The 71,700-nt window shown below is 42.7% G+C and overlaps 1 protein-coding gene across 1 annotated transcript; it reads right to left on the reverse strand.

Annotated features, from left to right (window-relative positions):
* Positions 1-35,850: 35,850 nt before the first annotated feature.
* On the reverse strand, positions 35,851-42,032 carry LOC310784914 (leucine-rich repeat-containing protein 71-like; the record flags this gene model as incomplete). The annotated part of the gene is made up of 16 exons (XM_083645943.1): positions 35,851-35,967; positions 37,011-37,102; positions 37,945-38,056; positions 38,263-38,289; positions 38,675-38,754; positions 38,857-38,923; positions 39,153-39,263; positions 39,436-39,510; positions 39,677-39,760; positions 39,862-40,021; positions 40,150-40,218; positions 40,438-40,512; positions 40,593-40,668; positions 40,831-40,938; positions 41,401-41,535; positions 41,948-42,032. 16 exons carry the CDS (start codon positions 42,030-42,032, stop codon positions 35,851-35,853), a joined length of 1,473 nt encoding a protein of 490 aa, XP_083502069.1.
* Between the last annotated feature and the right edge of the window lie 29,668 nt (positions 42,033-71,700).

Genomic DNA, 71,700 nt, shown 5'->3' on the forward strand with positions numbered 1-71,700 from the left:
GCGGGCTGCACAGGCTAAGGTGCATCTAGCATTACTCCATTCTTCGCTGCTAAATAAAATTTAGCAGTTCAGCAGTTATGCCATCTTCTTTGGTGTGTGATTATTTTCAAAGTCACATTTGAAAGACCAGATTCAAATCACGCATTTTCAAACCTTTCAATATTATGTGAAATGTTTCCCTATCAAGGGAAATGGCAATAACAGTTAGTAATGAAAACAGAAAATAAACACTGTAAAGGGAATAACATAACACATTTTTTAGAGTTGAATGTATTTTTTTTTAATATCATAGCCCCCCCGTTGGTCCGACCGTCCAGTATTGCTGGGATGGAATGTTGGCAGCCCTAGGCCTTGCATCTCTTTACCAACATTATCCCAACATTAGTGCGCCCCCGGGTCTTTGTCCTGCTCCGCCTTTTGTCTTGTTGGGGGTCAAATGTTGTGAAAGGTGACTACACCTGAATACTGACAATATTGTGTTGAGATAGAAAGGTGGTGGTATTTATACCTGGAGTGGGTAGAAGCTGGGTTAGCCTGGGGGCGGACAAATAAATATTGAAGTGCTCCATCCATCTCGACTCCCATGCCATGAATGGGTCGACACGCAGGACAGAAACAGAGTGGCCACACACATATATATATATATGTATATATACATTATATATATATATATATATATATATATATATATATATATATATATATATATATATATATGAGACACGACAAATACAAAACTGAGATTTACAATACTTCCATATTCCAGAATGTAAGATAACTAACAAAACAAACAAAAGGACACAAAGTGTCATATAGAAAAATAGTACATGTTCATTACAAACGTATACAAACAGCATATTTTTTCTTCTTTCCCAGGCATTACTAATACATTGAGCTATATCAAAGACTCTCTTATTAAAGAAAAATTCAAGTCTAGGCACATCCTGTAACCAAAAAGCTTCTGGGTGAACATCAAACACTTTTTCATACATTGTGTGTCTCAGGTGATCGTACAGAGGACAATAAAACACCAAATGAATTTCATTGTCTATCTCCCCAAGGTCACAACATAAACACAACCTGTCCTCTTCTGGAACTGTGTTGAATCTACCACTTTCTAACGCCAAAGGGAGGGTGCCGGATCTGAGTTGTGCACAGACCACATGAAAGGACACATGAAAGGAGCTGCAGATTTATACAGGTATGTACTATGACCCTCTTCTTCTGACAGCTAATCCATCCAGCATGGTTTAATCATTAAACAATCAGCAGGGATTATATGAATTTTGCTCCTTGTTTGTCAACATTGGAGTAGAATAAGTTTGTTTGATTAGAACGACAGCAGCAGCTAGCCTCGTTAATCCTGACCTCTCGACCAGCCTTCCTCTACGCTGTCTGACGGGATGGAGGGAGGAAGAGAGAGGGGAGCAGGTCTGGATTATCCTGCTGTGGAGGGAGGAAGAGAGAGGAGAGCAGGTCTGGATTATCCTGCTGTGGAGGGAGGAAGAGAGAGGGAGAGCAGGTCTGGATTATCATGCTGTGGAGGGAGGAAGAGAGAGGAGAGCAGGTCTGTATTATCCTGCTGTGGAGGGAGGAAGAGAGAGGAGAGCAGGTCTGGATTATCCTGCTGTGGAGGGAGGAAGAGAGAGGAGAGCAGGTCTGGATTATCCTGCTGTGGAGGGAGGAAGAGAGAGGAGAGCAGGTCTGGATTATCCTGCTGTGGAGGGAGGAAGAGAGAGGAGAGCAGGTCTGGATTATCCTGCTGTGGAGGGAGGAAGAGAGAGGAGAGCAGGTCTGGATTATCATGCTGTGGAGGGAGGGAGAGAGAGGAGAGCAGGTCTGGATTATCCTGCTGTGGAGGGAGGAAGAGAGAGGAGAGCAGGTCTGGATTATCCTGCTGTGGAGGGAGGAAGAGAGAGGAGAGCAGGTCTGGATTATCCTGCTGTGGAGGGAGGGAGAGAGAGGAGAGCAGGTCTGGATTATCCTGCTGTGGAGGGAGGAAGAGAGAGGAGAGCAGGTCTGGATTATCATGCTGTGGAGGGAGGGAGAGAGAGGAGAGCAGGTCTGGATTATCCTGCTGTGGAGGGAGGGAGAGAGAGGGAGAGCAGGTCTGGATTATCATGCTGTGGAGGGAGGAAGAGAGAGGAGAGCAGGTCTGGATTATCATGCTGTGGAGGGAGGAAGAGAGAGGGAGAGCAGGTCTGGATTATCCTGCTGTGGAGGGAGGAAGAGAGAGGAGAGCAGGTCTGGATTATCATGCTGTGGAGGGAGGAAGAGAGAGGGAGAGCAGGTCTGGATTATCATGCTGTGGAGGGAGGAAGAGAGAGGAGAGCAGGTCTGAATTATCATGCTGTGGAGGGAGGAAGAGAGAGAGCAGGTCTGGATTATCCTGCTGTGGAGGGAGGAAGAGAGAGGGAGAGCAGGTCTGGATTATCCTGCTGCGGAGGGAGGGAGAGAGAGGAGAGCAGGTCTGGATTATCCTGCTGCGGAGGGAGGGAGAGAGACGAGAGCAGGTCTGGATTATCCTGCTGTGGAGGGAGGAAGAGAGAGGAGAGCAGGTCTGGATTATCATGCTGTGGAGGGAGGAAGAGAGAGAGGGAGAGCAGGTCTGGATTACAGGATTTCAGACGGCAGCCCGTCTTTATTGTCACACGAACACACTACAACACATGCATGCGGCCACAACACACACTCATGCTGACGGTGGCCGGTGAAATATGTCCTCTGCATTTGACCCATCCAGGCTTGTCCTTTCCTCCAGGGGGCAGGCCGGGAGCAGTGGTCGCTATTTCTTTCCAGCGCCCGGGGACCTTCATTGGACCATCATTGGACCAACTTCAGATGTTGTCGTCACTGGTCGGATGACGATCTTCTGCATGTTTTTAGTGGGGGTTATGTACGGAGGAACCCCTGGGGGGTACGGGGAGAACATGCAAACTCCACACAGAAAGGCCCTTTCGACGAGATAGCCCACCTGGGCAGTAGGCACTGAAGATATGGGGGGGTCACAACTCCAGCGCCCACAGCATCCCAGGTGAGAATCGAACCCAGGACCTTCGAGCTGTGAGGCGACAGCACTTACCACTGCACCACCGTACCCCCTGCTGTGGATTATCCTGCTGTGGAGGGAGGAAGAGAGAGGGAGAGCAGGTCTGGATTATCCTGCTGTGGAGGGAGGAAGAGAGAGGAGAGCAGGTCTGGATTATCCTGCTGTGGAGGGAGGAAGAGAGAGGAGAGCAGGTCTGGATTATCCTGCTGTGGAGGGAGGGAGAGAGAGGAGAGCAGGTCTGGATTATCCTGCTGTGGCCCCCAGGGCAAACCTGGTCTCCCCTCCCCACCTCCAGCACTTCCAGTGATTGCCATTCGGCTCAGTGCCCTGTGAATCTGCCTAAGGGCGGACATTCCATTTGCCTTGGAACTTGGGAGTCCCATGCAGCTGGGAATGACGTCACACGTGAGTCGACAGCGTTCCAGTAAAACAGTCAGAAAACCAGCCAGGGTTAGCTCTAGCCAGGCTAGTTATTGTTAGCAATACCGGTTGCATTATTTTGCTGTATTTTGCGCATACAAACACCGTAGCAACATATCCACAGATAGAAGTTAGACAGTACTGTGTGTACAACTGATTTTAATGAGACACAATAAGACAGAAGTGCTAGTAAACAGTGTATTAGGGCTATACAGCTTTCACTACTGTTGATGCAGGAGCTGCCATCTTGGATTTTGAGGTTGAGGTTGGTGAGGTTCCCCCGAATTTCAGACTAGGAAATCCGAGTTCAGGTGACGTGCAAATGGAACGTGGCATTACTGTATCATTAGGGAAAGATAGGCGACTACTTTAGAGCGCCCCACAAACGTGTTAAACAACTATTATGCCTCTTTATGATCAATTTAGAAGAAATATGAAATGATTGACTTCAAAACTAAACTCTTTCATCTTGTTCAGCTCCTACTTCATGGTAACGTGGGGGGTGCATTTGGAGGCCGATGCAGGCTAACATGGAGGCTACACTCAGCATCTGTGAAGTGAGCCGATGCCAAGAGATCAAGTCAAGTCACGTCAAGTTTATTTGTATAGCACATTTCATACACAGAGGCCATTCAAAGTGCTTCACATAAAATGGTTGACAGGAAAATAAAAGAAGAGAATGAAATGGACATTTAAAAGCATCACAACAAAACTTTAAAAAAGAGTATAAAAAGTGCATGAAGCAACAGGCGCAGCAGTTGCAAAAAGAGCTAAAAACTTATAGAGGACTCATTGGGTTTGCATAATAGACTATATAAGATCATATCATTTTTGTTGTGTGCGCTCCTGCATTTCAGTTTGAACAGACTGCATGGGAGGTTTGAGGTGTGAACTCTGAAGACAGGAGGGGAGAATCTGAAATGATAAAACACCAGCAACCTAAGTAGTAACCATATGGGTATTTGGTATCGGCGAGTACTCTGAGTAAATGACTGGTAAGTAAATGACTCTTTCAGAGAAAAGGTTGTGCTGCACCTAGTAGTAGAAAGGATGGGTTGGGATTCAGGGGGCCTCACTCTTGTCTTTGCCCAGGAGGACCTCAAGGAAATCCGTCCGGCTGCAACTGCAATTATTGAATTCAGATTCAGACTAGTTTTGAAGGGCAATTCAGTTTCAGCCTACTGTACCAAATCAACACTATAAAAAAAAGCTCACAGGCAAGCAGCAAGCAACAACGATGACATGACATGACATAATGACACAACATGACATAGCATAGCATGAAGATGGCTGAGATAGTACATATAGCTACAATATACAATTTACAGTTAGGTTACGAATGTACATACAAACCCTGAGCTTTCGGGGGCCCTCTGTGGTCCGGGGCCCCAGGTTATGATGAACCCTGCAGCCGGTGCTGTTGGTAAACCAGACACTGAGGAAGAAGAGGGGGACCCAAACTGAAAAGACTTCTCCCTGCTGATTGGGAGAGGCTCTCCTCTCTCCAACTAAATTATGATCAATTAAAATGTTTTTTTCGTTTTCTCTCTCTCTCCCTCCCTTCCTCTCTCCAGATGTTGAAGAGAGGGGAGGAGGATGTGTGTGTGTGTGTGTGTGTGTGTGTGTGTGTGTGTGTGTGTGTGTGTGTGTGTGTGTGTGTGTGTGTGTGTGCACGCGCGCGCGTGCCTGTGTGTGTGGTTTATAAATATTTTGAAAATGTACAATTTGTCTGTATCTGTGTTTTACCGATGTGCTCCTCACATATTGTGTTAAGGGTAATTTACTTTACTTTATTTCTTCAACAGATTCGTCTGCGCTGCCCCTCACATCTGCTTCTGGAATTGTGCGACACCAGTCTAACAGCAGACTTAAGGTACTTCTGATGAACTACACTAATTGTCTGTGACATTCAAATGGACATTACAAGATTTGTACAGTGCGACTGACTGCTGCATCTGAACTGGGCCTTAAATTTGACAAATTGTGGACCGAAAGATTAGACAGAAGCATCACTAGGGTCGTTTTCTCATCTAGAATTTTAATTGGTCTGAATCAAAAGTGAAGTTGTGGCAGTTCTTCATTAGTGTCTCTTTACAAATGCTCAAATATTTAAAGGCATGTTGTATTGCGAGAGTCTCGTCCCTCAAGTTTATCATTTGCTCACAAAGACCTTAAAAAGTGTTATAGTATAGTGTGAAGTGTTATAGTAAAGTGTTATTAGTACGACCATTTTAATTTGTTCAATTCAAAGTGACTAGCAGAATACCCTGTGTGACTGGGGCCATTGAGTCAGGCCTCGCTCAGAGTTGGCATGCAGCCTATCCTCTCTCTCCCCAGAGGGTGGTCATAGTCCACTTCACCGGCTGATTCAAACTCTGCTCACCTGTGTGCTGCTCCAGATTTCACTGGCTGATTCTCCGCTTATCTGCTCCACTGTGGAGCTCTCCGCGGTGCTGAACATGTGCTGAGGCATTTTGGCCAACTGATTAACCTTATTTCTCCCTCCTTTCAGCCACTGTTGCCCCCTGTGCTGGACAGTCCATTGCAGGCAAATGATGGGAGAGGAGGTAAGTCACTGGTCGACCCTGACATGGACACAATTAAATGAATGATACATTTGCAGGACACTCTGTAAAAATGTCTCATTGTAGATTTCAGATGCTCCGAGGGTTCGCCCGACGGTCGTCCTCGTACCACCGACTTGTCTCTGAAGAGGAAACGGGTGGACTGCAATGGAGAGATGGAGGCTCCTGAAAAGACAAGGTATTTCCAGATACATGGCCTGATGTACACACTGATGCACTCTTTCACTTGGGGGAACGAATGGGTGAAGTGCTGTCAGAATTGAAAATTGAGTCTAATCTCAAGTTCACCTTTGGGCGAGTCCTACAGTTGACAGTTGTGTATGACAAGCTAATTAGTGTATTGATTTATTTATGAATACATTTTTACATTCTAATGAAAATGCCACCTCTGACTTGTTTGCTGAAATGTGTCATTATTGTTCCTTGTACAGGTCCTCTTGCTTCAGTCACCAGGATTCAGAGCTGTAAGGTTGCCATGAAGAAACGGAGGCTCCTGAAAAGATGACAGTATCTCGACGCACGCAGACACTCAGACACACACACACACACACACACACACACACACACACACACAGTGATAATCTTTTTTACTGCACTTGATGTTGTCTTATCTTTGACTTATATTTTACTTATGATATTTTTACAGTTATGTTAATTTTATTTGAGCCATAAATAAGGCTGAAGAAAAATGTTCCAGTTGGACTCTATTCTCTCCATTCTTTGTTTTATTATTGCACATAATGTTTTTATAGGGAAAGTTGTTGTGTTTCTATGACTGCATGTTTACCTGCCACAGAAAATGTGCTATTTAAAAAATAAAAATAAAAAAGTACTTCCATACTGTATTGAAGATGGAAGCTTGTTTTTGTGCAGTAATATGAATACAAAACAGTCTGTATACTGTTATGAAACCGTTTTAATGAACATTTCAAATAAACCAAATGTCTGATTATACCAATTTGTATTTTTCTGATTTTAGTTAGCGATAATTAAAGACATTTACATACTGTAGCTTTAGCCGATGCTCTTATTCAGAGTGACCTACCATAAGCAGGTCGAGACACTTGCGTACACATGGCTGCTTTTGAACCTGTAACCTTCTGGTTATCGGACAGTTTGACAACTTGATGTCTCCTAATTCTTTGTTTTGATGACAATTCATTACTTTGAGTTTAGCAGCTGAAAGCAGTATGCCCAGGCATTGTGCTCAAAATGCTATGAATAAAAATCTGCTCTGTAAGTCACTATCAGAGTTCTGATAGCAAATAAAGGTCGCAAAATCCAGAGTGCAAACCAAGTCCAGTCTTTTCATGTCAAGGACCCTCATACTGTATGCACACATCGTTTATTGATTAAACAAAAATGTAATTCAAATTTATAGTCTATACAGTGTATTGATTGATTGATTGATTGATTGATTGATTTATTGGGTGAATGTCAACAATACAGGGAAATCACAGACAATCACCGAGGATAAAAACACAATAAAGCCATTGGCTTATTTCCATTGCGGTGTAACATGCATTACAAAATATATACAGATATAATATAATATAATATAATATATACAGTGTATACAGAACAAAATATAACCTGTGATTTTTTTTCTACAAAAAGAAGCATCAAATACATTTTCTCACTTGGACATATACATGATATATAGCCTACACTCAAATCAAATACTGTAAATACAGTCTGCAATGGGCAAAATGCATTAAACACAAAAAACAACACCACAAAAAATAAAGGGGGGGATCATTGGGGGGATATAATAGACCCTTTTCACGGGGGGGGGGGGGGGGGGGGCATTCTGTGTCGAAAAGGCAGAATAAACACAAGTGCAAGCAAAACACTAATGAGGGTTTCCACATTCCAAGCATGGGAGTTGGAAACCCTCATTAGTGTTTTGCTTGCACCTGTGTTTACCCTGCCTTTTCGACACAAAATGCCCCCCGTGAGAAAGGTCTGTGTTTCCCAGGTCAAGAGTGTCACATGACTGTTCATCTCCCAGCGCCCCGCCCACCCTGCTACCTGCTTATTGGAGGATGAGATGTCAATCAAATTTTCACCGTCAAGTTTGAATCTTGTTTCGTCCAGGTTCAGTGCAGTTATTATTACTCAGTCGACTCAGTCTACACGATAACAGCGCAGTGATGGATCTTCTCGCAAGCAAGGTAATGCTAGCACATTTGATGGTTACATAACTTACAAAGCTCCGAAATGTTTTCCGAGTTATATTTGGAGGAAGAATTGAACACAAGAACCTAACGTTAACTTCAGTAAGTGGGCAAATGTCAACCACTTCGACAGCGCAGTTGGCTAGCAATATTAATATAACGCTAGCTACCCCAAAGTCTTACACTCAATTAAATCAGTTGACACGGAAGATCTGGATTCAAACATTTATAACATTGCCAGATTCGACGTTGCTACCAAATTTTGTAGCTACAAGCGTTTGTAAAAAGAGAGAGAAAAAAAGCTAACGTTAGCATGCAGGTACAACTTGCTAGATAACGTTAATTTGCTAGCAGTAGCTAACAACCAGTGTAATTATTGTCTGGTTAATGTTTACTTTTAACCGTACGTATTTGGTAAACGACCTAGTTTCTAAAAGGGTAACGGCCATTAACATAAAAGCAATATGCTTTAGTGCATATTGCTTTGATGTTAACGGTCGTCACCCTTTTAGAAAATAGCAGTAGGTCATTTACCAAAGACGTACGGTTAGCCTTTTTTTTTCGTTGCGTGTGTGTAATGTGAGCCATGTCTTCACGCTATTATCAGTTTATTTGCATTTCGTTGCTGTTTGTTGCCAACTGAACTCAATTGGTTACAGTGAGGCAGCAATATTGTTTTGACAGCAGCATCTTGGCCGAGTGAAAATGTATTGATAAATGATCGCTTATATATGTCTTTATTTTTGTTTCTCTCTGTTAGAAACGGAATGGTCAGAGCAAGACCATCCCCTTTTGCTCTGCACAAACCTCCTACAGTCTTCAGCTCCTGGACTGGCCCCCCACCTCTCATGGCTCCTCTGCCTCCTCTCCTTGGTCACAGGACTCGGGCTACACCTCCAGCAGGTTAGTTGTTTGATATTTAAACCCAACACATTCAAAACTCTTGATTTGTACCATGGCACTATTGCCACAGTTTCATCGGTTGTCAAGACTAGAGGCAAATTCAGGTATTTGAGTCAGAGATGGGTACCTTCACTTCTCCATACCTGTACATGGTCAAATTGCATCACAGTTTACAACATTTGAAATCATTTCACACATCATGTCTGTCCCCATTGAAAGCTACATTACATTTACATTACATTACATTACACATTGTAACTACAAAACTGCAAAAGCATGCTTATATACTAAAATATGTCAATTACATTATAAATCTGCTATTTATAGGCAGAATAGATAAGTTTAACTTTGCATTGATACAAAATTAAAGGGATGACTTCAGACTCATACTGAATTACTTCCCCAACAATTTTTTCTTGCAATCCATGACTTGCATAATTTCATATGGATAATTACGCTTCACTCTGTTTAGGAGTGTCCCATGTGACGACGAGAGCTTCAACGGCCATGCTGAAACAGCCTCTATGTCTTCACGGCCTAAGGAGGAGATTGTGTCGGAGGTCGTGTTCCAGCAGACAGTGACAGTCATTCCTCCTGCTGATGTGGATGAGCCGATGTCTTACCGTGAGATGTTGCAGATCAGTTTGGACATGATGAAGGTGCCTGCTGACAAGCTGTGGGAGGTGGTGGAAATCATTGAGGCCCGGGAGATCCCTTTGCAAATAAGCCCAGAGGAGATTATGGTGGACTTTAAAACGTTTCAGCCCTCTACACTGAGGGAGATGCAGAGGTGCATTATGAGGTGTCTGAGGAAACGCTCCAAGAGTGTTAGCAGTAAGTGCAATTCCCTCCCGTTCCCTTAAAGCGTTGCTTGTCAGCTATATTTAGCTAGACATATTCTCTCTGAAGCCCTCTGAGACATGCTTGTGAATTAGGGCTATACAAATAAACTTGACTTGACTTGACTTGCTCTTTCGACAAATGCATCTTTTTTAGATTGAGAGTTTCCTGAAATACATCTTTTCTTTACTTGGGATTGAAGTTTGACATTTTTCTTTGTCCCACAGGAAAAAAGTGCACCCCTCCACCCGCTGCCTCCTCTTCCTCCTCATCCTCCTCATGCTCCTTGTCTCACCCCCGGCCGTCTCACCCCTCCTCCTCCTCCTCGTCTCACCCCCGGCCGTCTCACCCCTCCTCGTCCCGTCCCACATGCACCCCTCCGCCCGTGGCCTCCTCTTCCTCCTCATCATCCTTCTCCAAGGCGAGCAAGGTTGGCTTTGTTTAATCCACAGTTTTCCAGAGTATTACGATGTTTATTCTGAATGAATCTCAATACTCAATTTGAAAGAGATTACTAATGAACTCTGATTTGTCTGTTTTTAGGGTATTTTGTTGAACAATGCTGACGCTTGGGCGAGGCTGATTAAATATTATAAAAGCAGGAAGGGGCCAGAGTCTGTCTCCTCGTCCTCGTCTCACCCCTCCTCATCCCGTCCCACATGCACCCCTCCGCCCGCGTCCTCCTCTTCCTCCGAGGTGAGCAAGGCCAGTGCTAGGCCTTTGAAAAGGACCAGGCCAGAGTCCGCCTCTGCTCCGCCGGCCGTTGCTCCCCCACCAGAGAAACGAATGCGGGTAAGGAAGATGATTGGGCTCATTATGCCTTTTGAATTTACAGTATGAGTGTTACATGAGACTTGATAATTTTTTAATTGCCTTGTGTAAATGCAAATTAAGCTTATTGATCTGTGCAGGTGGTTGAGGGCGTGCCAATTTCGAGCTACTCCCCAAGCCTGAGCGACAGCGAAGACGAGGACAGCAGCAGCAGCAGCAGCAGCAGCAGCAGCAGCAGCAGCAGCAGCAGCAGCAGCAGCTCTGGCAGCAGCAGCAGCAGCAGCAGCAGCAGCTGTGACAGCAGCAGCAGTGATTCCAGCACTTCTGATAGCAGTGACTCTGAATCAGGTTAGCTGCTCTCCTCAGTACTCTGCGCTCACCTAACTCCACTCTTAAAATAAGACAGAGATAAGCTATCTAGCTCAAATTCACCTTGACCAAATTCACCTTATGTTCCAACGCAGGAGTCAGCCAATTACTTCCTGTTGTTTTTACACTTCCTGTGACAGCACAGTACTTATTGTTTTCATTGTGTTAACTGTGGCCAACACTGCTGAGGGGCTATAAGGTGTGTGCAGACCCCTAAGAACCTGAGTCAGACTAGACACTGCTGAGGGGCTATAAGGTGTGTGCAGACCCCTAAGAGCCTGAGTCAGACTAGGTTTGAAACAAACAGTGTTTTCAACAGGAAGTCGTAACACAACCGTGTCAAGTGGGCGGGGTTACATAAGGTGAATACTTGGTTATTAAACTTTTTATTTTATTTTATTTAGCCTTTATTTAAGCAGGTACAACAGTTACAATTGACAGACATGGTGACGTTTTAAAAACAAACAAAAAACAAGGTTTGCTAACGTGTATTTCAGGGTTGTTTAACGTTAACATGACAGCTTTCCCTCTTTGTGTAACAGATGAAGCCATGGCGCCGTTAACACAGCTAGGGTTAGGGTTAGTGGGGCGCCTGAGCGACACCAGCAGCTCTGACGATGACAGCGATTCAGGAACAGGTTAGCTGCTCTCCTCAGCCCTCCTCAGTGTGTGTGTGTGTGTGTGTGTGTAGGTGTGTAGGTGTGTGTGGGTGTGGGTGTTGGTGTGTGTGTGTGTGTGTGTGTGTGTGTGTGTGTGTGTATGTGTGTGTGTGTAGGTGTGTGTGGTTTATAAATATTTTGACAATCTACATTCATCTGTAAGTGTTTTACCGATGTGCTCCTCACATACCGGTATTGTGTTAATGGTAATTGACTTGACTTTCTTTCTTTCTTCTTCCTGATAGATCCGTGGCCTGTTGTTGCGCCTGCCCAGACAGCTCTTGACTTGACCACCTCCCTTGAGGTACTTCTGATCAAACAGCAACACTTTTAGTACTCTGTAATGTGTTACACTATTTGTACAGTATTTGTACCCCCAGAGGGTTTTCATAGTCCACTTCACTGGCCAATTCAAACTCCGCTCACCTGTGTGCTGCTCCAGAGTTCTCTGGCTGATTCAAACTCTGCTCATCTGCTCCACTCTGGAGCTCTCCGTGGTGCTGAACATGTGCTGAACACTAGTCTTTTTTTTCCCTCTCCTTTCAGCCGTTGTTGTCCAGACCTCTGCCCGCCGCCTCCTCTCTCACTTCCTCCGTTAAGAGACCGGCGTCCGGCTCCGCTGCCCAGTCACAGAAACGCAGACGGGTAAGGAAGATGAATTTCTCTTAATCGATTTTTTTTATTCTATTAATTTATTTGATGGGGACAATCATCAAATTGTTTTACACACACACACACACACACACACACACACACACACACACACACACACACACACACACACACACACACACACACACACACACACACACACACACACACACACACACACAAACACAAGAGACACAAGCAGAGTTTTCAAATCAAGTAGAATACAGTTTTGCAAGAAATCTGGGGGGGTAAGTCCCGCTTTATGTGTTTTCCCAGAGGTCAAATGATGATGAGGGTCTGCGACATTTTACAACAAGACGTCAGACATTTACCCCCCAGCATGAAATATTACACAACAGCAATCTACATGAAAGTGTCTGTTGTTCTCTGCATCACAGCTGGCTCCCATAATGCACAGCAGCTCCTCCACACCTGCTCAGAGCTCCACCCAGTCCCGCCCCGCAGCACCCACAAGACGAGGATATACACGCAAGCCACAGGGGGGCAAAAGTAAGTGTGTGTGTGTGTGTGTGTGTGTGTGTGTGTGTGTGTGTGTGTGTGTGTGTGTGTGTGTCGTATACCAGAGGTTTTCAAAGTGGGAGGATGGCCTCCCCAGGGGGCCTCCAAACAGTTTCAGGGGAGGCTCAGTCAACAGAAGTGAAAAAAGACTACATAACAAATGCTCTGAATTGTGTTTTGACTGTTTCCTTCCTGTTATCTCTTTAATCATCTCTCTCTCTCTCTCTCTCTCTCTCTCTCTCTCCCTCTCTCACAGAAATCTGCCCCCTGATGGCCAAAAGTGTTAAAGACTTCAAGATGAAGATGAAGTATTCCAGATGAGGCCAGCTCTATGTGCTGGCCTTCTTCCATGCCGTGGTGCAGGAGAAGATTGGCTGGAACCAACCCTTTCACTTCTTCCACAACAAGGATGTGGATTACAAGATCCCCGCCAACAGCCTCAAGGACACCTACTGTAGATAGTAGCTATTTTATGAATGCATCATGGTGCATTTACAACATTATTTGAATTATTTTAGTGTGCGGAGATGACTGAAAAAGGGGCAGTTGGAAAAATGAACATTTATTTTGCCTCCTTAATGAATGATTTGTGTCTCCATGTCATGGCACAGGCACTTAGCCACTGCCAATAAGTGCCAAACAAAATCGTAGGGTTTTATTACACACAATTTCTTCACAATGACCGCTTATTAATAAACATAACATATTTGAGTCTGTGTGAACACAGGAATAGTTGCACTTTGGATGACAACAAGGAGATAGACAAATGCCAATGTCCAAAGAGTCACAGTGCTATTTATGAAAGATCTGTTTCAAAGGATCGGTACTTGAAAACCTGAATTCTTATTGCAGCCTTTTTTGAGCCAGTGTCGTGATTGAGTCCTTTGTGACTTCATTTATTTATTTGACTGCATTTCATTTGTAATCTAAATCTTACCATTTGACACTGTGAAAATGAGGTGTTGAATGGTATTCAACGTGATATTTAGGTTATCGCCAAATATTTTGTCCACACAAGTATTTGTGCATAGCTTCAAAGTACTTATATCGGTCTCTCACTAATCGTGCTTTACTATTGATAATGAAGCACTGAATATCACAGAGACATGATGATTCAGAAGAAAACATTTTAATTTCCAGTACACATGGCTTCTATTCAATAGTTTTTGGGTATTGAACCACCGATCTATCAAATATCATTCATGTTGAATGGACTTTTATGCCTCGTGGCTTCTATAGGCAGTCAGCTGACATAGACAGCGGTGATCATACATTGTCTAAAGAGTTACATTGTCAAGCATACAAGGAGGAGTGTGTCATTTGAATGAAAAATAAATGATGTGCTAAAATGAGCAGATGATCGCTGATGTTTCAGGTGAGCTTCTTATAACATAGTCAGTAACAGGCTGAGGTGACTTGTCATGCCAAACTGTCAAACCAAATGTGCTGCTGTGTCGTTTTTTCTTCAAGCTCCACACTTGTTTGCTTTTTCATTTCCATTGGTATTGATTTATTTGTTTTGAAAAAAAATTTTAGCAGTTCTTGCACTGTTTTAGCGTACAAAAGGTAGTACCACCAGTACGGTACAGGGTTTGCTGTAAAACAAGAAATGTCCTGTAATTCTCAGCTTTCGCAGGATAAATGGACAAATGCAGTAAAATCTACTTTGTAGTTTTAGTTTTGCTGTTTCCTCTTCATATTTCATTTTGACTTTTTTCTTTCTTTTCATGTCTTTTGTTCTAGACTTAGCTGCAAAAAATGTTTTATTGTAGCTAAAATGGATTTGTAATATTTTTGATTGACTGACTTTGATAAAAACAAAAGTGCACACATTTTTATATATTAAAACAATGATTTGATACACCAAAATATGTTTGTTGATGTCTGGATTAATGAGGATTATCTGTACTTCAATCCAATAACAGATCGCTGTTAAGGAGCAGAAAGACATGGATGAGATGATAGAGATTAAAAATGTTTAAAGATTAAAACTACAACATTTATAAAGACGTGGAGGAAAACTTATAGCAGGCAGCCATGTATGTGGGCCTACATTTGCTGAGTGAGTTCAACTACTGCTGAATCACTACTGTCATTTCACAATTATATGCTGTAGTTAGATAGATAGATAGATAGATAGACAGATAGATAGATAATTCGATAGATACAATAGATAGATTGATAGATAGATACAGTAGATAGATAGATAGATAGATAGATAGATAGATAGATAGATAGATAGATACAGTAGATAGACAGACAGACAGACAGACAGACAGACAGGCAACACAACACTGGAGGGTAGAAGAGGGACTGCACCATGCATCATCATGGCAAAGGATTGGATGGATGTGGATAGCAAAGGAAGGGATACAGTTGTTAGAATTGGACATATGGGTGCTTCAGATAAATGTGAGGAATGTAATAGTAAAGAAAATGTAGTCCTTGTATTATTACAGTGTAGTAAATTTGCTATGGAAAGGGAGACACTGTGTGGTAGGTGAGACTGAAGGGAGTGAGGGCTGAAGGAATACTGGTGATAAACAGTGAAACATAAGTATCATCAGTTAGTTTCTTTATGATACAGATTTACTAAATATAATCTAAATGATAATAGTTATGTAAGCTATGTGTTGTTGTCATGCTAGCTATGCTACACACTCCGCCACAGTAGGCGGAGGTATCCCCACATACATTGCTTTGCAATCTGCCATAAATGCCAGAGAGAAGCAGCAAAAAGCTTCTGCAGACCTCTGTATGTGGATGAGATTGAGACCCTACCCTTGGCAAACACACCAGAAGTATTGGGTTTGCATTCCAATGCGGAGATAGGATACTACACACCGGCAGCTAGAGACATGTGGACCCATCTATTAGAGCTGCAGCCTCAGACTGGTGAGTCCGGTGGAAGCATCAGTAGAGACGAGTACATCCGCCAAGTGGCCCAGGACATCCAGAACAAGCTGCCCAAAGTGTTTGACATGGACGTAAATTCGAAAGCGGTTTGGCCAGGACATCTCCCCCACCTCGGTGGTGCTGCTTCAGGAGCTGGAGCGCTTCAACAAACTGGTGGTCTGTATGCAACACTCTCTGGCTGAGCTGCAGAGGGCCTTGGCTGGTGAGGTGGGTATGAGCAGCGAGCTGGACCAGGTTGCCCGGGCCCGTCTTTAACGGTCACATCCCTGCCATCTGGAGGAAGCTGGCGCCCAACACTCTCAAGTCCCTGGGCAACTGGATGATTCATTTCAAGAGGCGCTATGAACCGTACAGGTCCTGTGTGGATGAGGGCAAGTCGAATGTAATGTGGCTGTCAGGCCTCCACATCCCTGGGTCCTACCTGACTGCTCTGGTTCAAGCCACCTGCAGGAAGAACAGCTGGCCTCTGGATGGCTCCACGCTCTACACAGAGGTCACCTCATACCACACTGACCACCAAGTCAGTGACAGACCTGGACAGGGCTGCTTTGTGTCAGGCCTGCATCTGGAGGGAGCAGACTGGGACATGGAGAAGGGCTGTCTCATAAAGAGTCAACCCAAAGATGTGCTCGTCCCACTGGCCATACTCAAGGTTATCCCCATAGAGACACGCCGCCTCAAATGACAGAATACGTTGCGGACGCCAGTGTACACAACGTCCATGTGGAGGAATGCTATGGGCGTGGGGTTGGTGTTTGAGGCGGACCTGTTCACCACCCAGCACATCTCCCACTGGGTGCTGCAGGGTGTCTGCCTCTGCCTCAACTCTGACTGAACACTCGGCTTTCACGCAGTCTGATGTTCTTACATCAATGCGAATAGCAATGAGAAGATGAGCTTTGATGTCTTTGACTTATGGATACAAGAATTGCTTCTACAAAAAGATTTGTTTAAATGACAGAAATACATTTTTCTTCTCGCCAATTCTCAACGGCTTCCTTGTTTTCCTCGGGAGTACAAAAAAACTTAAACTGGTGATTTTTACAGTACTGTGTGTACAACTGATTTGAATGAGACACAATAAGACAGAAGTGCTAGTAAACAGTGTATTAGGGTTATACAGCTTTCACTACTGTTGATGCAGGAGCTGATTTTGTCACTGTAAATAGTTTATTTTATTAGATTGTAATACATTTTATATTGTCATTTTGTATTTGTGTTTGTATATATTGTTATTGTATTTGATTTTAATCAATTCTATTGGCAATTTTTAATCAAATTTACGTTTTTCAACTGGTGTACAATTTTTTATAATGAATGTAATTTGTAATGTTTTTGTTAATTAAATGAAACTTTTTGCCCTGATTTGTGTCCAGAATCATTTTTTGTGTGATTGTGATTGAAATGCCCTGTGCAGTGATGTTTGGTGGCAAGTGATGCGAGCCAATCACAGAGCACGTTTTTGTACCTGTCATAGCCGTGTGACATTTTGTTTTCCTCCTCATGCTATGAGTGTGAAGTGGCAAAAATGCTACATTTGTGTCATTTCTGGTTTCCAGCAAGGCACGATTATTCCTTCAAAATAAAATATTTAAAATCTGCGGGGCAGTGCAGGGTTTGCTTTATCTTTTATTATTATTACAGGATGAGGTCAACTGGGTTGGGAGGCTGCTCACTGTCTATTTTAACACTTTTTGTCCACCCCCGGGGGGGCTATGGATCTCCATCTGTCCATGTTGACTCTGTTACTGCACTACATCACTGGGGGACACCATGTTTACTATTTGTTGATAAAGGCAAAAAATGCCCCCAAAAGTGTTGAGATAGAAAGGTGGTGGTATTTATACCTGGAGTGGGTAGAAGCTGGATGCCATTCATTCCAGACACATCCACCAAGCTGACAACTCTATAGGTTCATCTCAGTGATGTCCGCATGTCCAGGAACGCCCATACAGGCTCTAGGAACGCCCACAATAGACGCTGGGTTAGCCTGGGGGCGGGGTCAATTCCCCGTTCTATCCATTCAGCAAAGTTAGAATTTAGCTGATAGCCCAGCCCAGGCAGACACGATCGGGGATTTAACCACCGCAGTAAACGCACATCTGAGCAGACGTCTTGTGTTCTGCTCTAGAACCCCCAAACATGTAGTTTAGAGCCGCAGCACCGTCTTTTGGTGAATCAGCCCATGAGATATATCGGCGGTTTTACCCCACTTGCACGCCAGCCGTTTAACATTTTGTGGGCGTTCCCACACATGCTCTGTCTCTATGTGGACAAAAATATTGTATAATATATCCAAACTCACTATACAGGATGGGTTTTGTCTATTATCGATACAATTCACTCTCAATCATTCAATGTAATATTAGAATGCATGTTTAGTTTTACTGTGTAAACAGTTAATGATTTGCTGTAACTATGTTAAATTAGATTACATGTTATGATTGGAGAAAAGGAATTAATACCGTTTGTTATTCACGGTCTCTGGAGTCTTAATCTTCAAAGCATAACAACAAAAATTGTATTCACAATAATGTAGTACTTTTTATTAAAAAAACAAAAACAAAAAACAAATATAATATAAAACAAAAAGTAAAAACCAACAGCATTTTTCATGACTGAATAATCATAATTACAAACTTTTAACGAGTGGAAGAAGTTTTTGATAAACTGTACACATCACAAAATGTCCGCCAGTCTGCCATTTACAATGCTTGCATCTTATTTTGTGATTGTCTAAAAATAACTAAACAAATCACACAAAACACACAAATACAAGTACAAGCATCATACCATGACTGCTATCACAAAACGGAACCATTTCTTATTTGAAAGGAAAAAAAATACATGATATTGAGCTGACAGCTTACTTTTGTTTCTGTCACCTTTTAAAAATATCATAACATTTTTATGTTGGTTTGTTTTTTTAGTGTTCAACACTTTGCAGCAAAAAACAAGGAGTATATTTCTCCTTAAAAGTAATATTATTAACAATAATCAGTGACAAAGACGTCGCTGTCATGTCCCAATGCCTTCTGTGTCCGTTTGACATGATTCTCGTTCATGCAGTACATAGATGAATTTAATTTATAGGCAACAAAAACTCGGCTTAAGTTTTTAGGACAAGTTATGGTGAGATTTACTGAAAATAAATAAATAATAATCCTCCGAGCTTAAGTGTCTTCATTATAGTAATACAAACGGAAGAAATTATAATATTATCATTATTATAATAATACATTTAGGGCTGAGTCCTGTACAGTAGTACAATAATAGACAAAATCCGTTATCAAGATATGGCTTTTGGAGACACTCCTCATGTAAAGTTTGTATATATACATAACTTGGCACTGTACAGCTTTCCTATTCTCTCTCTCCTACATCAGTGTGTCTTTCTAGTCTCTTCTCTGTCAGTTTACCACACTGGGACATTGCAGGCTGTCCCTTCTTAGCAGAGGCATTTTGGGAAGAAAAAAGAAAATCTCATCGGATATCACAATTTATTTTAAAACATTCTCCATGGCAACCAGGAATATATATATATATATATATATATATATATATATATATATATATATATATATATATATATATATATATATTATGTGTGTGTGTGTGTGTGTGTGTGTGTGTGTGTGTGTGTGTGTGTGTGTGTGTGTGTGTGTGTGTGTGTGTGTGTGTGTGTGTGTAACGGTGTAAATAATAGTGCTAAGTAATGTTTATAATAATGTTTAGTATGTTGTTGAATTCATGCTTAATTTGGGACAACCAGCCAGAAGGGTAATTCTTTAATGAACAATGCACCACCTAGTGGATAGCCAAGGCTTTTGTTTCGCAATATACACAGGTGCATTGTGGTCAATCCCACAGAAAGAAATCAAACTGTGGGTGAGTTGGTCTGCTCCTTGCTCCGTGTAAAAGCTGTCAAAACTATCATTTCAGTCATCACACAGTGTGGAAAAGTCATCAGCATCACGTTATGTCTTACTGTAACTCAGGTAGACCACACTTTGGTTAGCTGATCGTTCGCTAAAATGCATTACTGCTGATTGAAACGTGATGAAAACGCACGCATTGTAATGCACCTGCGGTGCAACTACCTTGTTAATGTGGGGTTTTCTGTCTTTTGAACAAAGTTGGAGCAAGTTGCCGATCGTCTTGCAGTAGTGCTGACCTGCTGGTTGTGTGTTATCTCTCACTGTACAGGTATGTCAATATGTACTTTAAATAGCATCGTCACTTTGTTTTAGTTCGCTACGTTAATAGGCAAAAGCCATTCATTTCTGTTTGTGGAATGTGACTGCAGTTCTTTTTGTGCACCGAAGGTGGCAGCATTGCACGGTTTATTAGATTTCCTTGTAAAAAAAAACGATGGGCATTTCAAGTATGGGGATGAGACTGTTGACTACTGTTGAAACTGCATTTCATTGTTTTGCTGTAACTGATATGGCTATACAGTATGTGTGGAGTGTTTACATTTGATTTAGCTATCAAACATGTCAAATTATTGGGCTATAAAATGTTACTGTAAATTGGTAAACAATATAATTTATTTGTGTTATCAGATTTATTTTGTTATTTTTATGGATTTGTCATTCACTATACGATCACAATGTTAAGTCACACAGAAAGACTATATCAAACTGTGGTTGGAGCAAGTTGCCGATCGTCTTGCAGTAGTGCTGACCTGTTGGTTGTGTGTGTCCCACTGTACAGACCGACAAATAAATATTGAAGTGCTCCATCCATCTCGACTCCCATGCCATAAATGGGTCGACACGCAGGACAGAAACAGAGTGGTCACACACATGTATATATATATATATATATATATATATATATATATATATATATATATTAGGGATGGGCATCGAATTTCGAATTTTCGAATAATCGTTGTTATTATCAAGGTCGACTTTTATTATTGAAATTCGAAATTCGAAAAAAAAAAAAAAAAAATTTTTTTTTTTTTTTTTTTTTAGTGAAATGTTGCATTGTCTCCCCTGATTCTAAGTATAGTCAAATCGCTTGGTTTGAGCAAGTAAAACAATTTTTATAAGCATTTTAAGCAAGGTTTATGGAAAAATTAATGGCAGATGAAATCCCATGAAGAGGGAGAGGGGGTGACTTTGGCACCCCTTTGGCACTCAGACCTGAGCCTACTAAATATTTAATGAACCACTCATGATTGTCAAAACTGTTTTTTATTTTCGAAAATGTCAATGTCATGTAACATGTTCTTTACTTCAGTGGTGCAATGCTTGTTTGAGCTAAAAATCCACAGCAGAAGCTTTTTATATTAATTAATAAAGCCGTAGACTTAGAATCAGGGGAGACAATGCAACATTTCACTCACAAAAAAAAAAAAAAAAAATTACATTTTTTTATTTATTTTCGAAATTCGAATTAAATTCGAATTTGGCCAGCGAATTTCGAATAGTGTTTTTGCTAGAAATGCCCATCCCTAATATATATACTGTATATATATATACAGTATATATATATGAGACACGACAAATACAAAACTGAGATTTACAATACTTCCGTATTCCAGAATGTAAGATAACAAACAAAACAAACAAAAGGACACAAAGTGTCATATAGAAAAATAGTACATGTTCATTACAAACGTATACAAACAGCATATTTTTTCTTCTTTCCCAGGCATTACTAATACATTGAGCTATATCAAAGACTCTCTTATTAAAGAAAAATTCAAGTCTAGGCACATCCTGTAACCAAAAAGCTTCTGGGTGAACATCAAACACTTTTTCATACATTGTGTGTCTCAGGTGATCGTACAGAGGACAATAAAACACCAAATGAATTTCATTGTCTATCTCCCCAAGGTCACAACATAAACACAACCTGTCCTCTTCTGGAACTGTGTTGAATCTACCACTTTCTAACGCCAAAGGGAGGGTGCCGGATCTGAGTTGTGCACAGACCACATGAAAGGACACATGAAAGGAGCTGCAGATTTATACAGGTATGTACTATGACCCTCTTCTTCTGACAGCTAATCCATCCAGCATGGTTTAATCATTAAACAATCAGCAGGGATTATATGAATTTTGCTCCTTGTTTGTCAACATTGGAGTAGAATAAGTTTGTTTGATTAGAACGACAGCAGCAGCTAGCCTCGTTAATCCTGACCTCTCGACCAGCCTTCCTCTACGCTGTCTGACGGGATGGAGGGAGGAAGAGAGAGGAGAGCAGGTCTGGATTATCCTGCTGTGGAGGGAGGAAGAGAGAGGAGAGCAGGTCTGGATTATCCTGCTGTGGAGGGAGGAAGAGAGAGGGAGAGCAGGTCTGGATTATCATGCTGTGGAGGGAGGAAGAGAGAGGAGAGCAGGTCTGTATTATCCTGCTGTGGAGGGAGGAAGAGAGAGGAGAGCAGGTCTGGATTATCCTGCTGTGGAGGGAGGGAGAGCAGGTCTGGATTATGCTGTGGAGGGAGGTAGAGAGATGGAGAGCACGTCTGGATTATCCTGCTGTGGAGGGAGGAAGAGAGAGGAGAGCAGGTCTGCATTATCCTGCTGTGGAGGGAGGGAGAGAGAGGAGAGCAGGTCTGGATTATCCTGCTGTGGAGGGAGGAAGAGAGAGGAGAGCAGGTCTGGATTATCATGCTGTGGAGGGAGGAAGAGAGAGGAGAGCAGGTCTGGATTATCATGCTGTGGAGGGAGGAAGAGAGAGAGGAGAGCAGGTCTGGATTATCCTGCTGCGGAGGGAGGGAGAGAGAGGAGAGCAGGTCTGGATTATCATGCTGTGGAGGGAGGAAGAGAGAGGAGAGCAGGTCTGGATTATCATGCTGTGGAGGGAGGAAGAGAGAGGAGAGCAGGTCTGGATTATCCTGCTGTGGAGGGAGGAAGAGAGAGGAGAGCAGGTCTGGATTATCATGCTGTGGAGGGACGAGGGAGGGAGAGAGAGGAGAGCAGGTCTGGATTATCATGCTGTGGCCCCCAGGGCAAACCTGGTCTCCCCTTCCCCACCTCCAGCACTTCCAGTGATTGCCATTCGGCTCAGTGCCCTGTGAATCTGCCTAAGGGCGGACATTCCATTTGCCTCGGAACTTGGAAGTCCCATGCAGCTGGGAATGACGTCACACATGAGTTGACAGCGTTCCAGTAAAACAGTCAGAAAACCAGCCAGGGTTAGCTCTAGCCAGGCTAGTTATTGTTAGCAATACCGGTTGCATTATTTTGCGGTATTTTGCGCATACAAACACCGTAGCAACATATCCACAGATAGAAGTTAGACAGTACTGTGTGTACAACTGATTTTAATGAGACACAATAAGACAGAAGTGCTAGTAAACAGTGTATTCGGGCTATACAGCTTTCACTACTGTTGATGCAGGAGCTGCCATCTTGGATTTTGAGGTCGAGGTTGGTGATGGTTCCCCCGAATTTCAGACTAGGAAATCCGAGTTCAGGTGACGTGCAAATGGAACACGGCATTACTGTATCATTAGGGAAAGATAGGCGACTACTTTAGAGCGCCCCACAAAAGTGTTAAACAACTATTATGCCTCTTTATGATCAATTTAGAAGAAATATTAAATGATTGACTTCAAAACTAAACTCTTGCATCTTGTTCAGCTCCTACTTCATGGTAACGTGGGGGGTGCATTTGGGGGCCGATGCAGGCTAACATGGAGGCTACACTCAGCATCTGTGAAGTGAGCCGATGCCAAGAGATCAAGTCAAGTCAAGTCAAGTTTATTTGTATAGCACATTGCATACACAGAGGCCATTCAAAGTGCTTCACATAAAATGGTTGACAGGAAAATAAAAGAATAAAAGAAGAGAATGAAATTGACATTTAAAAGCATCACAACAAAACTTTAAAAAAGGGTATAAAAAGTGCATGAAGCAACAGCTAAAAACTTATAGAGGACTCATTGGGTTTGCATAATAGACTATATAAGATCATATCATTTTTGTTGTGTGCGCTCCTGCATTTCAGTTTGAACAGACTGCATGGGAGGTTTGAGGTGTGAACTCTGAAGAGAGGAGGGGAGAATCTGAAATGATAAAACACCGGCAACCTAAGTAGTAACCATATGGGTATTTGGTATCGGCGAGTACTCTGAGTAAATGACTGGTAAGTAAATGACTCTTTCAGAGAAAAGGTTGTGCTGCACCTAGTAGTAGAAAGGATGGGTTGGGATTCAGGGGGCCTCACTCTTGTCTTTGCCCAGGAGGACCTCAAGGAAATCCGTCCGGCTGCAACTGCAATTATTGAATTCAGATTCAGACTAGTTTTGAAGGGCAATTCAGTTTCAGCCTACTGTACCAAATCAACACTATAAAAAAAAGCTCACAGGCAAGCAGCAAGCAACAACGATGACATGACATGACATAATGACACAACATGACATAGCATAGCATGAAGATGGCTGAGATAGTACATATAGCTACAATATACAATATACAGTTAGGTTACGAATGTACATACAAACCCTGAGCTTTCGGGGGCCCTCTGTGGTCCGGGGCCCCAGGTTATGATGAACCCTGCAGCTGGTGCTGTTGGTAAACCAGACACTGAGGAAGAAGAGGGGGACCCAAACTGAAAAGACTTCTCCCTGCTGATTGGGAGAGGCTCTCCTCTCTCCAACTAAATTATGATCAATTAAAATGCTTTTTTGATTTTCTCTCTCTCTCCCCCTCCCTTCCTCTCTCCAGATGTTGAAGAGAGGGGAGGAGGTGTGTGTGTGTGTGTGTGTGTGTGTGTGTGTGTGTGTGTGTGTGTGTGTGTGTGTGTGTGTGTGTGTGTGTGTGTGCGCGCGTGCGCATGCGTGCATGCGTACAATTTGTCTGTATCTGTGTTTTACCGATGTGCTCCTCACATATTGTGTTATGGGTCATTTACTTATTTCTTCAACAGATTCGCCTGCGCTGCCCCTCACATCTGCTTCTGGAATTGTGCGACACCAGTCTACCAGCAGACTTAAGGTACTTCTGATGAACTACACTAATTGTCTGTGACATTCAAATGGACATTACAAGATTTGTACAGTGCGACTGACTGCTGCATCTGAACTGGGCCTTAAATTTGACAAATTGGGGACCGAAAGATTAGACAGAAGCATCACTAGGGTCGTTTTCTCATCTAGAATTTGAATTGGTCTGAATCAAAAGTGAAGTTGTGGCAGTTCTTCATTAGTGTCTCTTTACAAATGCTCAAATATTTAAAGGCATGTTGTATTGCGAGAGTCTCGTCCCTCAAGTTTATCATTTGCTCACAAAGACTTTAAAAAGTGTTATAGTATAGTGTGAAGTGTTATAGTAAAGTGTTATTAGTACGACCATTTTAATTTGTTCAATTCAAAGTGACTAGCAGAATACCCTGTGTGACTGGGGCCATTGAGTCAGGCCTCGCTCAGAGTTGGCATGCAGCCTATCCTCTCTCTCCCCAGAGGGTTGTCATAGTCCCCCTCACCGGCTGATTCAAACTCTGCTCACCTGTGTGCTGCTCCAGATTTCACTGGCTGATTCTCCGCTTATCTGCTCCACTGTGGAGCTCTCCGCGGTGCTGAACATGTGCTGAGGCATTTTGGCCAACTGATGAACCTTATTTCTCCCTCCTTTCAGCCACTGTTGCCCCCTGTGCTGGACAGTCCATTGCAGGCAAATGATGGGAGAGGAGGTAAGTCACTGGTCGACCCTGACATGGACACAATTAAATGAATGATACATTTGCAGGACACTCTGTAAAAATGTCTCATTGTAGATTTCAGATGCTCCGAGGGTTCGCCCGACGGTCGTCCTCGTACCACCGACTTGTCTCTGAAGAGGAAACGGGTGGACTGCAATGGAGAGATGGAGGCTCCTGAAAAGACAAGGTATTTCCAGATACATGGCCTGATGTACACACTGATGCACTCTTTCACTTGGGGGAATGAATGGGTGAAGTGCTGTCAGAATTGAAAATTGAGTCTAATCTCAAGTTCACCTTTGGGCGAGTCCTACAGTTGACAGTTGCGTATGACAAGCTAATTAGTGTATTGATTTATTTATGAATACATTTATACATTCTAATGAAAATGCCACCTCTGACTTGTTTGCTGAAATGTGTCATTATTGTTCCTTGTACAGGTCCTCTTGCTTCAGACACCAGGATTCAGAGCAGTACCGTAAGGTTTGTCATGAAGAAACGGAGGCTCCTGAAAAGATGACAGTATCTCGACGCACGCAGACACTCAGACACACACACACACACACACACTGACAATCTTTTTTACTGCACTTGATGTTGTCTTATCTTTGACTTATATTTTACTTATGATGTTTTTACAGTTATGTTAATTTTATTTGAGCCATAAATAAGGCTGAAGAAAAATGTTCCAGTTGGACTCTATCTATTCTCTCCATTCTTTGTTTTATTATTGTACATAATGTTTTTATAGGGAAAGTTGTTGTTTCTATGACTCCATGTTTACCTGCCACAGAAAAGGTGCTATTTGAAGATTTATTTTTTAAATGTACTTTCATACTGTATTGAAGATGGAAGCTTGTTTTTGTGCAGTAATATAAATACAAAACAGTCTGTATACTGTTATGAAACCGTTTTAATGAACATTTCAAATAAACCAAATGTTTGTTTATACCAATTTGTATTTTTCTGATTTAATATAATATATATATAATAATATAATATATACAGTGTATACAGAACAAAATATAACCTGTGATTTTTTTTCTACAAAAAGAAGCATCAAATCCATTTTCTCACTTGGACATATACATGATATATAGCCTACACTCAAATCAAATACTGTAAATACAGTCTGCAATGGGCAAAATGCATTAAACACAAAAAATAAAGGGGATATAATAGACCCTTTTCACGGGGGGGGGGGGCATTCTGTGTCAAAAAGGCAGAATAAACAGGTGCAAGCAAAACACTAATGAGGGTTTCCACATTCCAAGCATGGGAGTTGGAAACCCTCATTAGTGTTTTGCTTGCACCTGTTTTTACCCTGCCTTTTCGACACAAAATGGCCCCCGTGAGAAGGGTCTGTCTGTTTCCCAGGTCAAGAGTGTCACATGACTGTTCATCTCCCAGCGCCCCGCCCACCGTGCCACCTGCTTATTGGAGGATGAGATGTCAATCAAATTTTCACCGTCAAGTTTGAATCTTGTTTCGTCCAGGTTCAGTGCAGTTATATTACTCAGTCGACTCAGTCTACACGATAACAGCGCAGTGATGGATCTTCTCGCAAGCAAGGTAATTCTAGCACATTTGATGGTTACATAACTTACAAAGCTCCGAAATGTTTTCCGAGTTATATTTGGAGGAAGAATTTAACACAAGAACCTAACGTTAACAGTAAGTGGGCAAATGTCAACCACTTCAAGACAGCGCAGTTGGCTAGCCATATTAACATAATGCTAGCTACCGCAAAGTCTTACACTCAATTAAATCAGTTGACACGGAAGATATGGATTCAAACATTTCTAACATTGCCAGATTCGACGTTGCTACCAAATTTTGTAGCTACAAGCGTTTGTAAAAAGAGAGAAAAAAAAAGCTAACGTTAGCATGCAGGTACAACTTGCTAGTTAACGTTAATTTGCTAGCAGTAGCTAACAACCAGTGTAATTATTGTCTGGTTAATGTTTACATTTAACCGTGAACGACCTAGTTTCTGAAAGGGTAACGGCCGTTAACATAAAAGCAATATGCTTTCGTGCATATTGCTTTGAGTTAACATAAAAGCAATATGCTTTCGTGCATATTGCTTTGATGTTAACGGTCGTCACCCTTTTTAGAATAGCGTCAGTAGGTCATTTACCAAAGACGTACGGTTAGCCTTTTTTTTCTTTGCGTTTGTGTAATGTGAGCCATGTCTTCACGCTATTATCAGTTTATTTGCATTTCGTTGCTGTTTGTTGCCAACTGAACTCAATTGGTTACAGCGAGGCAGATATTGTTTTGACAGCAGCATCTTGGCCGAGTGAAAATGTATTGATAAATGATCGCTTATATATGTCTTTATTTTTGTTCCTCTGTTACGAACAGATTCGTCAGAGCAAGACCATCCCCTTTTGCTCTGCACAAACCTCCTACAGTATTCAGCTCCTGGATTGGCCCCCCACCTCTCATGGCTCCTCTGCCTCCTCTCCTTGGTCACACGACTCGGGCTACACCTCCAGCAGGTTAGTTGTTTGATATTTAAACCCAACACATTCAAAACTCTTGATTTGTACCATGGCACTATTGCCACAGTTTCATCGGTTGTCAAGACTAGAGGCAAATTCAGGTATTTGAGTCAGAGATGGGTACCTTCACTTCTCCATACCTGTACATGGTCAAATTGCATCACAGTTTACAACATTTGAAATCATTTCACACATCATGTCTGTCCCCATTGAAAGCTACATTACATTTACATTACAATACATTACACATTGTAACTACAAAACTGCAAAAGCATGCTTATATACTAAAATATGTCAATTACATTATAAATCTGCTATTGGGCAGAATAGATGAGTTTAACTTTGCATTGATACAATATTAAAGGGATGACTTCAGACTCATACTGAATTACTTCCCCAACAATTTTTTCTTGCAATCCATGACTTGCATAATTTCATATGGATAATTACGCTTCACTCTGTTTAGGAGTGTCTCATCATGTGACGACGAGAGCTTCAACGGCCATGCTGAGCCGATGTCTTACCGTGAGTGGGTGCAGATCAGTATGGACATGATGAAGGTGCCTGCTGACAAGCTGTGGGAGGTGGTGGCCATCATTGAGGCCCGGGAGACCCCTTTGCAAATAAGCCCAGAGGAGATTATGGTGGACTTCAAAACGTTTCAGCCCTCTACACTGAGGGAGATGCAGAGGTGCATTATGAGGTGTCTGAGGAAACGCTCCAAGAGTGTTAGCAGTAAGTGCAATTCCCTCCCGTTCCCTTAAAGCGTTGCTTGTCAGCTATATTTAGCTAGACATATTCTCTCTGAAGCCCTCTGAGACATGCTTGTGAATTAGGGCTATACAAATAAACTTGACTTGACTTGACTTGACTTGCTCTTTCGACCAATGCATCTTTTTTAGATTGAGAGTTTCATGAAATACATATTTTCTTTACTTGGGATTGAAGTTTGACATTTTTCTTTGTCCCACAGGAAAAAAGTGCACCCCTCCGCCCGCTGCCTCCTCTTCCTCCTCATCCTCCTCATGCTCCTTGTCTCACCCCCGGCCGTCTCACCCCTCCTCCTGCTCCTCGTCTCACCCCCGGCCGTCTCACCCCTCCTCGTCCCGTCCCACATGCACCCCTCCGCCCGTGGCCTCCTCTTCCTCCTCATCGTCCTCCTCCAAGGCGAGCAAGGTTGGCTTTGTTTAATCCACAGTTTGCAATTCCAGAGTACTATGATGTTTATTCTGAATGAATCTCAATACTCAATTTGAAAGAGATTACTAATGAACTCTGATTTGTCTGTTTTTAGGGTATTTTGTTGAACAACGCTGACGCTTGGGCGAGGCTGATTCAATATTATAAAAGCAGGAAGGGGCCAGAGTCTGTCTCCTCGTCCTCGTCTCACCCCTCCTCGTCCCGTCCCACATGCACCCCTCCGCCCGCGTCCTCCTCTTCCTCCGAGGCGAGCAAGGCCAGTGCTAGGCCTTTGAAAAGGACCAGGCCAGAGTCCGCCTCTGCTCCGCCGGCCGTTGCTCCCCCACCAGAGAAACGAATGCGGGTAAGGAAGATGATTGGGCTCATTATGCCTTTTGAATTTACAGTATGAGTGTTACATGAGACTTGATCATTTTTTAATTGCTTTGTCTAAATGCAAATTAAGCTTATTGATGTAACAATGTCACTCTGTGCAGGTGGTTGAGGCCGTGCCCGTTTCGAGCTACTCCCCAAGCCTGAGCGACAGTGAGGACGAGGACAGCAGCAGCAGCAGCAGCAGCAGCAGCAGCAGCAGCAGCAGCAGCAGCAGCAGCAGCAGCAGCAGCTGTGACAGCAGCAGCAGTGATTCCAGCACTTCTGATAGCAGTGACTCTGAATCAGGTTAGCTGCTCTCCTCAGTACTCTGCGCTCACCTAACTCCACTCTTAAAATAAGACAGAGATAAGCTATCTAGCTAAAATTCACCTGGACCAAATTCACCTTATGTTCCAACGCAGGGGTCAGCCAATTACTTCCTGTTGTTTTTACACTTCCTGTGACAGCACAGTACTTATTGTTTTCATTGTGTTAACTGTGGCCAACACTGCTGAGGGGCTATAAGGTGTGTGCAGACCCCTAAGAGCCTGAGTCAGACTAGGTTTGAAACAAACAGCGTCAAGTGGGCGGGGTTACATAAGGTGAATACTTGGTTATTAAACTTTTTTTTTTTAATTTTATTTAGCCTTTATTTAAGCAGGTACAACAGTTACAATTGACAGACATGGTGACGTTTTAAAAACAAACAAAAAACAAGGTTTGCTAACTTGTATTTCAGGGTTGTTTAACGTTAACATGACAGCTTTCCCTCTTTGTGTAACAGATGAAGCCATGGCGCCGTTAACACAGCTAGGGTTAGGGTTAGTGGGGCGCCTGAGCGACACCAGCAGCTCTGACGATGACAGCGATTCAGGAACAGGTTAGCTGCTCTCCTCAGCACTCCTCAGTGTGTGTGTGTGTGTGTGTGTGTGTGTGTGTGTGTGTGTGTAGGTGTGTAGGTGTGTGTGTGGGTGTGGGTGTGGGTGTGGGTGTGGGTGTTGGTGTGTGTGTGTGTGTGTGTGTGTGTGTGTGTGTGTGTGTGTGTGTGTGTGTGTGTGGTTTATAAATATTTTGACAATCTACATTCATCTGTAAGTGTTTTACCGATGTGCTCCTCACATACCGGTATTGTGTTAATGGTAATTGACTTGACTTTCTTTCTTTCTTCTTCCTGATAGATCCGTGGCCTGCTGCACCTGCCCAGACAGCTCTTGACTTGACCACCTCCCTTGAGGTACTTCTGATCAAACAGCAACACTTTTAGTACTCTGTAATGTGTTACACTATTTGTACAGTATTTGTACCCCCAGAGGGTTTTCATAGTCCACTTCACTGGCCAATTCAAACTCCGCTCACCTGTGTGCTGCTCCAGAGTTCTCTGGCTGATTCAAACTCTGCTCACCTGCTCCACTCTGGAGCTCTCCGTGGTGCTGAACATGTGCTGAACACTAGTCTTTTTTTTCCCTCTCCTTTCAGCCGTTGTTGTCCAGACCTCCGCCCGCCGCCTCCTCTCTCACTTCCTCCGTTAAGAGACCGGCGTCCGGCTCCGCTGCCCAGTCACAGAAACACAGACGGGTAAGGAAGATGGATTTCTCTTAATCGATTTTTTTTATTCTATTAATTTATTTGATGGGGACAATCATCAAATTGTTTTACACACACACACACACACACACACACACACACACACACACACACACAAACACACACACACACACACACACACACACACCTCAACGTGTCCACACAGGCTACTTGAGAGAATAAAGGTAACACACACATACACACACACACACACACACACACAACCACACACACAAACACAAACACACACACACACACACACACATACACACATACACACACACGCACACACACACACACACACACACACACACACACACACACACACACACACACCTCAACGCTTCCACACAGGCTACTTGAGAGAATAAAGCAGTGTCTTGGTTTGTGATGAAAGGCTTTTGCATGTTTTTATATGCTGGATCACCTTCAAATGACGTCAGGTTTTTCTGTGTTGAGTTCCATCTTAAAGTGTAACTTAAACCCAAAACACTTTTTTTCAGCTTTTAACCAATATGACTTTGGGGGTGGTGTGTGAAGAATTCTCGTCAAAATTTCCACATTTGAGATCAAACTGTTACCATTGTACCATTTGTATAATTTTCAGCAGCATAAGTTCCCTCTATGGGTTGAACACTGCTTTTTTTTGTGCCCTCAAATGAAAGGGATATTTGGTACATTGTAGGGCTGCACGATATGAGGAAAAGCTGCGATAACACTGTTCAATATTGTGATGACGATATGACCTGCGATAAATAAAAGAATGGTATAAACAAAAATATTGATGGGTAGGGGTGCTCCGATCCGGCTAAGCCACGATCCGATCCGATTCCGATTCCTGGGGTCACGATCCGATTCTCGATTCCAACGATTCTCGATTCCAGAATCTAGAATCGATTCTCAATTATGTAGTTTTATATTGCAATAACACACAAAGGTAAATCTAAGACAAAAAATGACAAATGTATTAATGCTGAACTTCAAATTCAACTTCTGAAGTATTACAGTGAGGGCCTAAATTCATTTTGCAATATGAGTGTGTTAATTTAAGCATACGTATCAGAGGGTCATACGAACAAAAATGCACTCTTGAAGCTAAAAAAAAATCCAAAACCAACAAGTTCATTATTTACATTTTTACTTCAATGTAGAAGAGTAATTTCTTACACATGAGATTACTTTTAGCCTTTTAGTCAAAACGATTATTGAAAGATATTCCATATTCCAGACTGAAATGTTATAACAGAAGTGGAGTATTGGCCAGAATGACATGAACATTTGGACACTTATTCAGCCGGTATCTTGCATGTTGCGTTCAGGTGCACTGTAAAAAAAAAAAAAAAAGATTAATTTTTTTCCGATAACACGTGACTTTTGCGATGTGTTCATCGCGCATTTTCATATCGCGATGACGATGAAAATACGATTAATCGTGCAGCCCTAGTACATCGTGACGTCACGGTGGGGTTAGCACGCGCCCCACTCATGTGAAAAAAACATTTTTTTCCCCATTTATTATTACTGTAGTTCACGCGGTTCGAGCCCTTTAAGACCAATGCATCCATGGGTAATGCCTACTGTGGCTAATATTAGCCGCTAGTTAGTTATGTTATATGGCAGTAAAAAGCCACTGAATATTACACAACAGCAGTCTACATGAAAGTGTCTGTTGTTCTCTGCATCACAGCTGGCTCCCATAATGCACAGCAGCTCCTCCACACCTGCTCAGAGCTCCACCCAGTCCCGCCCCGCAGCACCCACAGGACGAGGATATACACGCAAGCCACAGGGGGGCAAAAGTAAGTGTGTGTGTGTGTGTGTGTGTGTGTGTGTGTGTGTGTGTGTGTGTGTGTGTGTGTGTGTGTCGTATACCAGAGGTTTTCAAAGTGGGAGGATGGCCTCCCCAGGGGGCCTCCAAACAGTTTCAGGGGAGGCTCAGTCAAGAGAAGTGAAAAAATACTACATAACAAATGCTCTGAATTGTGTTTTGACTGTTTCCTTCCAGTTATCTCTTTAATCATCTCTCTCTCTCTCTCTCTCTCTCTCTCTCCCTCTCTCACAGAAATCTGCCCCCTGATGGCCAAAAGTGTTCGAGACTTCAAAATGAAGATGAAGTATTCAAGATGAGGCCAGCTCTATGTGCTGGCCTTCTTCCATGCCGTGGTGCAGGAGAAGATTGGTGTTGACAAGTGTTTGACATGGACGTGAATTCGAAAGCGGTTTGGCCCGGACATCTCCCCCACCTCGGTGGTGCTGCTTCAGGAGCTGGAGCGCTTCAACAAACTGGTGGTCTGTATGCAACACTCTCTGGCTGAGCTGCAGAGGGCCTTGGCTGGTGAGGTGGATATGAGCAGCGAGCTGGACCAGGTTGCCCGGGCCGTCTTTAACGGTCACATCCCTGCCATCTGGAGGAAGCTGGCGCCCAAGACTCTCAAGTCCCTGGGCAACTGGATGATTAATTTCAAGAGGCGCTATGAACAGTACAGGTCCTGTGTGGATGAGGGCGAGCCGAATGTAATGTGGCTGTCAGGCCTCCACATCCCTGGGTCCTACCTGACTGCTCTGGTCCAAGCCACCTGCAGGAAGAACAGCTGGCCTCTGGATGGCTCCACGCTCTACACAGAGGTCACCTCATACCACCAAGTCAGTGACAGACCTGGACAGGGCTGCTTTGTGCCAGGCCTGCATCTGGAGGGAGCAGACTGGGACATGGAGAAGGGCTGTCTCATAAAGAGTCAACCCAAAGAATTGTTGTCGTCCCACTGGCCATCTCAAGGTTATCCCCATAGAGACATGCCGCCTCAAATGACAGAATACGTTATATATATAGCACTTATGTTGTGTGCGCTCCTGCATTTCAGTTTTAACAGACTGCATGTGAGGTTTGAGTAACCATTAAGTAACCATTATGGGTATTTGATATGGGCGAGTACTCTGAGTAAATTACTCTTTCAGAGAAAAGGTTGTGCTGCACCTAGTAGAAAGGATGGGTTGGGATTCAGGGGGCCTCACTCTTGTCTTTGCCCAGGAGGACCTCAAGGAAACGCAACAATGATGACATGACATGACATGATTTTTTACATTTGTTGTCTGCGCAGCCCACCACACAACAGCTTTTAGCTATGTTTAATTCAAAGAAGAGTGTCTGTAAATAGTTTATTTTATTAGATTGTAATACATTTTATATTGTCATTTTGTTCACTGTAAATTGTTATTGTATTAGATTTTAATCAATTTTATTGGCAATTTCTTATCAAATTTACTTTTTTCAACTTGTGTACAATTTTCAAATGTTTTTATAATGAATGTAATTTGTATTTTATATTGTCATTTTGTTCACTGTAATTGTTATTGTATTAGATTTTAATCAATTTTATTGGCAATTTTTTATCAAATTTACTTTTTTCAACTTGTGTACAATTTTCAAGTGTTTTTATAATGAATGTAATTTGTAATGTTTTTGTTAATTAAATGAAACTTTTTGCCCTGATTTATGTCCAGAATCATTTTTGTGTGATTGTGATTGAAATGCCCTGTGCAGTGGTGTTTGGTAGCAATCGCAGAGCACGTTTCTGTACCTGTCATGGCTGTGTGACATTTTGTTTTCCTCCTCATGCTATGAGTGTGAAGTGGCAAAAATGCTACATTTGTGTCATTTCTGGTTTTCCAGCAAGGCACCATTATTCCTTCAAAATAAAATATTTAAAAGCTGCGGGGCAGTGCAGGGTTTGCTTTATCTTTTATTATTACCCCTATCCCTCAAGAGGCCCTCCCTTTTGCCAGGTCGCCACTGTAAATAAGAATCTGTTCTTAATGACTTGCCTGGTTAAATAAAGGTTAAATTAAAAAATAAAGTGTCCTAAAGCAGCCGTTCTCAACCTTTTTCGGCTTGTCACCTACTTGATTCATAATCAGATGCATAGAAAACTGTTCTGAAAAAAAGCAAATATACTGGAGAAAAAAAGATAAATGTTTATAGTAGAAATATGGTTCCTATTCCATAAATCACCTTGTGGCCCCCTCTTGTTATCTGGTGACCCCCTGGAGGCTCCCGACCTCCATTGTCATAGGCACTGAACTCACTCACTTAAAGCATCAGCTAAATGTTTTGATTGTTCATGTCAAACTGACAGTGGAGGGTTTTAAAGTTGCCACTGTTGACTTGCCCTTATAGGCTGCTTGGCAACGAATGAGACCCCAAATGCTAAAATGAAATAATATGAGTTTGATGTCGGAGCTAAAGTGTTGATTCAGTTGAACTAATGCCTTTGAATTCTATTTGTCTCTATGTGCTTGTGTGTTGATGGCAGAGTTTGGTATTTTTTGTCAGAAAGAGTGACTCATAACTGTTTGTGTGTTTGGAGTCTGGCCTCATTGTCCTCATTCTCTTCACAGCTAAATTGACCTTATTAAGTTGAAAATGACAGAAGATGGCTGCTTTGTAGATCACGCATTATCACAAGGTTTCAATTGGGTGAATGAGGGTCTCTGTGGGTGCATGGCCTCATTCAATTAGGCCCCAGTTGTTTTCATAGGCCAGAGGCACAGCTGCTGCAGGGAACATGATTGATTGATTGATTGATTGATTTCTTTATTAATGTGTCACACACACATATATATATATATATACACACACACACACATACACACACACACACACATATATATGTGTCACTTCTGTCAACACTAGGCCCCCTGCCCATCCTCCTCTTTCTGTGCACCAGGTTTGGTGAGTGGGTCTCTGAGCACCAGCAGTTCCTGGATCTTGACATGTGATTCACAGTCTGGAGGGAAGCGGTTTCTCTGAGACAGAGAGGAGAAACAAAATCAAATCCATGAGCGGTTGCTGGGGAACAATGTTGATTTGACCAAATGTTACTGTAGTAACAGTGGCTTTGTGTAGATAAACGTAATTAGTTTGCAATTGCTTTGATGTTTGGTCTTCAGTAGATCAACCACCAAAGGTTGGGGTCAACTGACTTAAAATTCAGCAAATTCAAGAAGTGAATTTTCTTCAATATTTTGGAACACTGTAATTTTAATTCATAAAGAAGTGTATCTAGCCATACGGTGTGCGGGCTCTACCTATTTCATCATGTACTGCCTCTAGCCCAGCATCCAAAGTCAAGATTCAAGATTCAAGATTTTTATTGTTACTCCGTAGTACAAGTATCACGTGTGAAATTCTTGTGCTTTGGACTCCGTTTACAACATAGTACAAAATAACAGGGCATATGGGTGCAGGAAAACAACAAGAGACACAACAAGCAATAAGGCAGTAGAGCGATAAGACATTCACTGCACATTCACTGCACGTAGGTGCACATGGCATGTACATACTTTAAACATACTTAAACATAGTTGACATTCTGTTTGCACAGGTGCAAATAGCATATACCTAATTAGACATACAATTAAACATTAGACATACGTAATGGTAGCAGCTACAGTACAGTACAGTACAGCTACTACACTATTTGTGTATGTTAAGAAGTCTCGTGGCCTGCGGGAAGAAATCCCAATCGATGTGCGTATAGTTATTTTCTACTTCAATATCCCCCCCTGGGTGAGGTGGTCTGTGAACTGTGATTGGCTCCCCAACTGGCCAGTTTCAGATGCGATGTTTATGGAGAGCCCGCAAAATGTGTACTGTGTAATGGATGTGTTTTTAAAATGCAGCACTTTATATACATGATATAACTTGAATGAACGTGAAATGCTAATATCAACAAAGTACAAGCACACAAAACTTAATAGTATCAAGAGTAATTGTAATGAATTACTTCCACTTCCACCCCGAAAGGCGTTTCAGTGTATATTGAAGTGATTGTCACACCGAAACACACCTGGAGACAGAGGCGCAGCAGGCCGCCTCCCTCAGTCTGCATCTGCAGCGCCGACAGGAAGAGAGGCAGCGTCCGCTCTGTTATTCTGTTTCCTACACAAAGAAGCAAACACACACAGCACAACCAGACACATTACATTTTGAACTGACTGGTCGTTTTTCAATGACCTCGATAGATTTCATGATATTTTTGTGCTGCAGTCAGATCTTAAAATCGATTCTGAAAGTGTCAGGTGACCAGTGCAGAGAAGCCTGGACTGGAGTAATGTGATCTCTACATGTGGCAGCTGCATCCAGTATGAGCTGACAACATCAAAAACCTCTTTAAAAAAGATTCTGCGAGAAGAATGTCTATGGGACGGGGTGGAAGATTTCATAGGGCGACGAGTCTCCCTCAGGAATGGCAGGGAGGTGGGTACATAGCGGGCCAAAGTAGCAGAAATTTCAGCACAAGTGGAAGTATATTCTCAACATTTTGAGGTGATCGCTGGGAGAAGGGTGGCTGACATTAGACAATATCTTAGAAAGATGACGATTCTTGAAGATGAGATCGGAGAACACTGTATAATGAAAAACCTAACACATCATCAAATCCTCAATTAATGTGTGATTTTCAATTAACTCCAGGAGTTATTTTGTAGTTTACTTTGCTTGTGTAGCCACTTTCCCTCAGCCTGCCTCATCTACTTGGACTAAAGTTTGTGATTTCCTACATTTGCCAGAATTACTTGATCCCTAAATCAAAACATAGCTACGTGTATTGTGGCTGCATTGCATTCTGGTCTATTGAGGCTACTGTTAGTGCAAAAATTAGTCTCTCTATGATTTTACAATTCTTCTATGATTTCTCCCTGGATGATTGTTGAACATCTAGAAAGAAGCTTTTGCACTTTTGATTTTGAGGTGCTGAGACCAAAACCGCCACAGCTGCTGACCTGCCAGGTTCAGGTAGGTGAGCGTGGTGTTTCCAGGCAGAATGATGTGGCCGTCCTTGTGCTGCACCGACTGCTCCAGCAGGGGGCTCAATATCTCCACCAGGCCTGCCAACTGGTGGAGACAAGCAACCAATAATAGTCAAATCACATTCATTATTGTTAACAACACAGTTGTGGCTCGAAATTAAATCAGGGTTCCCACACCTTTTTTTAAACATCGAATTCAAGGACTTTTCAAGGACTTTCCAGGCCCAATTCCCTCGAATCCACAAACTTTCAAGGACCCGTGGGAACCCTGTTAAATTGTAGCGCACAAACCTCATTCAGTGCAGCATCGGCCTTATCCTGCAGAAAAAAAGAAACATTGTGAAAAATTAAAGATTGTAATAGAAAAAGTCGTCAGTCTACACCAGTGGTTCTCAAATCTTTTCACATGAAGGACCCCTAAACTGACAAAAATTAGACCACGGACCCCCATTTGATAGGATTTTGTCCCACGGACCCCCATATGATAATAAGATTGATGCTTTTAGATATTTTATTACAAAATGTATATTCAACCCATGGCCAAAATAGTCATTGTGTTACTTATGAATGGAATTATAGCGAAAATAAATGACCCCCCTTTTGGCTGGGGGACCCCCAGGAAACCCCTCAAGGACCCCTGGGGGTCCCCGGACCCCTATTTGAGAACCACTGGTCTACTCAGTCAGTGCAAAGTCTTTGGTACCTCCTGCTCAGACACAGATGACTGTTTCTCTTTGCCCCCCAGCTTCCCCCCTTTCCCTCGAGGCACCTTGAGCTCAGAGGCTAGGAGAGATCGAAGGAGACAACGATGAGAAGAGAAACACCCCTGTTGTCAGAGAACAACAAGCAGCACAAGTGCTTAGCTATGACAGAAGCCATTATTACATTTCTTGTTTCTTGCCGCAGCGCCTGCCAGGTTAGCAGCCGGTTTCTCCTCTCTTTTGGCCGTTTCCTGCAAGTCAACAGAACCCAAGTTCATCTGTTACAAGGTTGTCACACCCTTGAGGAATATGGACACCTCTTATTAGTGCCACAAATAGCCTAATACGTGGAAACCATGAGAACAGCACATTACAACATATTTCCATACTAAACGTATGAAAAGAGCAAAAAGGATATGATTGCTATTCCAACGTATTTTCATTTTGGGTTGTCCATTTTTGCACTTTTAAGAGCGTTACCCTTCTTTTGGAGGTGCCTTTGTTTGCCCCTCTGCCATTGAGTGAGGTGCTGCCGGGCATCGACGGAGGTGGGTCAGTGGGAGAAAGCTCAGCACAGACTCCCAGGGAGGGCTACGAAAATAGAGGAAGAGAGGTAGAAGGGGTGTGTGCGTGCGTGTGTGTGAGTGCAAGTGTGTGTGTGTGTGTGTGTGTGTGTGTGTGTGTGTGTGTGTGTGTGTGTGTGTGAGAGAGAGAGAGAAGACTGTCCTTTTCTTTAAAAAAGAAAAAGGTTTTCCACACTTACAGACTGGTCTCTGTCCAGAAGCAGCTTCCTCCTCTCCACGGCTTCTTCGTGAGTTAAAGCAAACTGACCAAGTATCTGAAAATAGAAGCGTAGCGGGCGGAGGCCTTATTAACGAATATAATGCAATGACACTCAATAATATGATTTCAAACAACTTAACTGACGATTTTAAACGTATCATCCCACAGGTTCAATTCTATCATGTAAAATGGCTAAACTGCCAGCAGAGTGCAGCACTCACTGTGGCCACATGAGCAGCGCCGGAGTCTCCAATCAGATTGTGGGAGAGCGAGAGACAGAGCAGAGCTCGATTCAAACGCAGGCCCTGGGAGATGAGACAGGATGAGCCACACAACAGCGTCTGCCACACACAGAGCCATGTAGGGAACGTTATGGAAACATGGACTCGGTTCTGGGTTCTTCTACCTGTGCTATGTGTGCGGCGCCTGCATCACCAATAGAATTGAATGCCAGGTTGAGTGACAAGAGGTTCCTGTTAGCGGATCTGGCTGTGGAGAGAGCTGAGCCAATCAGACGCGCTCCCTCGTCTCCCATCCGGTTGTTCCGCAGTGACAGGTGAGCGAGGCTTGACGACCGAAAAGAAGTGTTAAGGCTAACAGACACGGGAATGAGGCAGGTGTGTTTGTGTGTGCATGCAAATCAGGTTCATTTGAATATATGCATATATTATTAATGGCCCAGGTAGTGACTCACGCGCTGTCTTCGGACAGAAGGAGGTGGTAACTCTGCCGTGGAAGAGGGTTGCCTTCCAGCGTCACAGTCCTGACACAAACAATGGAATGGATAGATCAGTAAATCACTGCGGTGTTTGATATGGTTTAGTTCTCTTTAACTGTATCCAAACATTTTCAGATGTGAACTCAAATCATGGGGACTCGAACACTGGGGACTCGGACTCGAGATGTAGTGACTCGACGACGACACTGGTTTCAGAAAGCAGGATTTACAGTGTGAGTGATGGGAGAATAGCTATCCACTCACCTCAGGTTGGAGCAGAGAGACAGTGTGCTCCTGAGGGAGATTACCATCCGATCTGTCAGTCCGGCCTGCCACAACCTGCAAGTGGACAGGATTATAAATCAAACAAGATCAAGACAACAAGAGCGCATCTCTTTCTCCAGCAGCTCATTACTTACTGAAGACCCTGCAGCTTGCTCAAGGAAGGAAGCGTCTTGTTAAGCACTCGAGCAATCGGCTCATCCACCCTCCACCCTGTGTGTTCACAAGGAATTTGTATCCTGTTACATTTTTCTCTAGACTGATTTTGAACATCTTGGACTCAAATGAGGATGTAAAAACTCAAAACTGTAGCCTAAATGTCAAGCCAAAGCAGAACATTGTGTTAGATGTTTCTCTGCGGCGTTGGTTTCTCACCAAAAACCTTGACGCTCTTGACGCTGCAGGGGTCTTCACTCTCCAGCTCCACCTGGAGGCACGGCTTAGACCACAGAGGTGTGGTCCTCAGCTGGGACTGGCTGTCCTCTGAAGGTACAAGCATCATGTGAAGGATGAAAAGACTAGACCCTTTTCACGGGGGGCATTTTGAGTCGAAAAGGGCGGGTAAACACAGGTGCAAAGCACTAATGAGGATTTCCAACCCTCATTAGTGTTTTGCTTGCACTTGTGTTTACCCTGCCTTTTCGACACAAAATGGCCCCCATGAAAAGGCTCTATTGAAACTGAGATGATAGAAGAAGATAACAACTGATAAGAAAGAAAAGTAAGGAATTAACAGTAATATTGTCAGTGTTCATTTAACTAAATCAACATTATGCCAGTGTTTATATAAGTCAATACAGAGAGTTAATTAGACACACAGCAAACATAATCATTTCTATGAATGACCAAATAACTCCAATCAGTGGTCATTCAACTCCAAATAGTTGTTAATGAAATGTCAACACTGGAATATTGGCTGTACAGTACAGGTACGTAACAGGTTACCCATGTTTCCGCCATCACCCTCGGTGTTGGGACAGGCTGGCTGCTTTGCACTGACAGCTGGGATGTTCTTCATGCCCAGAAGAGCACAAAGCCCAGGGAAGTCAGTCTCCAGGCTGCCTGAGCACTCATACTCATCTAATAGGAGAGGGGAGGCAGGATAGTGGAGTTTAGAGCAATGCACGTCCAATCAACTGCCCTCAAACACCAAATGGATGGCAGTGGGACAGTTAATAGTTTTATAAACTTGTAACTTAGCTACTTACCAAAGGTCTGAGCAGGCTTTTCATCTAGATTCAGTCCTAACAATGAAAAGGTATTAGTCTCTCAAGCACTGAGCATTTTTACTGTTTTTAGGCTAAATCAGATTTTGCTTGAATTAGCCATGATGACACACTAGCCATGGCTGATTGAATGGCATTTGTTGAATTTACTTTACCAAAGTATAAAACGTCAAAAATATGAATATTACTTTCACTGAGCACAGTCCCAAAAACAATGCATTGCTAAAAGCTAACAACGTGATTCGTATGCAATGACCAACAGTCACCTGGAATTTTCGAGGGATCCTCTTCCACTCCAACATTCCCCTTATCGGACTTATCTTTTACTTTCTCGGAGCGCTTTCTAGACATTTGCGTCCTGAAGCTTGTGTGCTGCTAACGTTAGCCAATTGAACAACATGGGCGTCATGGCCGTTACCATGGCAATCTTGAGTCTAACGCGAGACTTCAAGTCTCTCTTTTTTACGTTATGACGATGAAGTTGGCTGTCGCGAGAGTTTTGAAAATCTACGATTTGAACCTCCTTTTAGATTCTATTTATTTATTTTTCATTAAAGGCGCAAATTGTATTGTATATAATGCATTAAGGGCTGTTTCCACTGCAGCCCAGTGAAATGCAAAAACAATTCATTACAATTTTTATAGTATTTTTTTTTGTTTTAAGTTTAATCGGGAGTTTGATAGCTAGTTGTGTTAGGGTTTTATTGGGAGGCCTTGCATCTCTTTACCAACATTATCCCAACATTAGTGAGGGTCTTTGTCCTGCTCCGCCTTTTGTCTTGTTGGGGGTCAAATGTTGTGAAAGGTGACTACACCTGAATACTGACAATATTGTGTTGAGATAGAAAGGTGGTGGTATTTATACCTGGAGTGGGTAGCAGCTGGATGCCATTCATTCCAGACACATCCACCAAGCTGACAACTCTATAGGTTCATCTAAGTGATGTGTAGACTTGAGTATGTGGACAAAAGATATTGTATAATATTGTAATAATGTGCTTCCGCACCAGAAGGAAGGAGGAAGGAGACGAAGGTTGACTTGCAATCCCGTGCGTTTATTACAGTTCTCTCTGGTCTCTGTTACAGGCTTAGACCAACAGCCATATCATCAACAGCAATTCCTAGCTTCCTCTCTCTTAGCCGGCTTCTCCTATTTCTGACCCAAACACACACTTTCCCCGCCGACAATAATGGCCGCCTCCCGCTCAACCAATCCCCAGCGAGCTAGCCCCCCACATGACCCCATGTCCCCTTCAGGTGCGGTACTCTATTCCCAGCCGCGTTCAAGTGCTGTGGGAACTCTCTATAACACCCCCAACGCACTGAAACCCCACACTCAGACAACCCCATGTTTACTGGCAACCCCACATCGCTACAATATATCCAAACTCACTATACACAAAGTGGAAGGATGAGTTTTGTCTATTATCGATACAATTCACTCTCAATCATTCAATGTAATATTAGAATGCATGTTTAGTTTTACTGTGTAAACTACAGTTAATGATTTGCTGTAACTATGTTAAAAATTAGATTACATGTTGTGATTGGAGAAAAGGAGTTCTCTCATTTCTCAGATGTCAATACCTTTTGTTATTCACGGTCTCTGGAGTCTTAATCTTCAAAGCATAACAACAAGAATTGTATTCACAATAATGTAGTGCTTTTTATTAAAAAAACAAACAAAAAACAAATATAATATAAAACAAAAAGTAAAAACCAACAGCATTTTTCATGACTGAATAATCATAATTACAAACTTTTAACGAGTGGAAGAAGTTTTTGACAAACTGTACACATCACAAAATGTCCGCCAGTCTGCCATTTACAATGCTTGCATCTTATTTTGTGATTGTCTAAAAATAACTAAACAAATCACACAAAACACACAAATACAAGTACAAGCATCATACCATGACTGCTATCACAAAACGGAACCATTTCTTATTTGAAAGGAAAAAAAATACATGATATTGAGCTGACAGCTTACTTTTGTTTCTGTCACCTTTTAAAAATATCATAACATTTTTATGTTGGTTTGTTTTTTTAGTGTTCAACACTTTGCAGCAAAAAACAAGGAGTATATTTCTCCTTAAAAGTAATATTATTAACAATAATCAGTGACAAAGACGTCGCTGTCATGTCCCAATGCCTTCTGTGTCCGTTTGACATTCTTCTCGTTCATGCAGTACATAGATGAATTTCATTTAGGCAACAAAAACTCGGCTTAAGTTTTTAGGACAAGTTATGGTGAGATTTTCTGAAAAAAAAAAAAAAAAAAAATCCTCCGAGCTTAAGTGTCTTCATTATAGTAATACAAACGGAAGAAATTATAATATTATCATTATTATAATAATACATTTAGGGCTGAGTCCTGTACAGTACAATAATAGACAAAATCCGTTATCAAGATATTGCTTTTGGAGACACTCCTCATGTAAAGTTTGTATATATACATAACTTGGCACTGTACAGCTTTCCTATTCTCTCTCTCCTCCATCAGTGTGTCTTTCTAGTCTCTTCTCTGTCAGTTTACCACACTGGGACATTGCAGGCTGTCCCTTCTTAGCAGAGGCATTTTGGGAAGAAAAAAGAAAATCTCATCGGATATCACAATTTATTTTAAAACATTCTCCATGGCAACCAGGAATATATATATATATATATATATATATGTATATATATATATATATATATATATATATATATATATATATATATATATATATATGTGTGTGTGTGTGTGTGTGTGTGTGTGTGTGTGTGTGTGTGTGTGTGTGTGTGTGTGTGTGTGTGTGTGTGTAACGGTGTAAATAATAGTGCTAAGTAATGTTTATAATAATGTTTAGTATGTTGTTGAATTCATGCTTAATTTGGGACAACCAGCCAGAAGGGTAATTCTTTAATGAACAATGCACCACCTAGTGGATAGCCAAGGCTTTTGTTTCGCAATATACACAGGTGCATTGTGGTCAATCCCACAGAAAGAAATCAAACTGTGGGTGAGTTGGTCTGCTCCTTGCTCCGTGTAAAAGCTCTCAAAACTATCATTTAAGTCATCACACAGTGTGGAAAAGTTATCAGCATCACGTTGTGTCTTACTGACCACACTTTGGTTAGCTGATCGTTCGCTAAAATGCATTACTGCTGATTGAAACGTGATGAAAACGCACGCATTGCTTTAATGTGGGGTTTTCTGTCTTTTGAACAAAGTTGGAGCAAGTTGCCGATCGTCTCGCAGTAGTGCTGACCTGCTGGTTGTGTGTGTCCCACTGTACATGTATGTCATTATGTACGTTAAATAGCATCGCCACTTTGTTTTAGTTCACTACGTTAATAGGCAAAAGCCATTCATTTCTGTTTGTGGAATGTGACTGCAGTTCTTTTTGTGCACCGAAGGTGGCAGCATTGCACGATTTATTAGATTTCCTTGTAAAAAAAAACGATTGGCATTTCAAGTATGAGGATGAGACTGTGTTGACTACTGTTGAAACTGCATTTCATTGTTTTGCTGTAACTGATATGGCTATACAGTATGTGTGGAGTGTTTACATTTGATTTAGCTATCAAATATGTCAAATTATTGGGCTATAAAATGTTACTGTAAATTGGTAAACAATATAATTTATTTGTGTTATCAGATTTATTTTGCTATTTTTATGGATTTGTCATTCACTATACGATCACAATGTTAAGTCACACAGAAAGACTACATCAAACTGTGGTTGGAGCAAGTTGCCGATCATCTTGCAGTAGTGCTGACCTGTTGGTTGTGTGTGTCCCACTGTACATGTATGTCATTATGTACGTTAAATAGCATCGCCACTTTGTTTTAGTTCACTACGTTAATAGGCAAAAGCCATTAATTTCTGTTTGTGGAATGTGACTGCAGTTCTTTTTGTGCACCGAAGGTGGCAGCATTGCACGATTTATTAGATTTCCTTGTAAAAAAAAACGATTGGCATTTCAAGTATGAGGATGAGACTGTGTTGACTACTGTTGAAACTGCATTTCATTGTTTTGCTGTAACTGATATGGCTATACAGTATGTGTGGAGTGTTTACATTTGATTTAGCTATCAAATATGTCAAATTATTGGGCTATAAAATGTTACTGTAAATTGGTAAACAATATAATTTATTTGTGTTATCAGATTTATTTTGCTATTTTTATGGATTTGTCATTCACTATACGATCACAATGTTAAGTCACACAGAAAGACTACATCAAACTGTGGTTGGAGCAAGTTGCCGATCATCTTGCAGTAGTGCTGACCTGTTGGTTGTGTGTGTCCCACTGTACAGACTGACAAATAAATACTGAAGTGCTCCATCCATCTCGACTCCCATGCCATAAATGGGTTGACACGCAGGACAGAAACAGAGTGGCCACACACATATATATATATATGTATATATATATACTGTATATATATATGTATATATATATACTGTATATATATATGTATATGTATATATATATATATATATATATGAGACATGACAAATACAAAACTGAGATTTACAATACTTCCATATTCCAGAATGTAAGATAACTAACAAAACAAACAAAAGGACACAAAGTGTCATATAGAAAAATAGTACATGTTAATTACAAACGTATACAAACAGCATATTTTTTCTTCTTTCCCAGGCATTACTAATACATTGAGCTATATCAAAGACTCTCTTATGAAAGAAAAATTCAAGTCTAGGCACATCCTGTAACCAAAAAGCTTCTGGGTGAACATCAAACACTTTTTCATACATTGTGTGTCTCAGGTGATCGTACAGAGGACAATAAAACACCAAATGAATTTCATTGTCTATCTCCCCAAGGTCACAACATAAACACAACCTGTCCTCTTCTGGAACTGTGTTGAATCTACCACTTTCTAACGCCAAAGGGAGGGTGCCGGATCTGAGTTGTGCACAGACCACATGAAAGGACACATGAAAGGAGCTGCAGATTTATACAGGTATGTACTATGACCCTCTTCTTCTGACAGCTAATCCATCCAGCATGGTTTAATCATTAAACAATCAGCAGGGATTATATGAATTTTGCTCCTTGTTTGTCAACATTGGAGTAGAATAAGTTTGTTTGATTAGAACGACAGCAGCAGCTAGCCTCGTTAATCCTAAACCTGTCGACCAGCCTTCCTCTACGCTGTCTGACGGGATGGAGGGAGGAAGAGAGAGGAGAACAGGTCTGGATTATCCTGCTGTGGAGGGAGGAAGAGAGAGGAGAGCAGGTCTGGATTATCCTGCTGTGGAGGGAGGAAGAGAGAGGAGAGCAGGTCTGGATTATCATGCTGTGGAGGGAGGAAGAGAGATGGAGAGCACGTCTGGATTATCATGTTGTGGAGGGAGGAAGAGAGAGGAGAGCAGGTCTGGATTATCCTGCTGTGGAGGGAGGGAGAGAGAGGGAGAGCAGGTCTGGATTATCATGTTGTGGCCCCCAGGGCAAACCTGGTCTTCCCTCCCCCTTCCCCACCTCCAGCACTTCCAGTGATTGCCATTCGGCTCAGTGCCCTGTGAATCTGCCTAAGGGCGGACATTCCATTTGCCTCGGAACTTGGAAGTCCCATGCAGCTGGGAATGACGTCACACCTGAGTCGACAGCGTTCCAGTAAAACAGTCAGAAAACCAGCCAGGGTTAGCTCTAGCCAGGCTAGTTATTGTTAGCAATACCGGTTGCATTATTTTGCGGTATTTTGCGCATACAAACACTGTAGCAACATATCCACAGATAGAAGTTAGACAGTACTGTGTGTACAACTGATTTGAATGAGACACAATAAGACAGAAGTGCTAGTAAACAGTGTATTCGGGCTATACAGCTTTCACTACTGTTGATGCAGGAGCTGCCATCTTGGATTTTGAGGTTGAGGTTGGTGAGGTTCCCCCGAATTTCAGACTAGGAAATCCGAGTTCAGGTGACGTGCAAATGGAACGCAGCATTACTGTATCATTAGGGAAAGATAGGCGACTACTTTAGAGCGCCCCACAAAAGTGTTAAACAACTATTATGCCTCTTTATGATCAATTTAGAAGAAATATGAAATGATTGACTTCAAAACTAAACTCTTTCATCTTGTTCAGCTCCTACTTCATGGTAACGTGGGGGGTGCATTTGGGGGCCGATGCAGGCTAACATGGAGGCTACACTCAGCATCTGTGAAGTGAGCCGCTGCCAAGAGATCAAGTCAAGTCAAGTCAAGTTTATTTGTATAGCACATTTCATACACAGAGGCCATTCAAAGTGCTTCACATAAAATGGTTGACAGGAAAATAAAAGAATAAAAGAAGAGAATAAAATGGACATTTAAAAGCATCACAACAAAACTTTAAAAAAGGGTATAAAAAGTGCATTAAGCAACAGGCGCAGCAGTTGCAAAAAGAGTTAAAGACTTATAGAGGACTCATTGGGTTTGCATAATAGACTATATAAGATCATATCATTTTTGTTGTGTGCGCTCCTGCATTTCAGTTTGAACAGACTGCATGGGAGGTTTGAGGTGTGAACTCTGAAGAGAGGAGGGGAGAATCTGAAATGATAAAACACCGGCAACCTAAGTAGTAACCATATGGGTATTTGGTATCGGCGAGTACTCTGAGTAAATGACTGGTAAGTAGGGATGCACCGATATGAAAATTTTGGCCGATGCCGATAACCGATATTAACATTGCTGTTATGGCCGATAACCGATATTTACCGATGTCGATATATGATCTGTATAAAACCACATTTTTATGATCATCACATTTTGTACATACTGAAAAACACATGTTAACACTGAATTTGAAAAAGTTATGCATTTCTTTATTTGCAAAGCCTTTGGAAAAGCCCATAAATCATAGATTTACTGCATTATTTCATATCAATGTGAAGAATTTGGCTGATAATGATAACCGATATTAACATTGCGACATCTGACCGATGCCGATATGACCGATATGTTAAAAAATGACTAACATCGGCCGATACCGATATGATTGCCGATATATCGTGCATCCCTACTGGTAAGTAAATGACTCTTTCAGAGAAAAGGTTGTGCTGCACCTAGTAGTAGAAAGGATGGGTTGGGATTCAGGGGGCCTCACTCTTGTCTTTGCCCAGGAGGACCTCAAGGAAATCCGTCCGGCTGCAACTGCAATTATTGAATTCAGATTCAGACTAGTTTTGAAGGGCAATTCAGTTTCAGCCTACTGTACCAAATCAACACTATAAAAAAAAGCTCACAGGCAAGCAGCAAGCAACAACGATGACATGACATGACATAATGACACAACATGACATAGCATAGCATGAAGATGGCTGAGATAGTACATATAGCTACAATATACAATTTACAGTTAGGTTACGAATGTACATACAAACCCTGAGCTTTCGGGGGCCCTCTGTGGTCCGGGGCCCCAGGTTATGATGAACCCTGCAGCCGGTGCTGTTGGTAAACCAGACACTGAGGAAGAAGAGGGGGACCCAAACTGAAAAGACTTCTCCCTGCTGATTGGGAGAGGCTCTCCTCTCTCCAACTAAATTATGATCAATTAAAATGCTTTTTTGATTGTCTCTCTCTCTCTCCCTCCCTTCCTCTCTCCAGATGTTGAAGAGAGGGGAGGAGGAGATGTGTGTGTGTGTGTGTGTGTGTGTGTGTGTGTGTGTGTGTGTGTGTGTGTGTGTGTGTGTGTGTGTGTGTGTGCGCGTGCGCATGCGTGCATGCGTACAATTTGTCTGTATCTGTGTTTTACCGATGTGCTCCTCACATATTGTGTTATGGGTCATTTACTTTACTTTATTTCTTCAACAGATTCGCCTGCGCTGCCCCTCACATCTGCTTCTGGAATTGTGCGACACCAGTCTACCAGCAGACTTAAGGTACTTCTGATGAACTACACTAATTGTCTGTGACATTTAAATGGACATTACAAGATTTGTACAGTGCGACTGACTGCTGCATCTGAACTGGGCCTTAAATTTGACAAATTGGGGACCGAAAGATTAGACAGAAGCATCACTAGGGTCATTTTCTCATCTAGAATTTGAATTGGTCTGAATCAAAAGTGAAGTTGTGGCAGTTCTTCATTAGTGTCTCTTTACAAATGCTCAAATATTTAAAGGCATGTTGTATTGCGAGAGTCTCGTCCCTCAAGTTTATCATTTGCTCACAAAGACTTTAAAAAGTGTTATAGTATAGTGTGAAGTGTTATAGTAAAGTGTTACTAGTACGACCATTTTAATTTGTTCAATTCAAAGTGACTAGCAGAATACCCTGTGTGACTGGGGCCATTGAGTCAGGCCTCGCTCAGAGTTGGCATGCAGCCTATCCTCTCTCTCCCCAGAGGGTTGTCATAGTCCACTTCACCGGCTGATTCAAACTCTGCTCACCTGTGTGCTGCTCCAGATTTCACTGGCTGATTCTCCGCTTATCTGCTCCACTGTGGAGCTCTCCGCGGTGCTGAACATGTGCTGAGGCATTTTGGCCAACTGATTAACCTTATTTCTCCCTCCTTTCAGCCACTGTTGCCCCCTGTGCTGGACAGTCCATTGCAGGCAAATGATGGGAGAGGAGGTAAGTCACTGGTCGACCCTGACATGGACACAATTAAATGAATGATACATTTGCAGGACACTCTGTAAAAATGTCTCATTGTAGATTTCAGATGCTCCGAGGGTTCGCCCGACGGTCGTCCTCGTACCACCGACTTGTCTCTGAAGAGGAAACGGGTGGACTGCAATGGAGAGATGGAGGCTCCTGAAAAGACAAGGTATTTCCAGATACATGGCCTGATGTACACACTGATGCACTCTTTCACTTGGGGGAATGAATGGGTGAAGTGCTGTCAGAATTGAAAATTGAGTCTAATCTCAAGTTCACCTTTGGGCGAGTCCTACAGTTGACAGTTGTGTATGACAAGCTAATTAGTGTATTGATTTATTTATGAATACATTTATACATTCTAATGAAAATGCCACCTCTGACTTGTTTGCTGAAATGTGTCATTATTGTTCCTTGTACAGGTCCTCTTGCTTCAGACACCAGGATTCAGAGCAGTACCGTAAGGTTTGTCATGAAGAAACGGAGGCTCCTGAAAAGATGACAGTATCTCGACGCACGCAGACACTCAGACACACACACACACACACACACTGACAATCTTTTTTACTGCACTTGATGTTGTCTTATCTTTGACTTATATTTTACTTATGATGTTTTTACAGTTATGTTAATTTTATTTGAGCCATAAATAAGGCTGAAGAAAAATGTTCCAGTTGGACTCTATCTATTCTCTCCATTCTTTGTTTTATTATTGTACATAATGTTTTTATAGGGAAAGTTGTTGTTTCTATGACTCCATGTTTACCTGCCACAGAAAAGGTGTTATTTGAAGATTTATTTTTTAAATGTACTTTCATACTGTATTGAAGATGGAAGCTTGTTTTTGTGCAGTAATATAAATACAAAACAGTCTGTATACTGTTATGAAACCGTTTTAATGAACATTTCAAATAAACCAAATGTTTGTTTATACCAATTTGTATTTTTCTGATTTAATATAATATATATATAATAATATAATATATACAGTGTATACAGAACAAAATATAACCTGTGATTTTTTTTCTACAAAAAGAAGCATCAAATACATTTTCTCACTTGGACATATACATGATATATAGCCTACACTCAAATCAAATACTGTAAATACAGTCTGCAATGGGCAAAATGCATTAAACACAAAAAATAAAGGGGATATAATAGACCCTTTTCACGGGGGGGGGGGGGCATTCTGTGTCAAAAAGGCAGAATAAACAGGTGCAAGCAAAACACTAATGAGGGTTTCCACATTCCAAGCATGGGAGTTGGAAACCCTCATTAGTGTTTTGCTTGCACCTGTTTTTACCCTGCCTTTTCGACACAAAATGGCCCCCGTGAGAAGGGTCTGTCTGTTTCCCAGGTCAAGAGTGTCACATGACTGTTCATCTCCCAGCGCCCCGCCCACCGTGCCACCTGCTTATTGGAGGATGAGATGTCAATCAAATTTTCACCGTCAAGTTTGAATCTTGTTTCGTCCAGGTTCAGTGCAGTTATATTACTCAGTCGACTCAGTCTACATGATAACAGCGCAGTGATGGATCTTCTCGCAAGCAAGGTAATTCTAGCACATTTGATGGTTACATAACTTACAAAGCTCCGAAATGTTTTCCGAGTTATATTTGGAGGAAGAATTTAACACAAGAACCTAACGTTAACAGTAAGTGGGCAAATGTCAACCACTTCAAGACAGCGCAGTTGGCTAGCCATATTAACATAATGCTAGCTACCGCAAAGTCTTACACTCAATTAAATCAGTTGACACGGAAGATCTGGATTCAAACATTTCTAACATTGCCAGATTCGACGTTGCTACCAAATTTTGTAGCTACAAGCGTTTGTAAAAAGAGAGAAAAAAAAGCTAACGTTAGCATGCAGGTACAACTTGCTAGTTAACGTTAATTTGCTAGCAGTAGCTAACAACTAGGGTGACCATACGTCCTCTTTTGCCCGGACATGTCCTCTTTTCACGTCCTGTCCGGGGTGTCCGGGGGGGGTTTATTAATTATTGAAAATGTCCGGGTTTTCACAGGACCATTAGGCATAACGGTGCCTGGCGCTTTAAATAGTACTCTGTTGCGTGTGACGTAATCCCTGAGAGGCTGTCTCCCTTGTGGGCGGCTCTTGTGTCACTCACAAACATTGGAGCAGCACTGGCTCCGAGCCTCCTACTACAAAATGCCCCACTTACCGTCCTGGTCGGGACAAATGGGAGGCGGAGTGCACTGTGTGCAAAGCTGGCACATATGTGTCCCTTTCAAATAAAGGTGCGGGGGATCTGAAAGCTCACATGGACACAGACAAACATAAGAAAGCTGTGCGGGGGGAGAGTTCGTCTACAAAATTAACGGACCCGGGAAAACGGAGGATTTGCATTTCATACTGTGAAACACCACAACAGCTACAGGTCCATGGATTGCACTATAGTGCCTTGAAGTAATATTGATAGTATTATATTAATATTGAAGTAGCCTAATTTTTGTTTTGCTACGGTTTTATTATTTACATTATTACATTGACAATATTGTAAGAGATATTTTGTTAAAATATTTTCTAATACAGAAGAGGTAGGCCTATATTATTTATAACATTATTTCATATTTTTGTATTTATTTTTCCAGTAAGACTTGAAAAGAGTCTTTTTTTTGTATTATAGGCTATATAATAAAGTATCTCGAGGCGGAGCCGAGTGTCCTCTTTTTGGAAATCAAAATATGGTCACCCTATAACAACCAGTGTAATTATTGTCTGGTTAATGTTTACATTTAACCGTGAACGACCTAGTTTCTGAAAGGGTAACGGCCGTTAACATAAAAGCAATATGCTTTCGTGCATATTGCTTTGAGTTAACATAAAAGCAATATGCTTTCGTGCATATTGCTTTGATGTTAACGGTCGTCACCCTTTTTAGAATAGCGTCAGTAGGTCATTTACCAAAGACGTACGGTTAGCCTTTTTTTTCTTTGCGTGTGTGTGATGTGAGCCATGTCTTCACGCTATTATCAGTTTATTTGCATTTCGTTGCTGTTTGTTGCCAACTGAACTCAATTGGTTACAGCGAGGCAGATATTGTTTTGACAGCAGCATCTTGGTCGAGTGAAAATGTATTGATAAATGATCGCTTATATATGTCTTTATTTTTGTTCCTCTGTTACGAACAGATTCGTCAGAGCAAGACCATCCCCTTTTGCTCTGCACAAACCTCCTACAGTATTCAGCTCCTGGACTGGCCCCCCACCTCTCATGGCTCCTCTGCCTCCTCTCCTTGGTCGCACGACTCGGGCTACACCTCCAGCAGGTTAGTTGTTTGATATTTAAACCCAACACATTCAAAACTCTTGATTTGTACCATGGCACTATTGCCACAGTTTCATCGGTTGTCAAGACTAGAGGCAAATTCAGGTATTTGAGTCAGAGATGGGTACCTTCACTTCTCCATACCTGTACATGGTCAAATTGCATCACAGTTTACAACATTTGAAATCATTTCACACATCATGTCTGTCCCCATTGAAAGCTACATTACATTTACATTACATTACATTACACATTGTAACTACAAAACTGCAAAAGCATGCTTATATACTAAAATATGTCAATTACATTATAAATCTGCTATTGGGCAGAATAGATAAGTTTAACTTTGCATTGATACAATATTAAAGGGATGACTTCAGACTCATACTGAATTACTTCCCCAACAATTTTTTCTTGCAATCCATGACTTGCATAATTTCATATGGATAATTACGCTTCACTCTGTTTAGGAGTGTCCCATGTGACGACGAGAGCTTCAACGGCCATGCTGAGCCGATGTCTTACCGTGAGTGGGTGCAGATCAGTATGGACATGATGAAGGTGCCTGCTGACAAGCTGTGGGAGGTGGTGGCCATCATTGAGGCCCGGGAGACCCCTTTGCAAATAAGCCCAGAGGAGATTATGGTGGACTTCAAAACGTTTCAGCCCTCTACACTGAGGGAGATGCAGAGGTGCATTATGAGGTGTCTGAGGAAACGCTCCAAGAGTGTTAGCAGTAAGTGCAATTCCCTCCCGTTCCCTTAAAGCGTTGCTTGTCAGCTATATTTAGCTAGACATATTCTCTCTGAAGCCCTCTGAGACATGCTTGTGAATTAGGGCTATACAAATAAACTTGACTTGACTTGACTTGACTTGCTCTTTCGACCAATGCATCTTTTTTAGATTGAGAGTTTCATGAAATACATATTTTCTTTACTTGGGATTGAAGTTTGACATTTTTCTTTGTCCCACAGGAAAAAAGTGCACCCCTCCGCCCGCTGCCTCCTCTTCCTCCTCATCCTCCTCATGCTCCTTGTCTCACCCCCGGCCGTCTCACCCCTCCTCCTGCTCCTCGTCTCACCCCCGGCCGTCTCACCCCTCCTCGTCCCGTCCCACATGCACCCCTCCGCCCGTGGCCTCCTCTTCCTCCTCATCATCCTCCTCCAAGGCGAGCAAGGTTGGCTTTGTTTAATCCACAGTTTGCAATTCCAGAGTACTATGATGTTTATTCTGAATGAATCTCAATACTCAATTTGAAAGAGATTACTAATGAACTCTGATTTGTCTGTTTTTAGGGTATTTTGTTGAACAACGCTGACGCTTGGGCGAGGCTGATTCAATATTATAAAAGCAGGAAGGGGCCAGAGTCTGTCTCCTCGTCCTCGTCTCACCCCTCCTCGTCCCGTCCCACATGCACCCCTCCGCCCGCGTCCTCCTCTTCCTCCGAGGCGAGCAAGGCCAGTGCTAGGCCTTTGAAAAGGACCAGGCCAGAGTCCGCCTCTGCTCCGCCGGCCGTTGCTCCCCCACCAGAGAAACGAATGCGGGTAAGGAAGATGATTGGGCTCATTATGCCTTTTGAATTTACAGTATGAGTGTTACATGAGACTTGATAATTTTTTTATTGCTTTGTCTAAATGCAAATTAAGCTTATTGATGTAACAATGTCACTCTGTGCAGGTGGTTGAGGCCGTGCCCGTTTCGAGCTACTCCCCAAGCCTGAGCGACAGCGAGGACGAGGACAGCAGCAGCAGCAGCAGCAGCTCTGGCAGCAGCAGCAGCAGCAGCAGCAGCAGCAGCAGCAGCAGCAGCAGCAGCAGCAGCAGCAGCAGCAGCTGTGACAGCAGCAGCAGTGATTCCAGCACTTCTGATAGCAGTGACTCTGAATCAGGTTAGCTGCTCTCCTCAGTACTCTGCGCTCACCTACCTCCACTCTTAAAATAAGACAGAGATAAGCTATCTAGCTAAACTTCACCTGGACCAAATTCACCTTATGTTCCAACGCAGGGGTCAGCCAATTACTTCCTGTTGTTTTTACACTTCCTGTGACAGCACAGTACTTATTGTTTTCATTGTGTTAACTGTGGCCAACACTGCTGAGGGGCTATAAGGTGTGTGCAGACCCCTAAGAGCCTGAGTCAGACTAGGTTTGAAACAAACAGCGTCAAGTGGGCGGGGTTACATAAGGTGAATACTTGGTTATTAAACTTTTTTTTTTAAATTTTATTTAGCCTTTATTTAAGCAGGTACAACAGTTACAATTGACAGACATGGTGACGTTTTAAAAACAAACAAAAAACAAGGTTTGCTAACGTGTATTTCAGGGTTGTTTAACGTTAACATGACAGCTTTCCCTCTTTGTGTAACAGATGAAGCCATGGCGCCGTTAACACAGCTAGGGTTAGGGTTAGTGGGGCGCCTGAGCGACACCAGCAGCTCTGACGATGACAGCGATTCAGGAACAGGTTAGCTGCTCTCCTCAGCACTCCTCAGTGTGTGTGTGTGTGTGTGTGTGTGTGTGTGTGTAGGTGTGTAGGTGTGTGTGTGGGTGTGGGTGTGGGTGTGGGTGTTGGTGTGTGTGTGTGTGTGTGTGTGGTTTATAAATATTTTGACAATCTACATTCATCTGTAAGTGTTTTACCGATGTGCTCCTCACATACCGGTATTGTGTTAATGGTAATTGACTTGACTTTCTTTCTTTCTTCTTCCTGATAGATCCGTGGCCTGCTGCACCTGCCCAGACAGCTCTTGACTTGACCACCTCCCTTGAGGTACTTCTGATCAAACAGCAACACTTTTAGTACTCTGTAATGTGTTACACTATTTGTACAGTATTTGTACCCCCAGAGGGTTTTCATAGTCCACTTCACTGGCCAATTCAAACTCCGCTCACCTGTGTGCTGCTCCAGAGTTCTCTGGCTGATTCAAACTCTGCTCACCTGCTCCACTCTGGAGCTCTCCGTGGTGCTGAACATGTGCTGAACACTAGTCTTTTTTTTCCCTCTCCTTTCAGCCGTTGTTGTCCAGACCTCCGCCCGCCGCCTCCTCTCCAACTTCCTCCGTTAAGAGACCGGCGTCCGGCTCCGCTGCCCAGTCACAGAAACACAGACGGGTAAGGAAGATGGATTTCTCTTAATCGATTTTTTTTATTCTATTAATTTATTTGATGGGGACAATCATCAAATTGTTTTACACACACACACACACACACACACACACACACACACACACACACACACACACACACACACACACACACACACACACACACACACACACACACCTCAACGTGTCCACACAGGCTACTTGAGAGAATAAAGGTAACACACACATACACACACACACACACACACACACAACCACACACACAAACACAAACACACACACACACACACACACATACACACATACACACACACGCACACACACACACACACACACACACACACACACACACACACACACACACCTCAACGCTTCCACACAGGCTACTTGAGAGAATAAAGCAGTGTCTTGGTTTGTGATGAAAGGCTTTTGCATGTTTTTATATGCTGGATCACCTTCAAATGACGTCAGGTTTTTCTGTGTTGAGTTCCATCTTAAAGTGTAACTTAAACCCAAAACACTTTTTTTCAGCTTTTAACCAATATGACTTTGGGGGTGGTGTGTGAAGAATTCTCGTCAAAATTTCCACATTTGAGTTTAAACTGTTACCATTGTACCATTTGTATAATTTTCAGCAGCATAAGTTCCCTCTATGGGTTGAACACTGCTTTTTTTTGTGCCCTCAAATGAAAGGGATATTTGGTACATTGTAGGGCTGCACGATATGAGGAAAAGCTGCGATAACACTGTTCAATATTGTGATGACGATATGACCTGCGATAAATAAAAGAATGGTATAAACAAAAATATTGATGGGTAGGGGTGCTCCGATCCGGCTAAGCCACGATCCGATCCGATTCCGATTCCTGGGGTCACGATCCGATTCTCGATTCCAACGATTCTCGATTCCAGAATCTAGAATCGATTCTCAATTATGTAGTTTTATATTGCAATAACACACAAAGGTAAATCTAAGACAAAAAATGACAAATGTATTAATGCTGAACTTCAAATTCAACTTCTGAAGTATTACAGTGAGGGCCTAAATTCATTTTGCAATATGAGTGTGTTAATTTAAGCATACGTATCAGAGGGTCATACGAACAAAAATGCACTCTTGAAGCTAAAAAAAATCCAAAACCAACAAGTTCATTATTTACATTTTTACTTCAATGTAGAAGAGTAATTTCTTACACATGAGATTACTTTTAGCCTTTTAGTCAAAACGATTATTGAAAGATATTCCATATTCCAGACTGAAATGTTATAACAGAAGTGGAGTATTGGCCAGAATGACATGAACATTTGGACACTTATTCAGCCGGTATCTTGCATGTTGCGTTCAGGTGCACTGTAAAAAAAAAAAAAAAAGATTAATTTTTTTCCGATAACACGTGACTTTTGCGATGTGTTCATCGCGCATTTTCATATCGAGATGACGATGAAAATACGATTAATCGTGCAGCCCTAGTACATCGTGACGTCACGGTGGGGTTAGCACGCGCCCCACTCATGTGAAAAAAACATTTTTTTCCCCATTTATTATTACTGTAGTTCACGCGGTTCGAGCCCTTTAAGACCAATGCATCCATGGGTAATGCCTACTGTGGCTAATATTAGCCGCTAGTTAGTTATGTTATATGGCAGTAAAAAGCCACTGAATATTACACAACAGCAGTCTACATGAAAGTGTCTGTTGTTCTCTGCATCACAGCTGGCTCCCATAATGCACAGCAGCTCCTCCACACCTGCTCAGAGCTCCACCCAGTCCCGCCCCGCAGCACCCACAGGACGAGGATATACACGCAAGCCACAGGGGGGCAAAAGTAAGTGTGTGTGTGTGTGTGTGTGTGTGTGTGTGTGTGTGTGTGTGTGTGTGTGTGTGTGTGTGTGTGTCGTATACCAGAGGTTTTCAAAGTGGGAGGATGGCCTCCCCAGGGGGCCTCCAAACAGTTTCAGGGGAGGCTCAGTCAAGAGAAGTGAAAAAATACTACATAACAAATGCTCTGAATTGTGTTTTGACTGTTTCCTTCCAGTTATCTCTTTAATCATCTCTCTCTCTCTCTCTCTCTCTCTCTCTCCCTCTCTCACAGAAATCTGCCCCCTGATGGCCAAAAGTGTTCGAGACTTCAAAATGAAGATGAAGTATTCAAGATGAGGCCAGCTCTATGTGCTGGCCTTCTTCCATGCCGTGGTGCAGGAGAAGATTGGTGTTGACAAGTGTTTGACATGGACGTGAATTCGAAAGCGGTTTGGCCCGGACATCTCCCCCACCTCGGTGGTGCTGCTTCAGGAGCTGGAGCGCTTCAACAAACTGGTGGTCTGTATGCAACACTCTCTGGCTGAGCTGCAGAGGGCCTTGGCTGGTGAGGTGGATATGAGCAGCGAGCTGGACCAGGTTGCCCGGGCCGTCTTTAACGGTCACATCCCTGCCATCTGGAGGAAGCTGGCGCCCAACACTCTCAAGTCCCTGGGCAACTGGATGATTAATTTCAAGAGGCGCTATGAACAGTACAGGTCCTGTGTGGATGAGGGCGAGCCGAATGTAATGTGGCTGTCAGGCCTCCACATCCCTGGGTCCTACCTGACTGCTCTGGTCCAAGCCACCTGCAGGAAGAACAGCTGGCCTCTGGATGGCTCCACGCTCTACACAGAGGTCACCTCATACCACCAAGTCAGTGACAGACCTGGACAGGGCTGCTTTGTGCCAGGCCTGCATCTGGAGGGAGCAGACTGGGACATGGAGAAGGGCTGTCTCATAAAGAGTCAACCCAAAGAATTGTTGTCGTCCCACTGGCCATCTCAAGGTTATCCCCATAGAGACATGGGGACATTCTGCCTCAAATGACAGAATACGTTATATATATAGCACTTATGTTGTGTGCGCTCCTGCATTTCAGTTTTAACAGACTGCATGTGAGGTTTGAGTAACCATTAAGTAACCATTATGGGTATTTGATATGGGCGAGTACTCTGAGTAAATTACTCTTTCAGAGAAAAGGTTGTGCTGCACCTAGTAGAAAGGATGGGTTGGGATTCAGGGGGCCTCACTCTTGTCTTTGCCCAGGAGGACCTCAAGGAAACGCAACAATGATGACATGACATGACATGATTTTTTACATTTGTTGTCTGCGCAGCCCACCACACAACAGCTTTTAGCTATGTTTAATTCAAAGAAGAGTGTCTGTAAATAGTTTATTTTATTAGATTGTAATACATTTTATATTGTCATTTTGTTCACTGTAAATTGTTATTGTATTAGATTTTAATCAATTTTATTGGCAATTTCTTATCAAATTTACTTTTTTCAACTTGTGTACAATTTTCAAATGTTTTTATAATGAATGTAATTTGTATTTTATATTGTCATTTTGTTCACTGTAATTGTTATTGTATTAGATTTTAATCAATTTTATTGGCAATTTTTTATCAAATTTACTTTTTTCAACTTGTGTACAATTTTCAAGTGTTTTTATAATGAATGTAATTTGTAATGTTTTTGTTAATTAAATGAAACTTTTTGCCCTGATTTATGTCCAGAATCATTTTTGTGTGATTGTGATTGAAATGCCCTGTGCAGTGGTGTTTGGTAGCAATCGCAGAGCACGTTTCTGTACCTGTCATGGCTGTGTGACATTTTGTTTTCCTCCTCATGCTATGAGTGTGAAGTGGCAAAAATGCTACATTTGTGTCATTTCTGGTTTTCCAGCAAGGCACCATTATTCCTTCAAAATAAAATATTTAAAAGCTGCGGGGCAGTGCAGGGTTTGCTTTATCTTTTATTATTATTACCCCTATCCCTCAAGAGGCCCTCCCTTTTGCCAGGTCGCCACTGTAAATAAGAATCTGTTCTTAATGACTTGCCTGGTTAAATAAAGGTTAAATTAAAAAATAAAGTGTCCTAAAGCAGCCGTTCTCAACCTTTTTCGGCTTGTCACCTACTTGATTCATAATCAGATGCATAGAAAACTGTTCTGAAAAAAAGCAAATATACTGGAGAAAAAAAGATAAATGTTTATAGTAGAAATATGTTTGGTTCCTATTCCATAAATCACCTTGTGGCCCCCTCTTGTTATCTGGTGACCCCCTGGAGGCTCCTGACCTCCATTGTCATAGACACTGAACTCACTCACTTAAAGCATCAGCTAAATGTTTTGATTGTTCATGTCAAACTGACAGTGGAGGGTTTTAAAGTTGCCACTGTTGACTTGCCCTTATAGGCTGCTTGGCAACGAATGAGACCCCAAATGCTAAAATGAAATAATATGAGTTTGATGTCGGAGCTAAAGTGTTGATTCAGTTGAACTAATGCCTTTGAATTCTATTTGTCTCTATGTGCTTGTGTGTTGATGGCAGAGTTTGGTATTTTTTGTCAGAAAGAGTGACTCATAACTGTTTGTGTGTTTGGAGTCTGGCCTCATTGTCCTCATTCTCTTCACAGCTAAATTGACCTTATTAAGTTGAAAATGACAGAAGATGGCTGCTTTGTAGATCACGCATTATCACAAGGTTTCAATTGGGTGAATGAGGGTCTCTGTGGGTGCATGGCCTCATTCAATTAGGCCCCAGTTGTTTTCATAGGCCAGAGGCACAGCTGCTGCAGGGAACATGATTGATTGATTGATTGATTGATTGATTTCTTTATTAATGTGTCACACACACATATATATATATATATACACACACACACACACACACACACACACACACACACACATACACACACACACACACATATATATGTGTCACTTCTGTCAACACTAGGCCCCCTGCCCATCCTCCTCTTTCTGTGCACCAGGTTTGGTGAGTGGGTCTCTGAGCACCAGCAGTTCCTGGATCTTGACATGTGATTCACAGTCTGGAGGGAAGCGGTTTCTCTGAGACAGAGAGGAGAAACAAAATCAAATCCATGAGCGGTTGCTGGGGAACAATGTTGATTTGACCAAATGTTACTGTAGTAACAGTGGCTTTGTGTAGATAAACGTAATTAGTTTGCAATTGCTTTGATGTTTGGTCTTCAGTAGATCAACCACCAAAGGTTGGGGTCAACTGACTTAAAATTCAGCAAATTCAAGAAGTTAATTTTCTTCAATATTTTGGAACACTGTAATTTTAATTCATAAAGAAGTGTATCTAGCCATACGGTGTGCGGGCTCTACCTATTTCATCATGTACTGCCTCTAGCCCAGCATCCAAAGTCAAGATTCAAGATTCAAGATTTTTATTGTTACTCCGTAGTACAAGTATCACGTGTGAAATTCTTGTGCTTTGGACTCCGTTTACAACATAGTACAAAATAACAGGGCATATGGGTGCAGGAAAACAACAAGGTTCAAGGTTCAAGGTTTTTATTAGTCACATGCAGCATCACAGACATGTCAAGAGCAGTGAAAATTAAGGCCGCGGCCGCTCCCATATTGTGCAGACAGAATAAAAAGACAGACACGAAAAACATAGCTAAAAAGTCTGATAAGCGCTACGAGCACATAATCAAAAGTACGGTCAAAAATACACAGCAGTGAACATGGTGCACTGCATAGGGCAAAGAGAAAAAAGAAAAGAAAACAGTAAGCAAGATAAAAACGCCAGTGAACACAGTGCACTGGGTACCAGCTATTTATGAATCAAGGGCCCTGATGGCCTGAGGGAAGAAGCTGTTCTTCAATCTCTCGGTCCTCGCCGCTAGGTGTTTCATTCTCATCCCAGAGCGCAACCTCTGAAACAAGTGGTGGCCTGGGTGAGAGCTGTCCTTCATTATTTTCGTCGCCTTGGATCTGCAGCGTTTGCTGTAGATGTCCTCCAGGCGGGGCAAGGTGGAGCGGGTGACGCGTTCCGCGGCCTTTATGACCCGCGTCAGTCTCTTCCTATCCTTGCCGTTGCAGTTTCCATACCAGGCAGAGATGCTGCTCGTCAGCACAGACTCAATCGTGGCAGAATAGAAGGCCTTCAATAAGGCTGGGGATTTGGTGTGCTTCCTCAGCCTCCTGAGGTAGTACAGCTTACCCGCTGTCTTCTTCACCAAGGCGGTGACATGGGCACTCCATGTCAGGTCCCCACTGATGTTTACTCCCAGGTATTTGTAGGTATCTACCACCTCCACTGGGGTCCCGTCGATGTTGATCGGCAGATGCGGGGTCCTCTTACTCCGCCTGAAATCCATAACCATCTCCTTCGTCTTGGTGACATTCAGGAGAAGATTGTTCTCCTTACACCAGTACGCCAGGAGTTCCACCTCCTCTCGATAGGCTGTCTCGTCGTTGTTTGAGATCAGCCCCACCACCACCGTGTCGTCCGCGAACTTGCCTATGATGGTCGAGGGGTGTGTCGCCACACAGTCGTGGGTGTAGAGGGGGTAATACAGTGGGCTCAGCCCACAGCCCTGGGGGGCGCCGATGTTCAGGATCCGGGGGCCTGTGGTGGTATTGTTGCCCCACCTAACCCTCTGAGGCCTGTCAGTCAGGAAGTTGAGATGCCATGGGAGAAGAGATGGAGTAATCTCCAGGTCACTCATCTTCTTGATAAGCCTCTGAGGCTTACAAGCAATAAGGCAGTAGAGCGATAAAACGGATTATCCTGCTGTGGAGGGAGGAAGAGAGAGGAGAGCAGGTCTGGATTATCCTGCTGCGGAGGGAGGGAGAGCAGGTCTGGATTATCCTGCTGTGGAGGGAGGAAGAGAGAGGAGAGCAGGTCTGGATTATCCTGCTGTGGAGGGAGGAAGAGAGAGGGAGAGCAGGTCTGGATTATCCTGCTGCGGAGGGAGGAAGAGAGAGGGAGAGCAGGTCTGGATTATCATGCTGTGGAGGGAGGAAGAGAGAGGGAGAGCAGGTCTGGATTATCCTGCTGTGGAGGGAGGAAGAGAGAGGAGAGCAGGTCTGGAGGATTATCATGTTGTGGAGGGAGGAAGAGAGAGGGAGAGCAGGTCTGGATTATCATGTTGTGGAGGGAGGAAGAGAGGGAGAGCAGGTCTGGATTATCCTGCTGTGGAGGGAGGAAGAGAGAGGAGAGCATGTCTGGATTATCATGCTGTGGAGGGAGGAAGAGAGAGGAGAGCAGGTCTGGATTATCCTGCTGTGGAGGGAGGAAGAGAGAGAGCAGGTCTGGATTATCCTGCTGTGGAGGGAGGAAGAGAGAGGAAAGCAGGTCTGGATTATCCTGCTGTGGAGGGAGGAATAGAGAGAGCAGGTCTGGATTATCATGCTGTGGAGGGAGGAAGAGAGAGGAGAGCAGGTCTGGATTATCCTGCTGTGGAGGGAGGAAGAGAGAGAGCAGGTCTGGATTATCATGCTGTGGAGGGAGGAAGAGAGAGGAGAGCAGGTCTGGATTATCATGCTGTGGAGGGAGGAAGAGAGAGGAGAGCAGGTCTGGATTATCATGCTGTGGAGGGAGGAAGAGAGAGGAGAGCAGGTCTGGATTATCCTGCTGTGGAGGGAGGAAGAGAGAGGAGAGCAGGTCTGGATTATCCTGCTGTGGAGGGAGGAAGAGAGAGGAGAGCAGGTCTGGATTATCCTGCTGTGGAGGGAGGAAGAGAGAGAGCAGGTCTGGATTATCCTGCTGTGGAGGGAGGAAGAGAGGGAGAGCAGGTCTGGATTATCATGCTGTGGCCCCCAGGGCAAGCCTGGTCTCCCCTCCCCCCTTCCCCACCTCCAGCACTTCCAGTGATTGCCATTCGGCTCAGTGCCCTGTGAATCTGCCTAAGGGCGGACATTCCATTTGCCTTGGAACTTGGGAGTCCCATGCAGCTGGGAATGACGTCACACGTGAGTTGACAGCGTTCCAGTAAAACAGTCAGAAAACCAGCCAGGGTTAGCTCTAGCCAGGCTAGTTATTGTTAGCAATACCGGTTTGCATTATTTTTTCGGTATTTTGCGCATACAAACACTGTAGCAACATATCCACAGATAGAAGTTAGACAGTACTGTGTGTACAACTGATTTTAATGAGACACAATCAGACAGAAGTGCTAGTAAACAGTGTATTCGGGCTATACAGCTTTCACTACTGTTGATGCAGGAGCTGCCATCTTGGATTTTGAGGTCGAGGTTGGTGAGGTTCCCCCGAATTTCAGAGTAGGAAATCCGAGTTCAGGTGACGTGCAAATGGAACGCGGCATTACTGTATCATTAGGGAAAGATAGGCGACTACTTTAGAGCGCCCCACAAAAGTGTTAAACCACTATTATGCCTCTTTATGATCAATTTAGAAGAAATATTAAATGATTGACTTCAAAACTAAACTCTTGCATCTTGTTCAGCTCCTATACTTCATGGTAACGTGGGGGGTGCATTTGGGGGCCGATGCAGGCTAACATGGAGGCTACACTCAGCATCTGTGAAGTGAGCCGATGCCAAGAGATCCTATCATTTTTGTTGTGTGCGCTCCTGCATTTCAGTTTGAACAGACTGCATGTGAGGTTTGAGGTGTGAACTCTGAAGAGAGGAGGGGAGAATCTGAAATGATAAAACACCGGCAACCTAAGTAGTAACCATATGGGTATTTGGTATCGGCGAGTACTCTGAGTAAATGACTCTTTCAGAGAAAAGGTTGTGCTGCACCTAGTAGTAGAAAGGATGGGTTGGGATTCAGGGGGCCTCACTCTTGTCTTTGCCCAGGAGGACCTCAAGGAAATCCGTCCGGCTGCAACTGCAATTATTGAATTCAGATTCAGACTAGTTTTGAAGGGCAATTCAGTTTCAGCCTACTGTACCAAATCAACACTATAAAAAAAAGCTCACAGGCAAGCAGCGAGCAACAACGATGACATGACATGACATAATGACACAACATGACATAGCATAGCATGAAGATGGCTGAGATAGTACATATAGCTACAATATACCATTTACAGTTAGGTTACGAATGTACATACAAACCCTGAGCTTTCGGGGGCCCTCTGTGGTCTGGGGCCCCAGGTTATGATGAACCCTGCAGCCGGTGCTGTTGGTAAACCAGACACTGAGGAAGAAGAGGGGGACCCAAACTGAAAAGACTTCTCCCTGCTGATTGGGAGAGGCTCTCCTCTCTCCAACTAAATTATGATCAATTAAAATGTTTTTTTGATTGTCTCTCTCTCTCTCCCTCCCTTCCTCTCTCCAGATGTTGAAGAGAGGGGAGGAGGAGATGTGTGTGTACCGATGTGCTCCTCACATATTGTGTTAAGGGTAATTTACTTTACTTTATTTCTTCAACAGATTCGTCTGCGCTGCCCCTCACATCTGCTTCTGGAATTGTGCGACACCAGTCTACCAGCAGACTTAAGGTACTTCTGATGAACTACACTAATTGTCTGTGACATTCAAATGGACATTACAAGATTTGTACAGTGCGACTGACTGCTGCATCTCAACTGGGCCTTAAATTTGAATTGAAAATTGGGGACCGAAAGATTAGACAGAAGCATCACTAGGGTCATTTTCTCATCTAGAATTTTAATTGGTCTGAATCAAAAGTGAAGTTGTGGCAGTTCTTCATTAGTGTCTCTTTACAAATGCTCAAATATTTAAAGGCATGTTGTATTGCGAGAGTCTCGTCCCTCAAGTTTATCATTTGCTCACAAAGACTTTAAAAAGTGTTATAGTATAGTGTGAAGTGTTATAGTAAAGTGTTATTAGTACGACCATTTTAATTTGTTCAATTCAAAGTGACTAGCAGAATACCCTGTGTGACTGGGGCCATTGAGTCAGGCCTCGCTCAGAGTTGGCATGCATCCTATCCTCTCTCTCCCCAGAGGGTTGTCATAGTCCACTTCACCGGCTGATTCAAACTCTGCTCACCTGTGTGCTGCTCCAGATTTCACTGGCTGATTCTCCGCTTATCTGCTCCACTGTGGAGCTCTCCGCGGTGCTGAACATGTGCTGAGGCATTTTGGCCAACTGATTAACCTTATTTCTCCCTCCTTTCAGCCACTGTTGCCCCCTGTGCTGGACAGTCCATTGCAGGCAAACGATGGGAGAGGAGGTAAGTCACTGGTCGACCCTGACATGGACACAATTAAATGAATGATACATTTGCAGGACACTCTGTAAAAATGTCTCATTGTAGATTTCAGATGCTCCGAGGGTTTGCCCGACGGTCGTACTCGTACCACCGACTTGTCTCTGAAGAGGAAACGGGTGGACTGCAATGGAGAGATGGAGGCTCCTGAAAAGACAAGGTATTTCCAGATACATGGCCTGATGTACACACTGATGCACTCTTTCACTTGGGGGAATGAATGGGTGAAGTGCTGTCAGAATTGAAAGTTGAGTCTAATCTCAAGTTCACCTTTGGGCGAGTCCTACAGTTGACAGTTGTGTATGACAAGCTAATTAGTGTATTGATTTATTTATGAATACATTTTTACATTCTAATGAAAATGCCACCTCTGACTTGTTTGCTGAAATGTGTCATTATTGTTCCTTGTACAGGTCCTCTTGCTTCAGACACCAGGATTCAGAGCTGTAAGGTTGCCATGAAGAAACGGAGGCTCCTGAAAAGATGACAGTATCTCGACGCACGCAGACACTCAGACACACACACACACACACACACAGTGACAATCTTTTTTACTGCACTTGATGTTGCCTTATCTTTGACTTATATTTTACTTATGATGTTTTTACAATTTATGTTAATTTTATTTGAGCCATAAATAAGGCTGAAGAAAAATGTTCCAGTTGGACTCTATTCTCTCCATTCTTTGTTTTATTATTGTACATAATGTTTTTATAGGGAAAGTTGTTGTGTTTCTATGACTCCATGTTTACCTGCCACAGAAAAGGTGCTATTTAAAAAAAAAAAAATTTTAAATGTACTTTCATACTGTATTGAAGATGGAAGCTTGTTTTTGTGCAGTAATATGAATACAAAACAGTCTGTATACTGTTATGAAACCGTTTTAATGAACATTTCAAATAAACCAAATGTTTGATTATACCAATTTGTATTTTTCTGATTTTAGTTAGCGATAATTAAAGACATTTACATGCTGTATCTTTAGCCGATGCTCTTATTCAGAGTGACCTACCATAAGCAGGTCGAGACACTTGCGTACACATGGCTGCTTTTGAACCTGTAACCTTCTGGTTATGGGACAGTTTGACAACTTGATGTCTCCTAATTCTTTGTTTTGATGACAATTCATTACTTTGAGTTTAGCAGCTGAAAGCAGTATGCCCAGGCATTGTGCTCAAAATGCTATGAATAGAAATCTGCTCTGTAAGTCACTATCAGAGTTCTGATAGTAAATAAAGGTCGCAAAATCCAGAGTGCAAACCAAGTCCAGTCTTTTCATGTCAAGGACCCTCATACTGTATGCACACATCGTTTATTGATTAAACAAAAATGTAATTCAAATTGATAGCCTATACAGTGTAACATGCATTACAAAATATATACAGATATAATATAATATAATAATATAATAGTGTATACAGAACAAAATATAACCTGTGATTTTTTTTCTACAAAAAGAAGCATCAAATACATTTTCTCACTTGGACATATGGCCTACACTCAAATCAAATACTGTAAATACAGTCTGCAATGGGCAAAATGCATTAAACACAAAAAACAACACCACAAAAAATAAAGGGGGGGATATAATAGACCCTTTTCACGGGGGGGGGGGCATTCTGTGTCGAAAAGGCAGAATAAACACAAGTGCAAGCAAAACACTAATGAGGGTTTCCACATTCCAAGCATGGGAGTTGGAAACCCTCATTAGTGTTTTGCTTGCACCTGTGTTTACCCTGCCTTTTCGACACAAAATGGCCCCCGTGAGATTTTTTTTTTTTTTTTTTTTTTTTCAATAAACAAAGTCTGGCATTAATAATCAGTACATTATACAAAAAAATCAGACTAAACATTTACAAACAAAATTGGAACAGGGCCCCCGTGAGAATAGACCCTTCTCACGGGGGCCATTTTGTGTCGAGAAGCCAGGGTAAACACAGGTGCAAGCAAAACACTAATGAGGGTTTCCAACTTCCATGATTGGAATTTGGAAACCCTCATTAGTGTTTTGCTTGCACCTGTGTTTACCCTGGCTTCTCGACAGGTCAAGAGTGTCACATGACTGTTCATCTCCCAGCGCCCCGCCCACCCTGCCACCTGCTTATTGGAGGATGAGATGTCAATCAAATTTTCACCGTCAAGTTTGAATCTTGTTTCGTCCAGGTTCAGTGCAGTTATATTACTCAGTCGACTCAGTCTACACGATAACTGCGCACAGATGGATTTTCTCGCAAGCAAGGTAATGCTAGCACATTTGATGGTTACATAACTTACAAAGCTCCGAAATGTTTTCCGAGTTATATTTGGGGGAAGAATTTAACACAAGAACCTAACGTTAACTTAGTAAGTGGGCAAATGTCAACCACTTCAAGACAGCGCAGTTGGCTAGCAATATTAACATAACGCTAGCTACCGCAAAGTCTTACACTCAATTAAATCAGTTGACACGGAAGATCTGGATTCAAACATTTATAACATTGCCAGATTCGACGTTGCTACCAAATTTTGTAGCTACAAGCGTTTGTAAAAAGAGAGAGAAAAAAAAGCTAACGTTAGCATGCAGGTACAACTTGCTAGTTAACGTTAATTTGCTAGCAGTAGCTAACAACCAGTGTAATTATTGTCTGGTTAATGTTTACATTTAACCGTGAACGACCTAGTTTCTGAAAGGGTAACGGCCGTTAACATAAAAGCAATATGCTTTCGTGCATATTGCTTTGAGTTAACATAAAAGCAATATGCTTTCGTGCATATTGCTTTGATGTTAACGGTCGTCACCCTTTTTAGAATAGCGTCAGTAGGTCATTTACCAAAGACGTACGGTTAGCCTTTTTTTTTCTTTGCGTGTGTGTAATGTGAGCCATGTCTTCACGCTATTATCAGTTTATTTGCATTTCGTTGCTGTTTGTTGCCAACTGAACTCAATTGGTTACAGCGAGGCAGCAATATTGTTTTGACAGCAGCATCTTGGCCGAGTGAAAATGTATTGATAAATGATCGCTTATATATGTCTTTATTTTTGTTCCTCTGTTAGAAACAGATTCGTCAGAGCAAGACCATCCCCTTTTGCTCTGCACAAACCTCCTACAGTCTTCAGCTCCTGGACTGGCCCCCCACCTCTCATGGCTCCTCTCCTTGGTCACACGACTCGGGCTACACCTCCAGCAGGTTAGTTGTTTGATATTTAAACCCAACACATTCAAAACTCTTGATTTGTACCATGGCACTATTGCCACAGTTTCATCGGTTGTCAAGACTAGAGGCAAATTCAGGTATTTGAGTCAGAGATGGGTACCTTCACTTCTCCATACCTGTACATGGTCAAATTGCTTCACAGTTTACAACATTTGAAATCATTTCACACATCATGTCTGTCCCCATTGAAAGCTACATTACATTTACATTACATTACATTACACATTGTAACTACAAAACTGCAAAAGCATGCTTATATACTAAAATATGTCAATTACATTATAAATCTGCTATTGGGCAGAATAGATAAGTTTAACTTTGCATTGATACAAAATTAAAGGGATGACTTCAGACTCATACTGAATTACTTCCCCAACAATTTTTTCTTGCAATCCATGACTTGCATAATTTCATATGGATAATTACGCTTCACTCTGTTTAGGAGTGTCCCATGTGACGACGAGAGCTTCAACGGCCATGCTGAGCCGATGTCTTACCGTGAGAGGGTGCAGATCAGTATGGACATGATGAAGGTGCCTGCTGACAAGCTGTGGGAGGTGGTGGCCATCATTGAGGCCCGGGAGACCCCTTTGCAAAGGAGCCCAGAGGAGATTGAGGTGGACGTTACAACGTTTCAGCCCTCTACAATGAGGGAGATGCAGAGGTGCATTATGAGGTGTCTGAGGAAACGCTCCAAGAGTGTTAGCAGTAAGTGCAATTCCCTCCCGTTCCCTTAAAGCGTTGCTTGTCAGCTATATTTAGCTAGACATATTCTCTCTGAAGCCCTCTGAGACATGCTTGTGAATTAGGGCTATACAAATAAACTTGACTTGACTTGCTCTTTCGACCAATGCATCTTTTTTAGATTGAGAGTTTCATGAAATACGGTACATATTTTCTTTACTTGGGATTGAAGTTTGACATTTTTCTTTGTCCCACAGGAAAAAAGTGCACCCCTCCGCCCGCTGCCTCCTCTTCCTCCTCATCCTCCTCATGCTCCTTGTCTCACCCCCGGCCGTCTCACCCCTCCTCCTCCTCCTTGTCTCACCCCCGGCCGTCTCACCCCTCCTCCTGCTCCTCGTCTCACCCCCGGCCGTCTCACCCCTCCTCGTCCCGTCCCACATGCACCCCTCCGTCCGTGGCCTCCTCTTCCTCCTCATCATCCTCCTCCAATGCGAGCAAGGTTGGCTTTGTTTAATCCACAGTTTGCAATTCCAGAGTACTACGATGTTTATTCTGAATGAATCTCAATACTCAATTTGAAAGAGATTACTAATGAACTCTGATTTGTCTGTTTTTAGGGTATTTTGTTGAACAACGCTGACGCTTGGGCGAGGCTGATTAAATATTATAAAAGCAGGAAGGGGCCAGAGTCTGTCTCCTCGTCCTCGTCTCACCCCTCCTCATCCCGTCCCACATGCACCCCTCCGCCCGCGTCCTCCTCTTCCTCCGAGGCGAGCAAGGCCAGTGCTAGGCCTTTGAAAAGGACCAGGCCAGAGTCCGCCTCTGCTCCGCCGGCCGTTGCTCCCCCACCAGAGAAACGAATGCGGGTAAGGAAGATGATTGGGCTCATTATGCCTTTTGAATTTACAGTATGAGTGTTGCATGAGACTTGATAATTTTTTAATTGCCTTGTGTAAATGCAAATTAAGCTTATTGATGTAACAATGTCACTCTGTGCAGGTGGTTGAGGCCGTGCCCGTTTCGAGCTACTCCCCAAGCCTGAGCGACAGCGAGGACGAGGACAGCAGCAGCAGCTCTGGCAGCAGCAGCAGCAGCAGCAGCTCTGGCAGCAGCAGCAGCAGCAGCAGCAGCAGCAGCAGCTGTGACAGCAGC

This window comes from Poromitra crassiceps (genome assembly GCF_964638095.1).
Source record: "Poromitra crassiceps genome assembly, chromosome: 11".
Lineage (NCBI taxonomy): Eukaryota > Metazoa > Chordata > Actinopteri > Beryciformes > Melamphaidae > Poromitra > Poromitra crassiceps.